The following is a 72089-nucleotide window of genomic DNA, read 5'->3' as shown; positions in this document are numbered from 1 at the left end:
CCTCATGACCACAAACCATCTAACAGCAGTAGCAACTGCAAACAATTATCCCAATAACCTCCACATTACCTGCTGCATGGTGTATGACTGACTCTGTAGAGAAACACAAGCCAAAAAATAAAGCCAGCAACAAATTAAGTTGAACTTCATCAGAGTTAAAGCTTACAATGAAAATGTCATTGCTCAACGATATAAGGCCTTTCACATCTCCATCATGTCATCGAGAAATAATGGACTTGCAATCTTAATGTGAAAAAATGGACTTGCTCTCAATCTAAAATAATAATAGTAATACTTTTCAATAACTGCTCTAATCACAATATGGAAAGTGATTAAATAGAAATTTGTGAGTCATTTTCCAAAGTCCTTATTAGCTCTGTTTATTATTTAAAGTCTGTATTTGTTTTTTAAGAAACATTTAATGAGACATTTAAGTAGAAAGTATAATATAAACAGAGATCCTTTTTATATCTATTAATAAAAACAAAAAATATTTCGATCGTCATATATTTTGGGAGCAGAAAAAAAATCATATTTTCCTTGAGCTTTCAGCTAGGTTGTTTTGGCAAGGAAATATAGTGTAATGTCAGTGACAGCTCTGCTGTGGTCAAACCCTAGAAGTCACCACAGTGTCAAGTGCCAGTCAGATCAACCCAAATCTGGACCCTTTGACTGTTTCTGTAAGATGTTGCTCAAAACATGGCAACCGCAGTCAATAATGCTGAACTGTGGTAATATCTGAAAGCCAACTCCTGCTTTGTTTTGTTGCCTTTGTTGCCTACTTTCTACTTCCAGAATTTAAAATAGAAACTGTTACGAGTGCAGATGATGGTTGATCTATACAACTCCAAGTTCAAAATGTAAACTTTCCACAATTCAGGCAAATAACATTGTAAAGTCGCCAATACGGGATCAACACATAGACTTAGACAGTTGCCATAAAGGATTTTTTAGAACCAGAGTTATAAAAATAGCATATGGCAGAGGTTTTTCTATAGCTTTTATATAACATAAATACTCCTTCATTAAATTACTACACATTACATTAATCTCTATGACACGACCCTCTCAGCTCCAAAATAAATGTGTTCATGAATTATATGAAATCATCCTAGGAATCAGAGATTTTGTGGTTAGGCCACAGAAGCATGAGTCAACCAATCAGACATGAGTGTGATGTGCTTGGCCGTTTGACTGACAGGCAACGTTCAACTGGAGGAATTCAGTGGTTTGGGCAGAGACGTCGGTGTCCTCGCACTCACTCGCAAGCTGTGATGAAAGCTTTAGCTTTCCCAATATACAATATTTTACCAAGAGCTCAACTTGTGTAATATCGGTATGCTAAAACCCGAATCAACACTCTCGCTGTGTTGAAATCCAGCGGTTTGGACTGTAAATCGTGATCTCATAGCCATTTGCATTCCAGCTGCTCTTCTCTCTCCATGAGATCTGCCATGAAAGGGCTAATTTTGCTGGTTATGCTGTTCAGTTCAAAGACACACTATCATAATATAGACCCTAATTGATATTATATCATGATACAAATAATATTCTTGAAAAATAATGTCATGACTTTCAGAGCTCCTTTAAGGATGCAGCACTCAAGGTAAGGTTTGATGGTTGAATTGTGGCTTTGTTCTTAAATTAGTTTATACTGAGCAGAAACACATTAAAGGGGTGGTATAATGCCCTTTTCACAAGATGTAAAATAAGTCTTTGATGTCCCCAGAGTGTGTATGTGAAATTTTAGCTCAAAATACCCCACAGATATTTTTATATAGCATGTTAAAGTTGTCACTTTTTGAGGGTGAGCAAAAACGCACCTTTTTTGTGTCTGTTCCTTTAAATGCAAATGAGCTGCTGCTCCCAGCACAGGGGGCAGAGCTTCAAGACCTCACACAGACATGCACTGGAAATTTCAAAAGCTTTTAGCCTTTTATGTTCAAATCGAAGTCAGAAAGATGGAGAGACTCAAGGTGAAGTGACAACATGTAGACAGCATTTCTCAATGGTTAGTTGATGAATTTATGTGTAGTTATCTTCTAGTCATTGATTAGCATATTCTGTCTTGATAATCTATAAATCGCGTTGTAAAAGTGCAAAGTGTTGTAACTTTGCAGATGTTGTTTATGCTCAAACAGCAACATTACACACTAACTAAAGTTAGAAAAGTGAAATCATATTCAACCACCCCTTATTTATTTTTCCTATGCTACTGTACCATCAACAGTAGTGCTGAACAGAACATCATGCACACTAAAGTCAAAAATAGTATCTTAGATGCTTTATGATGTGTGAGATATTGAATTGCACCTGAAGGATAAAAAGTGAATTTAGCTTTGGAGTCCAAAGGGTGCAGCAATTAATTGTAAGAGAGGCAGAGAGGATGTTTAAATGACTCACTAGATGTTTTGGATCCTGAATAATATTACAACACAGCACTGACAATAAGCTACACTCTTGCCACCATGGAGGTCTGTTCTACTCAGGGAGCACCAAATTGTCAAAAGTGAAATCTCAATATTTCTGATGGAACGCCTCCATGTTTCATGTGCCAAGACCCTTTAACTCTCCCAGTCCTCACTGGTTTTATTATTGCACATGATGTGGTTATTCACATACTGCTGAGAGAATGGAGAGCAGTTTAATTGTAAGCAAGGCAATAGTGTACCAATAGAAATGCTCATATAATGTGAAAGATGGCAGAGGCCTTTAATATAAATACAGAAAGTAAGCGAGCAAATGGTCTAGCCTGAGCAGTGAGTCATTCTTACTTTTCCAGATATCTGGCAGCTGAGCTGACTGACGCTCAGAGCCAGTAGCAACATCAGGATTTGTGGAAACTGAAACCACACACCACAGCAGGAATAGCCACATGATTTGCACCAGACAACACACACATACACACGCATAAAGTACTCAAACATGCAAACAAATGCATGGACATGGAGACACACAACCAGAAACCGACCAGGGACAATCCAGCTCCGTTGCGATTTACAGCCACGTCACCTCAACAAATTATACACGCAGGTAAACTCAGGGTACACTTTAAACCACTAGACTAACAACATCCCTGACACCATATATTCAGAATTCCACACAATCATCTACAGCAAAACAAGGAATTTGTGGACAGAAACTGTCCTTCGTAACCTTTAAGCTGCAAAAGTAATGACTTCTGTGCCTGAGCTTTGGCCTTGGTTTGTTCTCGCTTGAGTCAGCCCTTCAGCGGCCGCTCGAACACAGACGGTTGTTTCAACATGGACCAATTAGCTCATAATGTGGTCTAAAATCACCCGGTGCCTTGTGCGTGCCTGCTAAAGGGAAATGCTCCTGTTTCATAGAGCTTCCGCATCACTTCATATGAAACAGAATGGAAAAATGTAAGAGAGAGGGAAAATCGTATCTTTCTTTTCTTCTGCATCACCATGGAAAACCCAAAGCTCCGTCATTTCCAGCATGTAATTATTAGGTTTGAGGAGCCTGATACGTAATTATTTATTTCAGGGTTGACCGCTTAAACGCCGAACTGAGCCCCAGTGAGCAGGCCCTGTAAATGCATCCCATATGATGACATATTAGCAGGAGAAAGCATAATAGTTTTTGTGGCTGAGAAGATTTTTGCAGCAGTAATGCAGTCATTGCTTTCTCATATAAATGTTTTTTGTTTTGATCTTATTTCCTAGCAATAGTCATTTAAATGACATTTTGCTCAGTAGCAAGTGGAAACATTTGAGATCCTTATCATCCCTGGTGCTCTAGCAAGTGCTATATTCATTAAAGGAACACTCCGACTTTTTGGGACTTTAGCTTATTCACAGTATCCCCCAGAGTTAGATAAGTCCATACATACCTTTTTCATTTCTGTGCGTTCTGTAAGTGTAATTTGACGCACCCACCGCTAGCCTAGCTTAGCACAAAGACTGGATGTAAATGGATAAGGTAGCATACTAATCCCAATAAGTGACAAAATAATGCAAACATTTTCCTATTTACATGTTGTGATCTGTATAGTCACAGCGTGTACAAATAACAAGGCTATATGAGACAGAGACCATTTTTAATTGTATAAATACTGGGAACTATATTCTCACTAGGCGTAGGAGCACAGCTACTTGGGCGGAGTGATTAGCGCAGCACACGGGACGCCCTGTTGATGGTTCCGTAAACAAAGTAGCCACTCCGCCCAAGTAGCTGTGCTATTACATTAAATGAAATTAAATTACATTTTTTTATTTTTTTTTTACTTTTTTTATTTTTACATTAAACATGAATTTGTGAAACATTTTTAAATAATACCAGACAGCACATTAACCTTGGCAGTCAAAAATAATAATAATAATAATAATAAACCCTAACTAGAACTCTTTAACTATCAATGACAGAGTGACCAAAAACTAAACTGAAAATTTAGCTCTAAAGCAATAATAAAAAAAATAGTTACATTTAAATTTTAAAATAACCCTGGTTTAAGAACCTAAAACCCATCTTCTCATTCCCACAAACACTGTCTCTGAAATAATCCAATATAGCATACTATTAAAAATAAAACAAAGGCAATTTTTCTCATGAGAATCTCAAAAAAAGAGATATTTGAGAAGATGGGAAGTAAACAGTGAGCATTTCCCTATTTACCGTTTGCTTCTCTGATGTTTGGCCAGGTCAAATGTTGCTGGACAGACTTCAGAGAAATTAGCCGCCTTTTGATCCAAGAGTGACCACTTACAGTAAAAAGGCATTATCCATAACGTGGGCATGTCCACATTTTTTAACTGTGAAAGCAATTGCCATTTAAGGAAACTGCTGGAAAATAACATGGAAAATAACAATCTCAGATTTTTCCCTAACGTGACTTAATCCCTTAAAATAGATTTTCACTTTTTGCTTCATCAGCTTGTATGATAATCACACCCAGAAAGTTGTGATTTCATTGCAAGTCATTTGTCAGGAATGAACAAGGGATTAAGCACTGAACAATATCAGTTTCCAGGACCTAAGGCGCAGGGACCACAGAAATTGCAAATATGCTATGGACAGAAGTGAAAATAAACACATAATTGCTCTACAAATGGGTATGACTCATTTCCTAAGTCTTTCAAAAAGGTCTGGAAAATCGCATGGGCATCTTTACAAAGAGTACTGAAATATAGCTGGACTGCTAGGTTTGGATCTGGCCAAACAGCTGGGGACCTGGAGCGGGTGTTCAGCTGGAAATACCAGCTCAGATTTTTAGCCGGTTGATTTTACATACTGCTTAGTGCATTAGAGGTAAAGATTATTCCAGAGGCATAGAAGCACCACTCCATGGAAAGAATGGAAAATCCCACAATGCCTGTATCAAATACAGGTGATCTATATCTCAAAGTATAGTCTGGCATATGATTTAAGGACACATAACATTATCCAGCAGAACAAAAGTCAGGGAGAACATTATGATTGATTCTTTTTCAATCCGTCTGCCCAAGTGAGAGAATCATCCCAAATTTAGCAATTCTATAGAAACTTCCTGTCAAACATCCCAAGAATACTACAACAGGAGCTGTTTAGATAGTCGTCTGAAAGTATGCTAACATTGTCTAAAACATTCATAAGATGTACCATAAGGTCCACATATGGCCATTTTCCCAACATAGGTGTAACATTTTCCAGAGATACAATGGAGGATAGATTTGATTAAAAAAGAAAATCACTTAATTTTCCCTTTCCCTTAATGATTTCATTATCTGGGGTTAGTTATAACGACTGGACTATAGTATCAACTCCCAGGGCTCAACAGTAAGGATTTTCAGTGCTGGACCAGTTAGCCAGTCGTTATGATCAAAAATAATTATACATTTTTACTTTTAGCAAGGTATTGTCACATTTAGGTTGTAGCAAGCACAGGAAAAAGAAGATCAGGGTTCAAAAAAGCTTTAATAATCCATACGCGCAAAATATGCAAAAGGTAGGCGAGCAAACACAACTTAACATTAACGTGACGGACAAATGAGAACTGAAAAGACTGCAACTTAAATTAAAGGCAAATGAGGGTAATTATGATGACAAACACCTGTGATAATGAATCTCCATGACAACTGAAGACTGGCGGGAAAACTAAACAAAGGAACATATGTGACTGAAACAAACAAACTAACTAAAAGTCCATGATAACAACACTAACTGAACATATTTGTGACAGGTATTATACCCCTTACAAAACAAATCTTTGAAATTATACAGCTGTAAGATCATTAACACACTTGATGGAAAACAATGCCATATGATTCAAAACATTACTGACTGTTTTTTATAGTTGGTCTTTATGGTCCTTTTTATAGTTTTGACAAAACCTCACATTGGCATAAGGCCAGCAGGCCATCCTTATTTTCACCCAATGTTATTTTATTTTAGTTATTTATTTGACAAAATATTCAATTGTACCAGATTCATTCGTGGCAATTTTTTTTTTATTTTTTTTTACTGATGTTTCTTTATAAACCGAATATCCCTCATGAGATTTTCCATTTTTCTTTGGTCTTTGGCACAAATACTCCAGACACTGTGCAATCCTGCGTCTTTTCCCATAGACACACACACTATAATAGTGAAGGAAACACCATCGTGCTTTGACAGCTTGACGCCTGCATATTTTTTATAGACTTAAGTAGAATTTCCTCTTGTTTCATTCTAATCTCTGGCGTTTCAATAAAGCTTTGCAGTCCAAGTGCCATGCACCTCTGTGAGAGCTGTAATCGGCTCACAGCACTACTATAATTGAAGCAAGACCACTGGACTCATGGTTAAAGCCTCATTGTGCTTCAGAGGTAAGGTAGCAGACAGACCACACACACACACAAACACACACACACACACACACACACACACACACACACACACACACACACACACACACACATATATATATATATATATATATATATATATATATATATATATATATATATATATATATATATATATATATATGTCCTCCTCACACATTCACACAGCACATATTGTTCTTTGGATTGTCAGTCCCACAAACCCAAAAAAAAAACACACATGAAAGTTCTGGCCCTGGATCAGCCAAGCATACAAAGAGCTTAACCAAACATCAATGCATAGATATATGGATCCCTGACCACATCAAAGCATTTGTGACCACTGAGTTCAGTGCAGCCCTAAACTATTACAATTTACTAAGCATTTAAAAGCATTCACGCTTTGACATATGAACAGTGTATCCATAAATAACCCAATGAATACATCTAAAAAGAGATAATTTAGCTCTTGTATGTCATACTATTATTTCTCTGTACAGCTATTCTTCCAATTATTGGATAAATATTTTTCTACAGAGGAAACGGTAGATAGTTTATTGTATTCTTTATTAATGATACCCTGAGGGACACATAACAGGATAGCTTGCTTGCGCTCACATTTATTTATTTTATATATTATTTATACGATTCCCACTGCAATTACTGATCTAAAAACTACATCTATAAGCTGTCTTTTGCTTACTCTTTCACATATGTGCAGTGAATCAGTCAAATATGACGTGCAAAAGCTTGCAATTCTTTATGAGAATGTTACATGATGTTTAAAACTTGTTTAAAGTTATCAGCTAGTGAAACGGCTCTATTTCCAGGCATCCGGTTAACCTTCTGGACTGGAGCAGTGGCAGTAACTCACCAGAGTAAGCCTGTAATGATGTGAGGGGTTAACAGGCTAATGTTTTTATGAGGGGAAAATGCCACGTGTGCAATGCAAACCTTAATGTATCTCTCTGAGGAAACATGCAGAGAGAGTTATGGTGGATGTGGGGGGTGGAGTCACGTGGTTTCCTTCAACTTGTCATGTTATAAAGGGGCAATTGGATACTATAGGTAAAATTATATAGTTGGGAATACAACCTTATAAAGAAGACTACAGCGGCTAAATACAACACTATCTAGAAAAGTCTAGGTCAAATGTGCTTTTAAGCACATATCAACATATAGTCATATCAACATATAGTGTGTTTGTACTTGTACAAAAAATTTACTTGCAGATCATTTAATTATGAAATAAAAGGCCACTTAAGTGTATACTTAAAGAGAGCATAGTTTCATGACTGTTTCTTATATTTAAAAGTATACTTTTAAAAAGTGCATGTAGTAATAGTGTCAAATTAAATGTTTTACTCTAAAGTACATTTTAAATCATTATGTTTTAACAATACTTTGTGATGCTTTAAAGAAGTAATATTAACTCTAATGTGTCATTCGGTAAGTGTAGGGGAAGATGGGGGTAGAACAATGAGCATTTTTAAATTGTAACATATTTAGATATGAGTTTATGTGCAGAATCAGGATGATGATGCATCAGCACCATGTGTTATTAAGGGGAATAAATAGAAACATTTGCTAAAGTTGTCAAAGCACAAAATGTTAACATATTCAGAGGCCATCTTACCCCACTATTGGGGCAAGATGGCCCCCTATACCCCATGTAAAATTCTATAGAATGTATAAATGACTTTTGATATTCTTATTAATATTTATATGTTTTAATGTGCACATTTCTAAATCAACTATTCTATTTAAAATTGTGTTTTTACAATTTAGTTAAATGACTAACATAACGGTTGACAGACAAAGCAGAATCTCAGTAAAAGAGCTTCAAACAAAAGGTAAATTTATGCTATGACTTATATACGGGCATATACATATTTACATATCTAATTGCCCATATTTTAATTTAAGATAATTGCCATAATATCACATAATGTCACAAATTCAAATGTAATGATTTTACTCAATTAGCCTATAGGTTTAAATGAAAAGTGAAGATGTCTGAAATGTAAATGTAATTAATGTACTTAAGACCAACTTAAATTGGTCAAAAAGCACTCTAGAATTCAGCTACTTGCATTTATTAAAAATGTACAAACTTTCATGCAAACATGCAATTAAGTATCCAACAACATTACATTCAGTTTTTACTTACATATATTTCTTTTAAAGTATATTATTTCTGTAATAAGAACTCTAGTATACTAAGGCCTGGTTGCACAGATAGGGTTTAGATTAAGCCAGGAATAGGCCTTAGTTCAATTAGGACATTAAAGTTTTAGCTTTTATGAACATGCCTTAACTGACATAAAAAACATAACTGATGTGCATCTTGAGACAAAACAAAGACACTAACATATTTTAAGATATTCAAATGAAAAAGAAGGTTCTCTGCGCTTCTGCAATCCACAACAATCCGGTGCAACCAGGGCAGGACAAAACAAAGCAGAAAAAAAACAGAACACATCAGCACAGATGTCTTCTTATTAATTAATTTATTTAAGGTGCATAACAATGACTAACGTTTCGATGTAAAGTTACATCTTCATCAGAGTCCTTGGAGAGAATGGGCAGTGAAGCCCTTAATAAGGATCATCAACATGTGTGATTGTGCGTAAAGGGGGCGTTGGCCACCCAAAAATAAACCCATTTAATCTTTTTTTGACCTGTGTGTGGGCACTTGCCCTTTAATGACTGATTTGTGAGTGTGGCACCTTGGTTTAGATGGGTGTATTTTTGGGTGGCCAACGCCCCCTTTACGCACAATCACACCTGTTGATGATCCTTATTAAGGGCTTCACTGCCCGTTCTCTCCAAGGACACTTCTGTCATCATCTACTCACCCTCATGTCGTTACATTCCTGTATGACTTTCTTTCTTCTCTGGATCACAAAAATGTTTCAAATATTTGTTTCCATACATTTGTGGGAGAACTATCCCTTTAATACTTTGAAGTTTAGCTATAATTTTCCATATTCTAGATTACACATCTTATTCCTTTTGTTTGTATTCCATAAAGCCCTCAGCTCATCAGCTACTCTCCTGTCTCCTTCCTGGAGGCCTTTACTTTTTCCCTTGGCCCCTGACTTCAGAGGAAGTGGTTTCTGTGCAGACAGCGTGTAGCTGGAACATTGTGTCATGTACATGGGAAGCTGTAACCAAAGAACTGCACATTAAAAGTTCCACTAGAGTAACACTTTCTGTGCAGACTGATCTGGTGGACAGTCAAGCCAGAATTGGGGGTCTGCCTTGAATCTAAACAGAAGTATGTGCTCTGGTGTATAATACTACCCTCTAGTGTTAATATTCTGTTAGTGAACAGAACACTGGGAAATATCATGTCCCGTTGCATTGATGAACACACACAAATTCACACCCAAAGAAAACATTTTTAAGATAACACATAACTGCACTCATCACTGTCTATTATAAAACAACACTTCCAATAAGTTCCTGTAGAACTTCGCTTCCAGATCCAGTCAAAATCATACCAAGGCCTATTAAGAGGAATTTCAGGCATGAGCAGATAAGATATTCAACGCATGTTGTGCTCTTATCTCTGCTTCTTCTGTTGGTATAATTCCAGTATCTAGGTCTTTTTGAAGTTCAAAAGCATGGCTTATCTCAGTCATGTCTGCTCATTGTTTAAATGAGCAGACGGTATACTCGGCATGTTCGAACAACATTATTTACAATGTTGCATTTAAATATAATCTCCCAGCACTATTCTAAACATCAGACATAATGACCCTTAACTGAACTTTAAGATATGTTTAGCCAAGTTAAGAGTCTATAGTTATCTTAAAATGTTAGTTGACATAAAAATGATGAACGTTCTGTTATCATTTACTCTCCCTCGTGTTGTTCCAAACCTGTGCAAGGGACACAAAAGAATGTTGGTAACCAAACCATTTACATTGAATGGGGAAAAAAAGAAATATCTACTTATATGTTGCACAGAAGAAATAAAGTCATACAGGTTTGGAACAAAGTGATGATAAGTAAATGATGACAGAATCTTCATTTTTAGGTCCTTTTCATTTGGGTGAACTATGCCTTTATGCTAACTTAAGATAAAATAATGACCTATTTCAAAAAAAGCTTTAGCAGCAGCCATGACAAACTTTCAAACTAACTACGGAATTAAATATTTGCAATATATGTTGCTTGCAAAAATGTACACCATTCAAAAGTTTGGGGTCAATCTTTTTTTTTTTTTAAGAAATTAATCATTTTATTCAGCAATAACGCATTAAATTGGTTAAAAGTCTTTTAAAGTGTTACCAAAAAAAATCTATTTCAAATAAATACTGTTCTTTTAAACTTTCTATTAAGAATACTGGTAAAATGTATCTTGGTATGTTCAGCAGCAGAATGGTTTTCAGCATTGATAATTATAAGAAATGTTTCTTGAGCTCCAAATCAGCATATTAGCAGCTTTGCTATTGCATGAATAAATTACATTTTAAAATACAAAAAAAAAACAAAAAAAAAAAAACAACTGAAACTTACAAAAAGAGCTTTTTGCTTTGTTTTTTCATTGAAAATTATGTAGTTATGGCATCTACCAAGAGGGGCTAACTGCTGAAAGTAACAAGTCCTTACTTTCTGTAAAAAGGGCCAGAAGTCAGTCATACAGGTTTGGAACAGGTTTTATCCCCGATTTCTTCAAGGGGAGGGTCTATTGGCGAGTAACTGTACTTTTTATTTCCAGATATTTCAATCTGATGAACAAAATAAGCTTGTGCAATTTACATATGAAAGAGAAAGGAGACAATGGGAAAAACTACTTAGAGTAGCAGCTTTAGTTTCTGAACGCTGCAAGACCACGCCGAACGCTGTGAGTGTTAGAAATCAGGAATGGTTAGAGAACATTGTGCTTGGTATGTTTTTCATCTTCAAATCAAACGTGGGCTGACAAAGTTGAAATCCTGTCTGGCTAGTGCGCTTCCCATAAAGTTTACACGTTAGTTCAGTAGGCAGAGAGTAGGTCGTCTTTTGTGGCTGTTCGAACGCATTCGACCACATGAGCGTTCACACTACGAAAGCAATTTCGGTCAAATGCGTTTTGGACTACCTCAGGAAGTGGTTTAAAGTGGACAAGCCTTCCAGGGCCTGGGTGAACTATCCCTTTAATGTTGTTCAATAAATGTAATTAGTGATGTAATATTTCTTAGGCCCACAAGAGGGCAGCAGAACATAAAAAAACTGCAGTTTACCCCCAAAAAAATTCTCAGTCATGGATTTTCTGCAACAGTCATATGATATAGCCTCTTAAAATAGTTTTTCTAGCTCTTTATGCTTCTATCTTTTTTTTTTAAGTATATGCATTTTAACTAAGCAATTCATATTTTTCTAAACATATGTATCTCAACAACCTTAGAAACCATATTCCACCAAAACACTAGTATGTGTATTAATAAACCCACATTAATTAATATGGGTCTTCTTCGGACAGTTTTCAAGATTTTAGAGTGTCTGTCATTTTTTTTTATTTCTGAATTTTGATTAGCAGCCAAGTTACAACATTTTTATTGTAGTAGGCCTAGATACTATAGAGAGAGAGGGGGAGAGTTTGAGTATGTTGTGTACAGAGAGCAAATACGATTATGACATGTAGAACAGGGTGATGCATTTGTGGACATCAATAATCTTCATTAGTGCATGCAGTAATCAGATTGACAGCATGGAGAGAGAGAGAGAGAGAGAGAGAGAGAGAGAGAGAGAGAGAGAGAGAGAGAGAGAGAGAGAGAGAGAGAGAGAGAGAGAGAGAGAGAGAGAGAGAGAGAGAGAGAGAGAGAGAGAGTAACATGCTGAGCTCACTTCACTGCAGTATCCTGACTACAGGAGCACGGCTGCGGCGGCACTGATAGGCTCGGATACTGAGCGAGAGACAGCGACCAGACCCTCCCTCCCTCTCTCTCTCTTCTCCTCCTCTTTCACAATCTCTCATGTCTCACTCTGCTGTCGTAGAGGCTGCAGACTGCACACACTCAGTGAGTCCATATCTTTCTCTCTATCTGTCCTGCTGTCTCACTCAGCATTTCAGGAACAGAAGCTGACTCTTCTGCACTCTTCTCTGCATGACTGTCACAAAGGTAAGCGTGTGCTTGTGAGGCTGGGAGGGGTGGCTGGGTTCGGGCTTCACTGCAGTGGGATGTTCTGCTGAATCTGTGACTGTAGTGTGCTGCAGTGCCGGACAGGTGGTGTGTGTGTGTGTGTGTGTGTGTGTGTGTGTGTGTGTGTGTGTGTGTGTGTGTGTGTGTGTTTATGCAGGTGAATCTTATACCTGCAGGATTTGCTGTGCGGTACAAACTTCTATGTGCGTGTTTGTCAAACTGGATCCCTGTGTGTGTTTAATATGCGAGTGCCTGTCCCGCAGTAGGGCAGTGGGTCTTGGCTGGGTGAGGCGTGTGTGTGTGTGTGTGTGTGTGTGTGTGTGTGTGTGTGTGTGTGTGTGTGTGTGTGTGTGTGTGTGTGTGTGTGTGTGTGTGTGTGTGTGTGTGTGTGTGTGTGTGTGTGTGTGTGTCTTTAGCAGACTGATTACGAAGGGGAGCTCTTAATCCAGTGCTGTCCTGAATTAAGCCTGAGCTGTGCTTTTTTACTGAGGATAGACTGAGCATGTCACAAACTACAGTACGCATGAGATAAAAAGAAGAAAAGAGTGAAGGACTAAGAAGAAAAGAAGGTGAAAAGAAGGTGAAAAGGGATATAGGGTGAATTCAAGTAAAAAAGGGTCACTTTTTAGGATTGAGTCATGATGACATTTAAAAAGTAGCCCAATTTAGCGGAATTCTTCTTAGAAATATAAATGTGAATCAGGCTGTAGTGAGTGTATGTGTGAGTATGTGTGTGAGAGTGTGAGTGCATGTGAGAAGAGAGTGTGTGTAAGTGAGTGTATGTTTGTGTGTGTGTGTGTGTGTGTGAGTGTGTGAGCGTGTGTGTGTGTGTGTGTGTGTGTGTGTGAGTGAAGAGTGTGTGAGTGTAATAGTGTATGTGTGAAAAGAGTGTGCGAGTGAGTGTGTGTGGTGGGAGTGTATGTGTGAGAAGAGTGTGTGAGTATGTGAGAGTGTGTAAGAGTTTTTATGTGTCTGAGTGTGTGTGTGTGTGTGTGTGTGTGTGTGTGTGTGAGTGCATGAGTGAGAAGACTGTGAGTGTGTGTGTGTTTGTGTGTGAGAGTGTGTGTGTCTGAGTGAGTGAGTGAGTGAGTGTGAGTGCATGTGAGAAGAGGGTGTGAGTGAGTGTGTAAGTGAGTATGTGTGAATGACTGAGTGTGTGTGTGTGTGTGTGAGTATGTGCGAGAATAGTGTGTGTGTGTGTGTGTGTGAGTGAGTGAGTGAGTGTGTGTGTGTGTGTGTGTGTGTGTGTGTGTGTGTGTGAGAAGAGTGTGTGAGAGTTTGTATGTCAGTGTGTGTGTGTGTGTGTGTGTGTGTGTGTGTGTGTGTGTGCGCGTGTGCGTGTGTGTGTGTTTTGCTCTGGTGGAGAAGGTTGAGATGTTGAGTAGGGGCTCGAGTGATGGATACTGTACAGAGCTAAATGACCTTGGAGTGTTTGTGTATGTGTGCTGACTGAGCAGAACAGTCCTCTGGGTCAGACAGTGAGAGACAGAGAGCGATTCCACTCAAGTGTGTGTCTCCATATGTAAGAGTGAGTGCACATATATATACTAGTGTTTGAGCGCACAGCTGTGTGGCAGGATATCCTCACAGACACTTGGAACTGAAATGGTCACACACCTCAGATTGTAATGAAGAGGACAGGATGCATCTCTCACTGCAGGGCTATAAAACAGCTGGCTGCACGTCACTTCCTGTCGTGTTAAAATGTTATAGTTAATAAATCACTGTGGATGTTAATGTTAGGAACTACAGCCAAAAAAATGCCTCATATTCAAATAAATATTTTAATCAGTGAAAGGGGAAAGTGTACAAAAATGCTTCTCACACAATCTACAAAAGCTGGTTAGCACTAGTTGGCTAAATGATTACAAAAATATAGCACAAATTATTTTAGTTAAATATTTGCCATTAAAAAAAAAAAAAAAAAAAAAAGGAAGAAAGAAATAAATTCACTGATGTTTAGCTAGCTATGGCCATGAAAAAATACCTTATTTAAAAAAAAAAATCAGAAGTTGAAAATTCCTTTAAAAAGCAAAAAATTAATTAAAATGGCCAACCACCTGAAAGCCACTCCCTAATTCCCACACTAACTTAGAGGCATGAAATGTACAGAAACACAGTAATCCATTTCATATAAAGATGCAAACAAAATGGGAGGACTGGATGGAAAGCTGAAGGAGGGGTTAGAGATCATTCTGTCTCCTAGGGGGGAAGGTCAACACATGTGCCCTCATGCCTTTGTTTAATTTTCACCTTGAGACAGAAATGCCATCAGATTCACCAGTAATTTGAGGAGAATGGACCCATTGGGTAAATTTCGTCCCCAATATCAAGGCACAGAGCCAGGCAGACGTAAATGTGCTTCATGATCACTAAGTGTGCTGTGAGTGTATTTATGGCGATATTGTGAGAAGAGTCCTCATCTATGGTGTGTGTGGGTGGGTTTGCACATATGTGCATGACAGTAGGTCAAGAGGAAGGTAGGAAGCTTACAGGTGTGTTTATAAAGCTAAGAGAAGATTGCACATATAAATTGCACAGAAGCACAATTGACAGGATTGTTTGAGTGACTGAGAGGGCCCTGCGTGGGTAGGAGGACTGCTAAGTTGCAGGTGTAAGACATTATCATAACTGACCTCATGCACAGAGTGGGTGTTGCGTTTTGGCAGAGAGAGTGTGTGTGTGTGTGTGTGTGTGTGTGTGTGTGTGTGTGTGTGTGTGTGTGTGTGTGTGTGTGTGTGTGTGTGTGTGTGTGTGTGTGTGTGTGTGTGTGTGTGTGTGTACACTATATGTATGTAGGCTATATGTTACATTTTAGAGCTGCACGATTCTGGATAAATTGAGAATCACATTTCGTTTCAATTAGAGATGATTATCCCACGATTCTGAATAGACAACTAAAATTAGACAACAAAATAACATGTAATTTGATTCTGACAAAATGAATGATTCAATAACAAATAGATTTTTTTACTTTTTTTTGTTGCCACCTACTGCCGTAATGATGTAATTGATTCAATCTTTATTTGAAGATTCAAGTTACTTTCAAAAGGTGATTTTACAGTTTATATCCTAACTATAAACTTTTACCAAGCACATTTGTGACATTTTGATAACTGTAACAAAATAAATAATGATACTGTGTGGTTGAAAAGACTGTTCGTGAAGCTGTTTCTTAAACATAAGAACTGCTCTCATAGGGTCAGCAGCAGCACCAAGGCAGATTTGGATGTTAATTGAGATCGTACTTGTCAAAGGTTTAATAGACAGAGCCGAATCGCCATAGGAATAAGATTGCGATCTTTTAACGATTAATTGTGCAGCTCTTAAGGCAGGGACACACCAAGCCGACGGTTGGATGTCGGGCAACATGGGGCCATATTTGAGCATCGGTCGGCTTAGTTTTTTAGGTGTGTTCTGCACTGTTGGCTCTATTCAGACACCATTGGGTTTTTTTGGGCCGATTCAGCATGTTGAATCGGCTTCGGGCCGTCGGTGAGAGAACTCAGATTGGCTGTTCAGCTTAGTGATGGAGTCAGTGCACGAGAATAAAGGAGAAAGTGATGACAGCGAGTAAAGAAGACGGTACAGACAGAAGGCTGTTATAATTTTACATCATCTTACCTGAGCATTCCAATGCATTCATAATAACATGAGCCGACTGGATCAGCGTGATTGATATTCAAAATGGTAAGCAAGCGCTGCTTTGTTTACGGATTATCTGCAGTGCAGTCCTAGTTTCAGTTTCCCTTTTTGAATGACGATAATAGACAATCGAAACTTGCTGGTATAGACATATTTACTTACAAACAGGCGCAGAACGCACATGCTAGTTGACAGTCGCCTTTAGTCCTTTTTGGTGTGTTCAAGCACAGCTTTTTGGCTGAAACGCAGCCAACGAAAGGGTACAAAACAGTCGTCTTCCTCTCACTCACACTTTTGTGGCCACTAGTTCCTTGATTTTGGCTTGGCGTGTCCTCGGTTTTATACACGTGTGAGTTGTAGGATTAACCTATGTGTTGGTACCTCATAGATGTGAGGATATTTAATCCTACATAAAGATTTGTGTCCAATCAAATGCTCTCTAGAGTGAAAAAGCCCCTTGCTCTAATGTTATCTTCAACAAATCGTGGTTCATGGCTGTGACATAACTAAAGCCTATTAACCTTCTTTTTTTTAAAGGAATGAGTCCTTCAATATATCCTGCCCAAACTTTCATATCAATAGGAAATAGTCTCTGTTAATCACAGTATCCCTAAAGAATATCTCTAAAGAATTCCAAACAAAATTTCAGCCAAGCATGTTAGTATAAATCACAAATAAGTAACTAATGGCAGTAATGGCAGGCACAAAGTGTATTAGTACATGCTTGATTTGGACCCTGTTTTTTGTTCTATCCGCAAAGGGAATCTTATAATTTGGACTGAAGTTGCTGGCTACTATGCCCTATGCAGGCAGTGTGCACACACGCTGAGAAGAGTCACATTTGATCCAAATCCTTACAGCTAGCTTAGCAACCCAAACCTCCCGCTGGCCAATGTGCTTATACAGAAAACATCCAGTAATGAACAAATGACTAAAAGGTCCTGCATTTTTCTTCAACTTTTATATGAAGCCTGAGAAAGTGCTTGTCCATATTATGTGGTGAGAACTAACTATTCAAACTCCACAGAGACTGAGCGTTTCAGTGGGACTGTCGGTAGAAAAGGAAAGGGGATCATGTCATTTATAAATATCCTGCTCAGCTCCTGCAGAGCTGTAGTGAACGTGAGGTAGAGACACTGGGAAGAGGATGTGCTTCCTGTGGTCCTGGACTGGTGAGTGAGTGAGTGAGTGCAGTGGGAGACACTGTAGATAAACAGCCGCTGTGGGACATCAGTGTGTGATGTTCACACGATCTTGTTATTCCCATTGTCTGTCTTAGCTGTGTTTTCAATCCTACTCCAAGGCATAGAAATTGAGAAAATATTATATTAAGCAACTTGCCTTGAGATATCTGTATCTTTTTGCAACTGCAATCACTTACACACTTCACTAACTGTCGAGAAGAATAAGTCCACTCACAATGTTAAAATATCTTAACAGCACTTCAACTTTTGGCTCAATCAATGGCTTCAGTTTTGAAAACAGTCTTTATTTTTGCAATCACATTTTTGTGTCCCTATGTGTATACTGTGTGTAAGAGGTCCACAGTGGAACATGGGGCCAGAGAAGGAAATGCTACAGCCTACACAAATCAAACAGTGTGGGAGAGGGAACTAAAGCGTGACAGCACAATGAAGATAGGTCATATGCTTACGCTCTCAGGATTTCAACACACTCCTCATACAAGCACCGTCTCATGAAAATGGAGCTCATTATATGTAATGCAGTACAGCAGCAACACATCCCTTGCAGTGATCCCACTGACCAATGACTCCTATAAATGTGCTTGTCAAGATAATGAAGTGAACAGCAGTACGCTGTGAAAAAAAAAAAGCTAAATCACACACTTTCTTTCACCCATGTTATATGACAGGCTATATGTTGCATTAAACAAATAGTCAATAGCTCTGTTCTGTAAACAGAGTTTGATTTTTGTTATCACTATGAAGAATAGGTACAATCCCAGTAATCATATTTATTCATTACAGTTCCTGTTCATGTACATGTCAGGTTTCCAATCACTTATGTGTTATAATTTCAGACCTTGACCTCTATGAGTTCATCAAAACAAAGATTAGACTGCATATCAACACTGGATTTCACAATTTCGGATGGAGCTCCCATAATTAGTTTTGATATGCCAGTTGTCTTATAGCACTAGCTGTTAAACATTAAATGAAATTAAATTTCTGCAGAAAAAAAATATTTACCAATAAAGCAGAACTTGCATCCCATGGATTCAACTGAACAAAATCTTGTTTGAAATTGGCGCAAAATAGAAATGGAAATTGTAGCCACCAAGGTAGCCAGAGCTCAGCCAATAATTTGTTTTTCCATCATAGTTAATGCATGTTGTCTTCTTACAGAATTAAAATCTAATCAAGTCCCCGTGAAATCAAAATTGACCCTATTTACTTTGTTAGCGCATATTACTAGTCTTGTGGTGAACAATTAATCAGTGCAAGTAAAAAAACAAAACAAAAAAAAAACATTTAACCATGGTAATCTTTAATCAAAATCTGAAAAGTTACTTCCGGTCTGGAATGGCGTCTTTTTCTGATGACGTAGGTTTGACGGCTTGGTTTGAAAACGCTTAACCACTCCCCTCAAACCGTTAGTCTGTTATGAGCAGAGATGGAGAGGAGGAGCGCTAAGTAAAACCCTGCCCTCTGTCCAATATTGCGTTTCACTTGGAAATACGTCATAACACTGGAGAAAAGTCATTTGCAACTTCCGGTTCACAGGGACTTTAAGCAAGCGTGTGTTTTTATGCAAATTATTGAACTTTTATAATATTATGCAATATTCAAAAAGTACATAAAAATACATGGGTGGCATCCATGATCATTAGCAAGCCCATAGAGACTCGGCAGATAACAACTGGAATGCCTGTCAATCATAAATTCATCCCTCATCCCTTTCACATTTAGTAGCCTAACTATTATGGCTAATGTTATGCTTTCAGCTATTAATACGTGTGTAGTACTCTTAACTCTGTTTAATAATTTTTCTCTTGTTTAAATCGAGAAATTGTGGGGGAAAAAGTATATAGCAAAAAAAAAAGAAAAGGAAAAAAAATAGCAGATTGCCTGGGCCTGGTCATAAGAGAGAAAGCACAATGGGAAAATTATGAAAATGTTTTTGATACTTCAGGCTGAAGTAAACAATACCTACAAGTTGTCTGAGGTTATTGCCGCAAAAGGAAAAAGAGAGCAGCTTTCTTTGTGAGCAGAGAGAAAGAGAGAGGTCAGCTGAGTGCTGTGAAGGTTCACATTCCTTCCCAGCATTCTCTGGCCCTAAGCAGTGTTTTTTGAAGTGATATGCCAAAAACTCCAGCCTTATATTTTTTTAGAAAACGCATCAGTGAGAAAGTGCAAAGGTGTGTGTGTGTGTGTGTGTGTGTGTGTGTGTGTGTGTGTGTGTATGTGTGTGTGTAAGAGCAATGTTAGAAACTGCACTTTTATAACAACGTGGACTAGCTATTCCAGCGAGAGTGATCAATATTAATATAAACACCATTCAGAACATGATACCATACGATCAAATATATTAAATTCAGTTCTACACAACTCTATACACTTTATGACAATAGGCCAACAAAAACCAGCTTGGATTGAGAAATCCAAAGTGGAAAATATGGTCTGGATAGAGAGCAAGCTTGGAAGGAGAAATGCATTATGCCTTACAGGCCTTAGGTAGAAACTCAGTGTTGTGAAAAGCAAGTTAAAGAAGCAGGGATCAAAACCCATGTGAGCCTGGACTTATGGCAGCCCAGACTTCCTTCAGGCAGTTTTCAAATCACTCAGCTCTGCCTCCAGCCTCTAATTAATCAAACTTCACAGACGAAACAAATCCCACACAACAAAACAGAGCAGGAGGATTCAGAGAAAGAGACCGGTAAAAAGACATAAGAGAAGATGCAAGAGCGAGAAACAAAAAGAAGCATGATGGAGACATTAGAGAGAAATAATGTTTTAAGAGCGAGGCAATGTTGTGGACTTTTTCAGAGAAAAACAAAAAAAAGTGTGGCACCGCTTTGCTTGACAGGACCCGAGACCTGAACAGACAGATTGCCAAGTGGAGGCCCACTGACACAGATTTTTAGCTCAACCACTCCAACTGTTTATTGCATCTGTTTGCAGAGCTTGACTATTGGCTACAAATGTTACATGCCACTATTTATCATCCAATCAACATCCATCAGATCCATAAAGGACACACACACTCATGCATGCCTTTGTGCAGAAACAGAAATCTGTCAATAAAGAAAATTGATTTCTTCAAAACAATCACACTACAGGTGAGGGAATGTAATTGCATTAGGTCTTTAAAAATCATATGGAGCGGTGAAATTGTAATAATATATATTTTTTAAATTCTGTATTTTTGATCAAACAAGTAAATTATTTCAAAAATATTTTAAAATCTTACCGACTCCTAAGTTACAGCTGCAGGTAATTGCCTCAAAACAACCTTGCACCAAATTTCTCACTAGTGTGTGTATTTCACAGAAATTATTGTTATTGTCCTTGAATGCAACCTTAATGATGCCACATTCGCTGATGTTTTTGCTTAACATCATCTTGCTCAGCCTCTCATACAGCTGTTTTACATTTGACACTACCCTGAGCACATTTCAGAGTACACCTTGCAAAAGCCAATTTTAGCTCAGAGTGCTGTGCTGGCAATCACACTGGAACAGAATCCTGCCTGCAATGAGAAACAGTCAGAAGAGATTAGCCAAGCAGGAAGACGACAGGCTAATACGACATTGTCATGTCACTGTGGAAGGTCACAGTGCTCATCAGCAGCTGGGTAACACTATTACGGGATGCCAGCTTCTGAGGTCTGGCTGCTGTTGTGTTGTCATACGCTTCGTTGTTTCAGCTTTGTAGGTCGTAAGGAAATATAAAAAATAGTGAAGGTAGAACACAGTCAAGTAGAAATATGAGTATTATAACAACACTAAGAATGTTTAGAACTTACAACATGCAATCAAACAATTTGACATTGACAGTCTACTAAGAAAGAATGTGTCATTAAAAACCCCATATTGATCGACCACTATTCTATACCTTTTACACAATACCTAGGTTATGGTTTTGCTATCATTTTGGGTTTGGGTGTGGTGTGTGTCTGGCTAATTTATCCAGGCCAGATGGCATGTCTGAGCCATGATGGTCCTCTCCTGTGTAGACTTACACAGGGAGCCAGAGACTGCAGGGGAGAAAGTCTGTCCACTCAGCAAAGCATCGCCAAATCTGAAGCCATAATCCAATTTATAAAAGGACTTTCTCCAAGATGGAGAAGGCTGGAGAGGCACTAACCTATGTGCAGCTTTCATAGGATAAGAAAGCGCAACATAGACTGAGCAGTACAAGGGGTGAGACATAGTGAATGTGAGAATGGCACCAAAGCATGATCATATAGGCAAAATTCTTTACTTCAGATTGTCAAAAGGCACATAACTGCTCTAAAGATAAAAAGCTGCTATCCATAGTTTCATACCAATGAGCATACATTTCCATTTTCAAGTGTTAATTAAAAGCCATCATTCTGGTTGACATTTTCATGCATGTAAAATTACACTATCGGCAAAAGCTCTGTTCCAAAATAAAAAAAATAGCCTTTTTAATCTATTTTTATCTATACTTTAACTCTGAAATATAAATATATTGCTAACCAGTCTGGGATTGCCTTCTCTGTGGAAGATACAGGTGCTGAGGACTTTAGAATTTGACCAAAACAAGGTATCGAAAAGTCGCAATTACCTTTTTTATTCTGTGTCAGTGACAAGCTTCCATAGATATGACCCACGAACATGTAAGCAGGAAAAAAACACATGTATTCCGATATTCTCAGATTGGTTTCAGGCCTCATTCACATGTAGAATTAAATCTGATATGTGCATCTGTGTTTGCCATATAAAGAGACAGATCGGATACATTCGCCCAGGCTCCAACAAGGGCTCTCCTCTTTTTTCTTCCTGACCTTTAAAGATGGTGCAGAAAGCAAAAGCTTGTATTTTCATTTCGTCTGCATCCATTGCAAATCACATTTAAAAGATGATGTAAGCGGGTCGTTAAAAAATCTGATATAGTCAACAAATCAGAATTGGGCATCAAGGCCTGCAGTGTAAATGTTGCCTAAGATGCCTTCAAATAATGCCTATAGGTAGGGGAATCACTATATTTTGGAACTAATAAATAACCCACTCTCAATTATTTCTATTTCTGCAAATTCCTGAACAAATTTAACTCAGCAATGTTACTCGCTTTAGAAATGATGGACTGTATGGACTGAGGTTTAGGGCCTTATCTTGCACCCAGCGCAATTGACTTTGTACACCGACGCATGTATCATTCCTATTTTGCACCCGCGCACAGCGGACTTTTCCCTCCACAGACACACGTCGGTAAATTAGGGAATGAACTTGCGTCTGGCAAATCCGCCGTTATAATAGCAATCCGCCATGGAACAAGCTCGCCTGCTCATAAAGGGAATGTGAGATGACGCTCTGATTGGTTTATTTCACGTTATGCCCAAACCACACCTATGAATAATGAAGCTACTTCAGACCAACCCATTTTAGATTTGCGTCGGGTGCAAGAGTCATTTATCCCGCCGGTATAATAGCAACAGCACCCAAGACCCGCCCACAAAGTTACTTGCGTTTTGCGCTTGATACTTGCGTTTCAGATCGTTAAAATAGGGCCCTTAGTATTACTATTGTGTTATTGACAAAAGTTTTGTCAGGTATTATTATTGTGTACTGTCATACTTGCAATTCATCTAAGAAAAACATTTAACTCTTTTAACTCTCGGAGCTCCATTTGTTTTAGCAGCTATCAATCATAAAACAGCATAAATGAATTCATTTTGACAGGTGAAGTGGATATCTACTGAATCAGAGATGACAGGCTGTTAGTCTTTATGCAAGTTCGCGGGACTCTTGGCATTCCGAAGCTAGGAAATATGTAGGTTGGGATGGAAGTAATTTTGCAAAGTGCATCTACATCTGTGTTTGAGCTCTCTAAATAATGAAAAGTATTCTGCCAGCAGAGAGCAGCTCCTGCGGTAAAGAAATGTTGCATGTCAAAGTCAAAGAGAATGGGCTTTAACCCCATTTGACTGCCTCTCTTAAAAAAACAGATCCAAAATAACAGATCTGGTGCACCTATCTGAAAATAACGATATTTTGGTCTATTTTGTTTGTATCTTGAGCACTTGCCAGATGGCCGTCATTGCAAATGGGGCTCATGTTTTTGTTGCATGCGGTTCAGAGCTGGCATCAGGACATCTCAAGCTGCTTCAGAAAGCTCACACACATAGCAGTCACTCTGTATTCTCTATGTCTACTTTCATTCAGAAGCTTCTTATTTCATGCTGAATTGGTCTCACATCTTAGTGCAACAAAATGTCATTAGTGAATCCTGTCATTTGACTGACAGATAAGCATAGGGCTGAGTCACTGTCTAGTCTAATGGTGATCATAATCATCACCCCACCTGCATCTACTTCCTGCCGCCCTTCCCCCTCCATCTCTTAACGTGTGCCATCCTTTGTTCTTCTTCTCCTCATCTCCCCACCGTAATCCCCATCTATCCATCTGTTGGTTCTGCTTATCACACCCTGACCATTAACAACAGGGAGGTTAGAGAAAGGAAAACAAACAGCTCCTCTCCTGAGAATGACACTCTCTAGGGGACGCTCTATAGTGATGCTTAAGAACACAAGGACACGAGATGAAAAAGTGTCTTTTTAACACTGATTTCGAATGTTAATCAAATAACCAAAGCATTGTACAGTATTATATTATTTTTACAAAGTCAAAAGTTAGTTACATAGAGATGTTACATCTAGAAGAATATCTGTAATCACATTAACAAGTGATCAGATGCAAGAAAGTTAGAAGTCTTTACAAAGTTAGATAATGAACAAACTTTGTTTTGTTTGAGTGCTTTGTGCAAACATATCTGCTCTTGCGTCTACATGCATGCGTCGTGGTGCCTTTTTGTGAAAGTAGTAAATTATGTTTTATTTTTGTGCAAACAAAGTACTCGCATTGCTTCATAAAATTGAGGTTAAACAACTGGAGTCACATGGATTACTTTTATGATGTCTTTAGTAGGCTTGAAAGTGGTAGTTGCATAGGCTGTCAATGGAGGGACAGGAAGCTCTCTGATTTCATTAAAAAGATCTTCATTTGTGTTCCGAAGATGAACGAATGGCCAATGGGTTTGGAATGGCATGAGCGTGAGTAATTAATGACAGAATTTTCATTTTTGGGTTAACTATCCCTTTAATTGAAAAGTGTTGACAAAGCATGTTGATTGGTGGTGAGTGTAGTCTACTTCAAGCCAAACAGGACAGTGAATAGGACAAATAGGACAGTGAATTGTTTCTAAATCATTTAATACTTTAAATAATGCTTTTCTTATGATTTTATTTTTTATTTTTTATAAAAGTCTGAAGTACAAAACTGTTTTTAAAACATTCTGGTTTTGATATCTCATGAAGTTGGTTGACTAAGGCCTAACTAAGAAATTAAAATGTATTCCCATACTTTACCTTTCCCATCTATGTAATTTTAGTTTTCATAACGCTTATGCTTAAATGTGCAACATAGTTATAATAAAGAGAAAGTAATTGACAAAACCTCTGAGGTAGTCTATGGACTTATCAAAAGGATTTATCAATATTTTCTGCTTCTTTATGGAAGCGCTTCAGTTAAAGTCAAGACCATTCAAGACATTCTTTTTTTTTTAAATAAAGTCAAATTCATACATAATGAATAGAGGCTAAAGAGTGTAGGATAAAGAAAGGAGGAGGGTGTGCTTACTGCTTCCTTGATAGAAAGGATCTTTTATAAGCATAACTGGACCTTAAGAGCAGAGCAAAGCTGTCCTTGACTTTGTGTCTCTCAGCACAACAACAGATAACCTCCTCTTTCATTATTTTCTGTTTTTTCTGTCTGATAACCCTCAAGGACATCCTGTCCCTAAGTGCATGGACAACAACACTCTGCTTATCTATGAAAAGTATTGAAACTTTTCATATCATAAATAAATATTGAAAAGTATATGAAAAAGTATTGACATTCAAAAAAGATTATGAATAATCCAAATATTTAAAATGTATCAATTTGAATGTAAGAAATGTGCCTTGGCAGAAAATTAATGCTTACATTTCACAGAAAATGATTTGGTGCTGAGTAGTAAAAGTTACGATTTACAAAAGAAGGATATTTCTTAATGTTTCTTTCTCTTATTTGGTCTCCCGTTCCATAAAACCACTTTCCTTCAGTCTTTCAGCTTGTAGTGCTGTGGCCTGACTGCACCCATTCTCTGTCTGATCCCCTACAGAGACAAAAAGGGAGGAAACTGGTGGTCTTGTTTCTTGTATGTTTTTGAGGAAGTATGTCATGATACACTAAATACATTTCCCAATGATCCTAAATCAACATCCTGCTGTTTAGAATCATGGCAAATAAATCATATTTTACCTGAGCTGTGAATGTGAGTTGCTGCTGCTGTCTGTATTAAATGCAATAAAAAGACTTTGTGCTGTAAAAGAGAAGTCAAGAAATGCCTTTATCTTGAGTTGTACTCATGGGCTGCAAAAACTTGACCACTGTAGTCCGATTCACAAACAAATAAGAGCTGATTCTTATTAGTCACTCAAAAACATACAGCGCAACCAGTGCAGTCTGATTCCAAAACTAATGACTCTTATGAGCCGGTTCTTTAAATGAATAGTTCAAATGGACGAGTACCCGATTTAAATCAGTCTGATACTGAATCAATATCTTATTGTATTGTTATTTTTAGTGATGTAGGACATATCAAAAGTTATGAAATCAGTCAAGACAATCACTGGAAGACCCCCTACTGCCACGGACCCCCTGTTGGAGACCCCTAGTGTAAAACAATGTAGATTTGTCATAATTTTTCTCCCTTTTAACGGTTAGGCCAATGTGAAAACCTGTTAAAACCTGAGTGTCAGTTGATACTCACAGCTGCATCTGCATAGTCTGGTGGAAAAAGACAGCCAAGCAGAAAGACAATAACAAACAAAGGGCACCCCAATACACAAAACACCCTCCAGTACAGTAGTAATGAGGGTCTCTATCCCATCTCTGAGCCGTTTTCCTCCCTCCCCGGAGTTCTGTCTTCACTGAGAATTGAAGAGATTTAAATGCCCTTCAGCTCTGACAAAATCATTCTGTTCTGGAACTTAACTTATACATGTTATTATGTTTTCCTCAAGGTATTGTCAATGCTGAATAACATAAGCTCATGGCTTAGGCTGATCTCATTACACTGTACATGCACAAATATAGCAAATCTAGTGAAAACACATTATAAACATTGAGAAAATACAATGTTATCATTTGCAACTTGGTGGCCGTATCAGGTAAATATCATGTTGTCCTCATTATGTCTGTCTGCACTGAGTAAATGCTGAATTTTCTATAATAAACTCTGTGCTAAAACCCATCTCTAAAGTCACCAGCATTCATTCTGACTTTTCTGTGTGTGAAAGGACAGCATGCAGCTTGGCCTGGCTTTCTCTCAGCTGTATTTCATTCACAGCTGGAGCCAAAGCTGCCAAAACAGGCAGTGGGTCTCCAGGCTCAAGAGTTATTTAACTCCAACAGAGACAGAATGGCATCGGAACTCAGAAGCAGGAACTGGAGCCTAGCTAATGCCCAACAAAGACAGGCATAGTGAGGGGCTGAAAGCAGTCTAACTAACAACCAACTGTGGCCCTCTGGAGGCCTTTCATCCATTTGTGTGCCACATTTTAAAGACAGAAGAGGCTTGCTTCCTGTCTTGGAAGCTGTTGGAATATTAGTATCTTGGAGGGATTCATTGCATGAATAATATTCATAGGCAGAGTTGGTTGGGGAGATCTAATATTTGGATGCTGTAATGGAGTGATACAGTACATTAATAGCGTTTACCTTTCAAAATGTCCACAGTACCGTTTTCAAGCCTCCACACTAAAATGTCGGAAAATCTAAAATTCACCTTACTGTTTATGCGTAAAACCTCCTAAAAGCTCACTGAGATGATACAGATTGAACAGACATAATAAAGTTCTCATGTTATTCTTCTAGTAGGATCATTTTATTTAGCAAATTATCTCACCATTCACTGATGCGTCCAGGTAGCACTCAGTCACCATTATATGTTTGGTCTAAAACGCAACTGCTTTCATGTATTGCAGCAGGACAGCAATTGCAAGTAAATTTTCCGTCATCTTTGCAGGACTGTGATATGAAGAGTGTACAAAGTAACATATCTTTAGCAACAGTGGGAAAGTGAATAGCACATAACAGGCACAATAGCGGTGTAAACATACATATCTATCGTCACATGTATGCGTCGCATGACTAAACGTGTCATTGTTTTCAAATACCTCCATTTTCACAGTCCACAGTCTCGACACTACAAAGCGAAAATGCCGTTTTCAAATCTATCCACTTAGGAAAGCATTTTTCAAAAAGCTCAGTTTTTGCAGGACAAAAACGCTTTCTCCATGTGGACGTAAGGCCAAAATGTATTAGTGGCCTAACTTTTAAGTACAGATCTGTAATAAATGGTAGAAAGATGCATTAATGGATGGAATAAAGAAAATCAAAAACAGAGCATGCAGAGGAAACTGCAGGCAAGATGTGAAAAAGTCAATAAAGAGTGTAGTCTCTGGAGTCTCTCTATCCTGCAGCAAAAAGAGCACATGTGTGCACAAGCTCACATACAGTGGATAATTTTCTCTCAAAAAGTCTGCTTAATTTGTAGTGACACCATCCTAGGCAAAATGATACATGCTTCAGTACTTTTGTGTTGCCAGAGTTTTGACTAACAGCATAAAATCTGGTCGAGATTGAAGCTTGTTCTACCCAGGAAAAAAACATCTGACTGAAAAATACATACATACCAACCACAGCTTGTTTATTTTTTTTTACATGACGTTTAGGGGCTAGGCTGATCTGAAATAGACTTAATTACAGAAATAGACCAGTTTCAGAAAAAAAAATGTAAATAACATGTACCGATTGTTTCACAGACATAGAAATTGAAGCTGAACTTCATAGAGTGCATCAAATAAGTGCTTTACATTTCAATGATTTAAAGCAATTCATAAAAAAAAAAAAAAAAAAAAAAACTGTGATTAGCTCTTCCTGAAAAACACTAATAATATCAGCTCGGTAAACTCTCAAAAAAAGTGTAAAAATTTTACTTTCAGGGGTACAACAGCTTGAGGAGGTACTCCTAGAGGGACTTTTAGTGAAAGTGACATGTGAAGGCCAAGGGTGGTAACCCATATTCGAATTTGTCCTCTGCATTTAACCCATCCAAGTTAGTGCACACATATTAGGAGCAGTGAGTAGTGAACACACACACTGCAAACCTGTGGACACACAAACCCAGAGCAGTGGGCAGCCATATTTGCAGTGGAGCCTGGGGAGCGATTGGGGGTTGGGTGCCTTGCTTAAGGGCAACTCAGTCATTTCTTGCCGGTATTGAGAATCGAAACCGAAACCTTCAGGGTTACCAGTCTGACTCTCTCACCATTAGGCTAAGCCACGACTTCCCCCTACCCCATTTAATGGTTAGATAAGGTGTCCCGTTAAAGGTACTTTCCGGGTGACAAGCTGTTGTATCCCTAAAAGTGCCATTTTTGCACATGTTTTCTGACCGTGTAACTTTTTTCAGAAGTGCTTCAGATGTGCTCTTACTGCCAGAAGTTACATAGCACCAGCCAGTCACATTAACACGGGCAATTTCGGCCAAATCTTGCCATTTTGCGGGCAATATGCCTCAGACTGTCATTAAACAAACAGTGGGCGGTCCTTGGGTGTGCCATCTAAGGGTGAGACTAAGCCTTTCAGTGCATGCGTACACACACATCCTTTTGCAGGTCTACCTCTAGCCCTATGGCTTATATAGAGATGTTCTTAAAATGAACATATTAACTTCACTTGGGGCTAAACATCAATATGTATTCTCTGGACAGTATTTGCATGAATGCATGCAACAGTCAGACAGCCCAGACTACAAAATATCTGTAGGATGTTTTACTGACACATGGTGAACAGAGAGCAGAGCTGAAGGGGACGCCAAGGAGAGAGTGCTGTTGCACTAAAGTTAAATAAATCTTGTCTGTCTGCATAGAGGTTATCAAGAGCTAGCCAAATATACCATTTAATCATTCAACATAATTAGAGAGAGAAAGACTTTTGTTTTTATCATAGACCTGAGAACGCTCCGGACAATTCCCAAGGTCTTATTAACATCCTCCTGTTTATTTCTAATAATATCACATAGCATAATTATAATTCTTTGAGAAGCTGTAAATCAACCAACCACAGAACAGCTTATACCAGCCTCTCACATCTTCGGCATGTACAGGATCAATATAGGACGTCCTACCAGAAAAAAGAAAAAAAAAAAGAATTTACTCTGTTTAACATAGTAACCATAACTGGTTGGTTAAATACAATGAACGTGATTACATGGTCAACCTTCAGCCAATCTATCTGTAGATTTCACAGACCATTACTGCTGAAGCAAATTATGCCTAAAGAAATTGAACATCTAATAATCTGTACTATAGGCTGCGGAACAATAAATCCTACAAACAAGAGGCAATTAAATTATGAAGAAAATATACACTATGGTTTAGTAGTTTGGGGTCAGTAAGATTTTCTTTTTTTATAAATGTAGCCTATATTCTATTCAGCAAGGATGCATTAAATTGATCAAACGTGACAGCAAATAAATGCTGTCTTTTGAACTTTTTATTCATCAGGTAAAATAAATGTATCACGGTTTCCACCAAAATATTAAGCAGCACACTGTTTTCAACATTGATAAGAATAAGACATCAACATTGATAATAATTAGGTTTCCTGGGCAGCAAAGCAAAATATAAGAATGATTTCTGAAGGATTATGTGACAATGAAGACTGGAGTAATGACGCTAAAATTCCACTTTGCCATCACAGGAATTATAAACTAAAATATATTAAAACTAATTTTAAATTGTAATAATATTTCACAATACTGTTTTTCCTGTATTTTTGATCGAATAAATGCAGCCTTGGTGAGTATAAAGACTATCAAAAACGTTGACAATTTTTACCAATCCCAACCCCAAACTTGTGAATGGTACTGTAAATATACAAATGCAAAATGGCTTGCAGTGCATTTGTATTCGTAAATGACACACATCTGAAACTTACTGCTGAAACTTTTAATCGTGTCATGTATTTCCAACTGTAAATCTATTCATCTTAAATATAGAACATCATATTAACTGGACATCTGGAGGACTGGGCATTTAGAGGAGAGAGGAAAAAAAGAAGAAAAATAGGAACATAGATGGGGAGAGAGCTCAGAAACAAGAAGGCTGTTATGTTTTTCAAGACCATAGCTACCATAGTGGATGCGCATAAAACAATAATCACCCTCCAGTGGAAATGAGGACACTTCCCCCAGACATAAGTAGACAGAGTGCAGTTGCATCATACTTATATAACTTTCTATATAACACTGTCTTTGAGATCGATATGTTTTATAAACTGAATGAGATGGTGAGGAATTTGATCTATGGCAGTAAACTGAAAGACATTAATAAGCAAACACTGACATAAAGAGAGGATGGAGCAACAACTTGTGTCTGGGAGGCATGTGGGGCTGGGCCTGGTAAGAGGGAGGGAATGAAGTAGTGAGGGAGGGATGAAAGGAGGCTGTGGGAGGAAAAAGGGAAAGAGAGAAACAGATGCAAGTAACTCAGGCCGGCAAACTACATGCACGCAGGAAGCCGGAGAAGATACAGGCTCGTTCTATAGATGATTGCAGAATACAGAGGGTGGTCAACTCAAAACCAAAGGAAAGGTAGGAAATTAGCCTCAATAATTTGGAGTCAGACATTGAGGAGAAAATAATAATAAATATGATCTATTTTATTTTCATACTGAATAAGCAAGTATATTTTGATGATTTATGTATAGAAATAGGCTTATTACTTGTGTAAAGTACACAGATAGATAGCGGTCTGTTTGTGTCTTTTGGAGATACATGGAAGTGAGCGAGTGTGTATGTACGAGCGGCATTAAATGAATGAATGTCCTTGTATGCAAATCTCAAAGGCACAGCTCTCTACACCCCAAGGCCTCTCTCTGGTTGATTCGGTTATGGTTAAACAGGCAAGACAACACGCACACAAACCGCTGAATGCTTTAGTACAGCTGTAAACATTCAACATGGTGGGAGAGATGAAAATTAGACATGTGGATGTAAGAAAAAGTAATATGATGGAGAAAGATCTCAGATAGATGCAATTTCATGCCTCACTGCTAACAGGATGCGACTGGCCAAACTTTTTTGGCGTGCTAGTAATTCCCAGTCAGTCAACATATAAATGTTGCAAATAAACTAAAGACTATAAAGGTTATGCATGTGCTCATACACAACACACAACTATTCACAATGCAGTCTTTAGTCATGAGTGATGTCAGTCATCTGAAAGATTCAGATCAGACACTGGTGATTTAACACTTCTTCTCCTTCTGGCAATTATCTGTTCGAATCACAGCTCATTTTAGTTTGAATGGCACAGTCTCATTCATTAGAGCCTAAATTGTTGCTTACACATTCCTTTAGGCTAAACTACAAACGGTGGTTTGAGCTCTTAGTGAAATTTTACAAGCATCCACAAACCGCTTCCTGTTTGAGTGGCAGAGTCTTCTAACAAGTTTCATACTGGAAAATGGAGCCGAGTCAGCACTAGCCGGTCCAATATTCATATTACTCTTATCTGTATTTCACTTTTCATATCACGGGGTCACTGGACATATGATGTTATATATTTATTGACATGATCTGTGTATGAGTTTCCAAAAAGGCCTAAGTGATGTTTGGCTGGTTAATGGTTGGGTTTTGGATGTTGGTTTGTGTTTAGTCTTGTTTACTTTGTGTAATTTGGTTCATTCAATCCTGCTGGTCTATTGCGAAAACACAGATTTAGGTTTTCCACTGGTATCATGACAAAAACAAACATGGTTTTAACTTAATATTATATTTAAAACAAAAAGATTATTATTGCAAAAGCAATCTTTTGATTCAAACTTATCATGTTTAATGTTGTTTTAAACATAAAGGTTATTTATTGGTTCTTTGCAACAACTTATAAAGGGCCTTGTTAATATGTAAAGAGAGTATTCCCAGTCTTTAAAGCATCAGTTGACATGTTAATGTAATCCTTAGTTACGTATAATGAAGGTAAACATATTTGGTTGGGTGGCGCTCTTATTAGAACCTTTATTTTTTTAAAGTTTAGACTTTAACCACTTCTTCTGTCCACCTCACAGCTTACATAATAATGAATATTAAAAGACAAAAAAAAAAAAAAAACCGCTGTCACTTCTAAACTTGTTGTCTTTGCATGTGCTTTGCAGATGTCATGGCGGCCGACCTACCGGAGCTCCAAGTTTCGAAACGTCTATGGCAAAGTGGCGAACCGAGAGCACTGCTTCGAGGGCATCCCGATCACAAAGAACGTCCATGACAACCATTTCTGCGCGGTCAACGCCAAGTTCCTCGCCATAGTAACGGAGAGCGCGGGAGGAGGATCTTTCGTTGTGATCCCGGTCACTCAGGTAACCACCACACACAGTCACGCAAGCACAGCACTGGTGTTTTCTCTAGACAGACAGTTTGTCTTAACGGCTCTGGGTTGCACTAAATTAATGACCGACACAATGTAGGGCGTCCGAGACTAGAACAATCAGCAACATGAATGATGCTAACCTTTTTAAGAGGCTTATTTTGGTCACATAGGTGTCGGCAGGTTTAAAATGGAGCAATGGGTTCAAAATGATCTCTTTCAACAGGGCCAGGGTTATATTCCTTCCAAATACACATTAATGAGCACAATGTTTTGTTATTGCCCTATTGCCAGTAAGGTCATTTATCTAGTTTAATCATTTGGAAGACCACAAATGTTTGTTTTTGCATTTTTTAAGAGCAAGTTGCTATTGTGCTCTTACCTCTGTGCTTGAACCATGACTCCATATACTATTCCATAGAGAAAGAAAGACTCCATAGTCTTTCCTTGTTGCTGAGAGGTTAATTAAAACTTTTGTGTTTTCCCGTATTGATTATTGTAATGCCTTGTTAGCTGGAGTGTCACAAGCTACCTTAAACAAATTGCAGGTAGTGCAAAACTCGGCTGCTAGAACTACTAGACTAAACTCTCCTTGGAACTAGGATAAGAGATCACATTACTCCCATTTTGGAGTCTCTGCATGGTCTCCCTGTTAGGTTTAGGGTAGACTTTAAAATTCTGATGCTTACTTACAAGGCTTTACATGGGTTGGCACCTCAATACTTGACCGAACTTTTAATTCCATATACTCCAATGCGTGACCTTCGTTCATCTGAAACTGGTCTTAGTTTTAACTGTTCCTTTAACTCGCTTACAATTGATGGGAGATGGGGCTTTTTCTTCAATAGCTCCATAACTATGGAATTATTTACCAATCGAGATAAGGCAAGCAAAATCTCTTAGCATTTTTAAATCTTACTTTACTTACTTTTTAGGGTAGCTTTTAATTGAGTATTTGTATACATTTTATATTGTGCATTATTTTATATGGTGTATTTTCGTTGTTTTATTTGTTTCTGTAAAGCGCTTTGAGATGTACAGTTAAAGTCGCTATAGAAAATAAAGGTTATTATTATTATTATGATTTCACCCAGTGGCTTGACATGCTCTAAATAAAAGCTTTCTGTTAACCTGTTTACAGGCCGACCAAAAGCCTGACTATAGTGATCAGAAAGCAGATGCTTTTCCTTTAAGCTCTGGCTTTGATGCTGTAAAATGGACAAGCACTGGAAGCTGCTGATCACTGATGTTGATATAACAGTAACATGGACTACAACGATGAGGACATCATTGTGCTCTGGCCGGAACAGAATGTCCGCTTCATAAGGAAGGAGTTTCTGTAGATTAATGAGATAGTTCACCAAAAAAAAACGTAATATTCTGTCTTCATTTACTCACCCTCATGTCATTCCGAACCTGTACGACTTTCTTTCTTCTGCAAAACAAGATTTTGAAGAATGTTATTAACCAAACAGTTTTGGTCACCACTGACTTCCATTATATAGTTAAAAATATGTTCCACAGAAGAAAGTCATACAAGTTTGGAACAACATGAGGGCGAGTGAATAATGAAAGAATTTTTAGTTATTATAAGTTATTTTCTTTGTTTTGAAAAACCAAGTAACTGAATCCTAAGGAGACAAAATGCAAGTGAATTTAAATGTGCCTCCAAATTCCACCTTCACAGCAAGTGGCCAAACTGCAAGAATAGCACAGAGAGAAAAAATGACACACACACTATTATCATTGACATGACAATGACAATTTTTGGCACAGAGCCTTTGATGTCCCATTCTTATCTCCAGTCATCTCCTCTCTTTATTCTGTCTATTCTTCTGTTCCTCCTCTTGAGCGCATCCGGTCATGCTACATTGCCCAGTGGGCCTGCAGACCCTCGGTCATGCTCTCAGCCAACTTGGATAAACTATCAATAGCACTTTTGTGATGAACACTCAGAGTCACCCAGTTAAAGTGTCACGTAGAAGGCCAGCTTTGTGCTCTTCATGGGCTCATTCCACAGTGTTGTGACTCCAACTGGGCTCCCATACAGGCCTTGAAAAAGAGTTCAGTCCCTCTAACTTCAGCATGTGTGTTTCTCTGGACACCACGTGGGGCTCTGTTTTTCCCAGCTTCTTCATCCTCCATCTCCCTTGCATCTCTTTCTCTCTCTGCCTAGCATTGACAGCTCCCTGCAAAGTTTGCATGCATACTGTAATACTGAGAAGTCCACTGTCACAATCACTGAAATCTGGCATAGAGATAATAGAAATCACTGTGAAGCTATTTAATAAGTAATAATAGTTCAACCTCAGTTGGATGATAGGGCTAACTAATATACAGACTTTAAGATTTTTGCATTTAGCCACCTTTTATTCTTAAAGTAACAATTTTTGTATTTGTTGTAATATGTATATTGCTCATTCACTCATTTCTCTAATGCTTTTATTCAAACCAAGGCATTAGTCTGAATTAGTCTATTTTACAGGGACAACTGTCTGATTAAGGAGGATCAGCAATTCTCATAATACATCTGAGATATAGACACATGGGAAAAATATAATGGCAGAACATTGGCTTTTCAAATGGAATTCCTCATTTGACAAAGGAGCTTTAGTTGTGGAATGGAAACTGCATTCAGAAACCAAGATGAGATGGCCCAGGGAAAGAGAAAAAAGAGCATGAATAGAAGGCTGTGGTATTCGCGATGATGTCATCATTAACTGTTTAACCATTTGGAAATGAAACCGTTCCTTTCCTTGACCTAAGCTGCTGTTGACAGAAACTTCTCTGAATGATAATGTGTGCTGCAATGGTTTGGGATGATATCAGAATTCTTAAAATAATTCAGAACTCCCATCTAAAAGGCTCAAGGCACGCACACACACACACACACACACATACACACACACACACACACACACACACACACACACACACACACACACACACACACACACACACACACACACACACACACACACACAAACAAGAGGGAGTTGGGCCATCTGGCAACACAGATAGGAAACTGCCAACCATTTCAGACTACCTTAACATGCCCAAAAGTGCTTTTAACTGGACCCACACCCATTTTAATAATGCCTCAGTTAACATACAGTAAGCTGAAATGCCCTTTGTTTAGAATTTCGTTCAGGAACCATGGAAAATGTTGGACTTGGAAGAAGCAAAATAATTTTTAACAGTCTAGACTTTAGAAAAGAGTAGCACTGGCCAGTCATTTCAATTTTCTGAGGATGTGGCAGTGTAAATCTACAGAAAAACTCCATACTCATATTTCTCTTTCTGAATATCTACAACAGAATATTAAATATGTATTAGACTGCCAAGTTTGTATCAAGTAATCCATTAATTAGTAAAAAAATATCCTAATATTATGCATATAGTATATGTGCAGGCAGGCTATCTTACATTTATGTTAGTTAAAAATGCTGATATTGTAAGTATTTTTTGTTTATACGATATAAACCTCTGTCTGTTGTCTCTGCCGCTTATATTCTCATAAAGGTCATCACTCATGCGCTATTGTATTTAGCATATTATTTTGAAAGAAAAACGACAAACTTTAGCCCTGAAATGTGCATTCAGGAAGGTGTTTAATGTGGGATCAGGGATTTTTTACTATAATAAAAGTAGACACTGATAGGAGCAGAAATTATTTTACAGCATACTCTATTGACTTCCATAATAATGTTACATTGACTCCATAATTAGATACTAAATAGATACGAATGGAAGTGTAACTTCTCTGCTAAGGATGTTAAATTTGTACCCTATAAGACCATATTTTTGCTTGTGCTATTAGAGTTATGGCAGTCTAGAGGCACATCCACTGACATCATAATTAGTGTAATCACATGGCTGTTCCTCACGCATCATTGTGCTGCTCACAATAGAGGGTGTGGCTAAATATATTATCTCCTTTTGTCTCTGACTCTAAGATCTCAGACAGCGACTATTCAGTCTGATCTGCAGCCAAAACATCCATCTCAACAACCACTCACTGCCAACACACTCCTACACACACACAAAAGAATTACAATAAACAGGAAGTGAAAAACAATGAATAATTAGAGAGCGGAAACTGAGAAGCAAAGAAAAATAGGTGTAAAATGCAAAAGCATCTCTTTCAAAACTTTGCCCTGTGCATATATGAAAATGTCCCTCAGAGAAAATCATGCATAATCATGTTTGTGTATTAGATGGCATGATGTTTAAATGCAATTAAATTATCATTATGCATGCATTTAATGCAATTAAGAGATCATTAAAGATGTCATATATGTACATTCATTCATTACACTGATAATGTTAGTTGTAGTTAAGTCATACTTTATTCCATTTTTGTGCTGCTGTGCTGTTAATAACGCCCTGTTTAACGCCCATTTTTCATCTTAGTTCTAAAAATTTATGTTTTGGAATACAGGGTGCCCAACAATATGATTTTATAGTACATCTTTTATCACAAATGTCTCACATTGTTATCATGATGTGAGAAGCAATGATGAGCTGTTCGAATAAGCGCAAGATCAGTCTCGAGAGCTATATATAGTCTTGGAAAACACCTTGACAAATCAGAAATCCTCACATGCAGGCAAACATCTGAACAACAAACTACAGCCGATTGCTTTAGCCACAACAAGTTAAAGGCTTTAGCATTTTATAATCGGCCATTTTCAGTGTTCTTTTGAGTTTTGATCTCCTGTGGGAAATCAAGACATTTCCTCGCCCAAGAAAATTATATTTAAAAAACACCCCTCGAGCAATCGCTGTGCTAATTTAATGCCATAATCTAACACAGATTTCCATCATGCTAATCTAGTAGAATAGCACAGAGAGTACAGACATGAACGTGTGACAGCCAGTCTGCTATGAGTTCATTGTTTACATATCCAACCAAGAAGCCACATGCTGTTCTGTTCTTGACCAAAAATTCACATTCAAGCTAACAAAATTTCTTCAACAATGAAATGACTTCTCTGATCTCACAGCACTAACAGTACTATATCACTGCATTTTACTGAAGCCCTGACAGATGAAGACTCTTTCATAAGCAGCCCACTCAGGGTGCACTCATGCATGACCTGAACTACAAATCCCAAAGGACCTCAGAAAGAGGTCAATGGACTAAAGTGGCATCAAACATTCATGACATCATGACTACCATTCTGTCTACTACTGACTGTCTGACTGTAGTTATGTAGCTCCACACAGTGGACGTTTGTGTGTATTACAATGGAGCTGTTTGAATGTTTTCAACTATCCATGTCTTGCTATGTGTGTCCATACATTCTTTTATTTGTGTAAATAAAACCATCAGATCAGTAACCTATACTTTCCTCACGCAGTTTGGCCGTATCGACCCTCACTATCCAAAGGTCTGTGGTCACCAAGGCAAAGTGCTGGACATCAAATGGAATCCTTTCCATGACAACATAATTGCGTCTTGTTCAGAGGACTCTTCTGTGAGTAAAATCCTCATGATGGTCGAATTAGTCAGCATCATTTCAAAAAAACTGTGGAAACAGTGAAAACTTGTTTCAGTTTATTTTTGTTGTCATTAATGGAAAACCATTTACTTTCCATGATGTGGATGGTGAAAGAGTTTTACATTAACCTGAAATATTACTGAAATATTAATATAACAGGACCAATAGAAGTTTTATTTATTGAACCTCAAGTCACATCAAGTATAGGGATATATAAGAAAAGGGATAAATATTTAAATGTCATTTCAATGTAATTTTGATTTACATAAATCATTTTAAGTGACCCTGCAAAATGAAAAATAATTAATTAAATAAAGAGAAATAATAATAGAAATTAAAATGGTTTGACATTAATTTAAAAAAATTAAAAACACACAAAAATATGCCAATAATGCCTTGCCAAAAATCATAACAGGGACAGAATAAGTAAACACATTATTGTTGTTGTTATTATTATTATTATTAGTTGGCTCTGATTGGATTATGATATGTAAATCCTGTTATTTTAATGCTCCCGTGTTTGTCATATGAGACTGATTTAACCATTTATGAAGTTATATAATTATAACTAACCTGACATTTGAGTCTTAAACCTTCTTGATATAGTTGATTTAAAAGTGATATTTTTTTTAGTTCTACATCTTTGTGTCTGTGAATGTGTCAGGTACGAATATGGGAGATTCCTGATGAAGGACTGAGAAGGAATTTGACAGAGCCTGTATTAGAACTGTATGGTCACAGCAGACGCGTGGGCCTCATAGAGTGGCACCCAACCACTAGTGGGATTCTCTTCAGTGCTGGCTATGACTACAAGGTGATACATTTTTTTACAACCGAATTTGACAGTCTCAAAATCAATAATATGAGCTATAAAGTTAAAACATGGACGGTGTGGACAGTTGGTACTTAAAGGAGTAGTTTACTTTTAAATGAAAATTCTGTCATCATATACTCACCCTCATGTTGTTTCAAACCTGTATGAATTTCTTTCTTCTGCTGAACAGAAAGGAAGATATTTAGAAGAATATCAGTAACCAGACAGTTTCTGGGTCCCATTGACTTCCATAGTAGGAAAAAAATATACTATGGAAGTCAATGGGACCCAGAAACTGTCTGGTTACTGATATTCTTCTAAATATCTTCCTTTCTGTTCAGCAGAAGAAAGAAATTCATACAGGTTTGAAACAACATGAGGGTGAGTATATGATGACAGAATTTTCATTTAAAAGTGAACTACTCCTTTAAGATTGTATGTGAAAACTTATTTTGTTTGTCCACAGTATGAACATGAGAGTGCCATACTGCCACTCACAGAAATAAAACGGTCAAAAGGCTGTATCTGAGGTATGACTAATGTGTTGTTGGTATTTTTGTCTCTCTGTAGATCCTGATTTGGAATCTGGAGATTGGGGAGCCGGTGAAAATGATTGACTGCCACACAGATGTGGTCCTCTGTATGTCATTTAACACAGAGGGGAGTCTGCTGGCCACCAGCTGCAAGGACAAGAAGCTCCGCGTCATTGAGCCCCGCTCTGGCAAAGTGCTACAGGTGCGGATTGCGTGTGTTTAGTCTTTCAGTATATGCAGCACTCAAACACTCACAGTCCCAAGTAAACAGACAGACTCATGGCAAATTTCAATCACATTCCTTCTAATATCTGATATTGACTTCATTCTGCACTCTTCATATTCATCAAGTATGCATTAAGTTGATTAAAAAGTATAGTAGAGACACTTATAATGTTACAAAAGATTTCTGTTTCAAATAAATGCTGTTTCAAATCAGCATATTAGAATAATTTCTGATGGATGACTGAAGACATGAGTAATGGCTACTGAAAATTCAGCTTTGCCATTGCAGGAGTAAAGTACATATTAAAATAGAAAAAAGTTATTTTAAATTGTAATATTATTTCACAATATTACTTTTTTACTGTATAAATGTAGCCTTGTTGAGACTTCTGTTAGAAACATTAAAACATCTTACCAACCCCAAAATATTTGAACCGTATTTTTTTATTTATATAACCATTCACACAAACTCATTTCATTATATGTTCTAAAATATTTTGTACACATCGAGAGGGAAAATATCCATCATCACCATGAATTTTTAGAATAACCATCATATTTCATGCACCCTTATTTTGTAAATGCACTATTGAGAAAATTGTTTGAAGAACTGAAATTTCCACGTGTTTTTGTTTTATATTGTCAAGCAGGAGGCAAACTTTAAAAACCACAAAGTGAACCGTGTTGTGTTCCTAGGCAACATGAAACGACTCCTAACGACAGGTGTGTCTCGCTGGAACACACGCCAGATTGCTCTCTGGGACCAGGTGAGGACAACCTATGTGTGTGGGTCAGGTTTTGACCTGATCACTCCCGACGAGGGCTGTTATGTTGCGGGTCAATTTGACCCGTTTAGATTTTCTAGTTGTTGGAAATACAGGTTAACCTATGTTTTTTTTCTTGATATTTTGTGACTTTTTCTCATTTATCATCATGAACATGCATGCAAAGTTTCAACATGCTGGTGTTTTTTGACATATACAAACAAAATTACTGTTCCTTTCGTGATGTTCGCGGGTCAATTTGACCCGCATATTTTAACGCTCTAAGGCAACTGTACGGACCTAAAATAATAACATTTCTTGGTTATATTTTGTTATTTTATTTTTTTACTACCTTATGAAGCTAAAAAAATTGTTTTACACACTTATTTCAATACAGAAAAATATTTTGTCAGCCACAGATGGTAAAAATGACCTATCATTTATTTTTTCAAGCTACCTGAAATAACATTAAACCCTTTTTTTTTTCTTGATATTTTGTGACCTTTTTCTCATTTATCATCATGAACATGCATGCAAAGTTTCAACATGCTGGTGTTTTTTGACATATACAAACAAAATTACTGTTCCTTTTGTGATGTTCGCGGGTCAATTTGACCCGCATATTTTAATGCTCTAAGGCAACTTTACGGAACCAAAATAATAACATTTCTTGGTTATATTTTGTTATTTTATTTTTGATCATGAACATGCATGCAAAGTTTCAACATACTGGTGTTTTTTTTTTTTTTTTTTGACAAATACAAACAAAATTACTATTACGTTTGTGATGTCCATCATAGGCAGCTATTCAAAAGCAACTGTACATACACAAAATAAAAACATTTATTTTATGTATGTCAGGGCATCAACTCCAGTTCTAAAGTGTAAGTGTATCTAAAAGTGCTCTAACCCAAACCATACACACTTGAAAAAGCTAAATCATGGTGTTCAGAATTAATTGCAAATTACAATTGAACATCTTTGACAGACACAGATAGTAAAATAAGCTCTCATTATATATTCAAGATATCTGAAATATCTTGAGACTTCGACATAGACAGCAGGAAAAATTAGCTCAGATTAACTGATTAATTGTTCAGTTATGATGTTCTAAGCAAAAAAAAAAAAAAGTAAAAAAATGTTTATGCAAATATATATAAATATAACGTATATTCAAATTTTAAATAGTTTTAAAAAATGGTTAAAAAACATTTTCATTAAATCATATCTTCAGATATATATTTTTTGGAATATTTGACAAATGCTGATATTAAAAGTTTACAGTTTGAACCTGAATCTTTGTTGTTTTTCATAGTGTGATTTTTGAGGAATTGTATTGAATCCAATGCGGGTCAATTTGACCCGGACCATAAGGGGAGTGCACAGAATTCCAACATAACACGAGGGTTAAACCTGAAATCACGTGGGATCAGTCAAGCAGAAAAAATAAACAAAACTTTTAATAAGCAGAAAATATTATCTTTTTTAAAATGTAAATGCTAAAATGTGTCAGGGAGGGTCAGGGGTGGGGGTAGGTATAGTTTTCGGTGTTAGAAAATACTGTTAGTTAAGTATAAAGACAAATTAAGTCAAGACTCCACAATGGCAGAAAAACAAATGCGCTCGTGTGTGTGTGTGTGTGTGTGTGTATGCTCATTTACAAAACTCATCCAGAAATACACATTTTCCCTGATGTCTGCATTACCCTAAAGATTAAGATCGCTGAAAGTCATTGTTTTCTTCTCAGCATCTTCCCTGTAATTACTGTGTGAGAATCACATTAATTGTTCTGTGTAAGTGTAGCTAAACAGCTACACTCAACTGCAGTGGAGAGAGAATATGGGTAAAGAAGCTGGTTGCTTTGCTCTTCGTACATTGTTAGGGTTCTGAGAAAGTACTGTATCTCAACATTAATTTGTTAAAAGAAAAAGAATATGCAAATCTGAGTTCAAAGTTATTTGCTCTCTTACTGCACTGTCTCTCATGACAGGAGGATCTGTCCATGCCGATCATTGAAGAGGAGATTGACGGCCTGTCAGGACTGCTTTTTCCATTCTATGATGCAGACACACATATGCTCTACTTAGCAGGCAAGGTACACATTACTCCATGCTGATAAGGATTCTTACATACTTGTAAAGCTTGTAAATATGTACTTCATTCAAAAGTTCGGCATCCGTACATTTTTTTCAGGAAGGATGCATTTAATAGTAGAAAAAAAAGACATTTATAATGTTACAAAAGATTCCCATTTCAAATAAATGCTATTTGTTTGAACTTTCTGTCCAGGAAAGAATCTTGAAAAAACACAATTTCTAACAGAAACATTAAGCTTTTATAACGAGCATTTTCAACAATGATAAGATTTTTTTCTTGAGCACCAAATCAGCACATTGATGTCTGAAGGATCATGTGACAATGAAGACTGGATTAATGACTGCTGAAAATTCAGCTTTGCCATCACATGAAAAAATTGAAAAGTTTTTTTAAATTGTAATAATGATGTTATAATAAGTTTATTATATATAGTGCCTTTCAGAAAACTCAAACTTTCAGTTACTGTTTTTACTGTATTTTTGATCATATTTTGAGCATAAGAGACAAAACATAAAAAAATCTTACCGACCCCAAACTGTTGAACGGTTATGTATGTTAGATATATAAATCAATATAAAAATGTTCAGCCAAATACTGAAAAGCCACACTGATACTGCCATCACAAATGATCACCTTAGAAAAAAACAGTAATTGTCTTTGAACTGACTAAGATGGTGTAATTGTAGGGTGATGGGAACATCCGGTACTATGAGATCACCCTGGAGAAGCCCTACCTGCAGTATCTCATGGAGTTCAGGTCCCCTGCACCACAGAAAGGCCTCGGTAAAACTCAAATTCTCACCATTTAATGATCACAGTATACCAGCAACCTCTGTAAAATGGAGTAAAAAACATTCAAAATTAACCCTTGAATGCAATAAATAAACGAACAAACAATAATAAAACCCCCAAACACTTAATTTATAAAGGAGGTCAAAATGACCCATACTGGATTCAGTTTTTTTCCATAGAAAGGTTTTATCTCAGTTTTCAATGTAATCATTTAAGATTTTGTTTATAAATGTTTAAATGTTATGTTTAAATATTTTAATTATGATCATTTATTCACTTCAAAATATATTAAAAGAAATATACAGTATGTTAATTGCCTAAGTCATTTTTTTTTTTCAAAGAAATTGAAATATGACTTAGGCAATTATGCTATGAGGCGAACGATATGATATAGCTTGATATGAGCAATGTAAGGAATATCAAGGAATGAAATTATTTTTATTGACAAAAATAATCAAAATCACACCCTATCTTTATGCAGTCTAGGGTTAAAACTGGTACTTTGTAAGTATACCTTTAAGTGGATAGCACTTTTATTTAACTAGTAGTTTCTCCTCTAATAAACCAGATATGTATTGTGTTATGATCTCTTCCATATCAAGACAAAACCAACAATAAGCATGCCAATGACTCGTGTCTAATGTTCAACTTCTCATGTGTGTTCTGATAGGAGTGATGCCGAAGCATGGACTAGACGTAGGAGCGTGTGAAGTCTTCAGGTTTTATAAGTTGGTGACTCTGAAGGGCCTGATTGAGCCAATCTCTATGATCGTACCTAGAAGGGTGAGCATAAGCACCATGACGATATTAGTTCCCAGTCCACGGTTCCCAATTAAATGAATCATTGAGGGTTCCGCTGAAGGACGAGAGAAATTTGTGCTAGACAGTAGACACATCCCTTGAATGAGGTCTCAGGTAATAGTTGTGTAAACTGCCTTTTTTTTAAGCAAGCCATTTGACAGGTTGGAGGGATCCATCACCTCTCTGTTGCTGGTGTAACTGCCACCTCAGTGAGATGAGAGTAGTGAGCCGTGTAATAACCTCAATGTGAGACACAGCATGTGTGTTTTTGTGCTCTGGACAGAATGGGCAGTTGCGGGTTGGCCCATTATTGTTTAGGCTTCACAAACAGTGGGAAGGACAGCATCCACTCAACCCCACAATTTTAAAATCTACACACACCCAAATAAATCCAGTGCCAGCTTCTTTCAGTGCAAATGGTCCTGAAATCTATCAGCCCACATCTATCATTCATGATAGAGATGCGCGGATGGGCTATTATTTCATCCGCACCTGCATCACAAAACTCACCATCCTTCCGCCATCCATCCGCACAAACGTTTTTGAGCAATTTTCAAAACCGCACCCGCCCGCCATCCGCTGATTGGTTTATACATATAGTATACATATATTTTTTATTTGATTGGTTCAACCGCCCGCCACCCGCCCGAATTTAATTTAAATATTATTTTTCGTCACGTCATCCGCCCAATCCACGGTTTATCCACGCAGTCCGCGGCTGTGACCGCCACCCGCGCATCTCTAATTCATGATATTGGAGAAATCGGTTGTTGCACCGCCAGCAGTTTAACCCAGGGGGCGACAAGGGGGTGGGGTGGGGGGGGTTAAATAATCAATTTAACAGTATGCAAATATATATATATATATATATATATATATATATATATACACACACACATACATATATGGATTATTAGGAACACCTGTTCAATTTCTCATTAATGCAATTATCTAATCAACCAATCACATGGCAGTTGCTTCAATGCATTTAGGGGTGTGGTCCTGGTCAAGACAATCTCCTGAACTCCAAACTGAATGTTAGAATGGGAAAGAAAGGTGATTTAAGCAATTTTGAGCGTGGCATGGTTGTTGGTGCCAGACGGGCCGGTCTGAGTATTTCACAATCTGCTCAGTTACTGGGATTTTCACGCACAACCATTTCTAGGGTTTACAAAGAATGGTGTAAAAAAGGGAAAAACATCCAGTATACGGCAGTCCTGTGGGCGAAAATGCCTTGTTGATGCTAGAGGTCAGAGGAGAATGGGCCGACTGATTCAAGCTGATAGAAGAGCAACTTTGACTGAAATAACCACTCGTTACAACCGAGGTATGCAGCAAAGCATTTGTGAAGCCACAACACAGAAGACCCCACCGGGTACCACTCATCTCCACTACAAATAGGAAAAAGAGGCTACAATTTGCACGAGCTCACCAAAATTGGACAGTTGAAGACTGGAAAAATGTTGCCTGGTCTGATGAGTCTTGATTTCTGTTGAGACATTCAGATGGTAGAGTCAGAATTTGGCGTAAACAGAATGAGAACATGGATCCATCATGCCTTGTTACCACTGTGCAGGCTGGTGGTGGTGGTGGTGTAATGGTGTGGGGGATGTTTTCTTGGCACACTTTAGGCCCCTTAGTGCCAATTGGGCATCGTTTAAATGCCACGGCCTACCTGAGCATTGTTTCTGACCATGTCCATCCCTTTATGACCACCATGTACCCATCCTCTGATGGCTACTTCCAGCAGGATAATGCACCATGTCACAAAGCTCGAATCATTTCAAATTGGTTTCTTGAACATGACCTTGAGTTCACTGTACTAAAATGGCCCCCACAGTCACCAGATCTCAACCCAATAGAGCATCTTTGGGATGTGGTGGAACAGGAGCTTCGTGCCCTGGATGTGCATCCCACAAATCTCCATCAACTACAAGATGCTATCCTATCAATATGGACCAACATTTCTAAAGAATGCTTTCAGCACCTTGTTGAATCAATGCCACGTAGAATTAAGGCAGTTCTGAAGGCGAAAGGGGGTCAAACACAGTATTAGTATGGTGTTCCTAATAATCCTTTAGGTGAGTGTATATATATATATATGTATTCTCCTGCATTCCTTGTACCATACGTTCAAGATTAGTTATGTATACTTGCTAGTTTTATGGAACTATTCAATATAGCTGCTTTGAAGTTATATTTCTTATGTAAAGTGTTATACAAATGAATTTGAAATAAAAATGGATCTCTACTGTTGGGTACAAATAGTATTGGGTAATATTTTATTGTTAGTGAAATTTGTTCATATTCATTTTTTTTTTTTTTTACTTTAGTAAAATGAATATATAGCTAATATTAATTGAAAAAAAATGGAATCAACACATTTGCTATTTTATCACATAATATTTAGTCTGTAGCTATACCTTAGCTAAGGGGATCATCATATTTCAGAGTCCCAGGCATTCAAAGTTTTGAAAACCCCTGTTTTTACTCACACACAAAGCATTTGCTAATTGTTTTATTTGTAGCAGAAACCTTAAAAACAGCAAACCCACATAAACCTGTAAGAATAAGGTCATGCCTTATTCTTATACCTGGGAATAATTTTATTCAGATACTGAGTTTCCTTTTCATCCAAAGGTTTCATTCACACGTCCTGAAGCAACCTTAAAGGTGCCATGGGTGATTCTCTGCAGAAACATTTTTTGTTATGCTGGTTGAAAGTCTCCTCATATCCTGTTAGCAATCACTCTGTTAAAGGGTCTAAATGTATTTTTATAAATATATGTCGACTGTGGAAGTGGTAGGACCATAAAATGTTCAATCGCTGCGTTCCTTCTGAATCGACAACAAGTGGCCCTGGCAAAGGATCTACGATCTTTATATCTTCATCTGAGCCAAGCAGACTCTCATCGTGGAAACCGTCATGCAAGAAATATAATAACACACTGACGTGAAGTTTTTCTAGCTAAACAAACTGAAAACTTGCTGCATCTAATTGTGTTTTTAAGAATTTGTTTACGTTTGGTATTGTAGTACTGTTACTCACTGTCTGTACTGTAAAGTTTTCTCACAGGTGAATGGCACATGATGTATTGCAGTAACATTGTCTTCTTGGCTGTGCGCGTTCATGCTTTCAGGAGGCGTGTCTTTAGGCGGCGATTTGCAGGGAGGGTGGGACGTACGCTTTTAGAGCATTTTCCCAGATGTCCTACAGCACCTTTAAGTGCTCTGCACCATGAACACAGTGGCAATAGTGTGCTTTCTGTGACACTCTGGAGTCCAAGTAGTTGTTTAGACTGAACATTTACCTATCCAGAGCCTTGTTATATCACTTAATGCTAATAGTGTAAAAACAGTAGCCTACATGAACACCCTGTTTCTTTTCAGTCTGAAACCTATCAGGAGGACATATATCCCATGACTCCCGGGACAGAACCTGCTCTGTCTGCTGATGAGTGGCTCAGTGGAATCAACCGAGGTAAAGAATAAAACTATTTGAAGGCAAAGGTTGAAATTAAGCTAATCCTTGTATGCATGTACACGTCTAGGTCCGGTGCTCATGTCCTTAAAAGAGGGCTACAACAGACCCAACAAGCTGGTGTTCAAGGCACCAGTGAAGGAGAAGAAGGGTGGAGTGGTCAATGGGATTGACCTGCTAGAAAACGTGCCTCCCCGTACAGAGAATGAGGTGTTGCCATGATTCTGTTAAGATTTAATATGGTTGCTGAAAGGACAATTTAGCACATATTCGTGTGTAACCCTTTGCGTTGTGCTCTGCAGCTCTTGCGGATGTTCTTCAGGCAGCAGGAAGAGTTGCGCCGACTGAAGGACGAACTTGCGCAGAAGGACATTAAGATCAGACAGCTTGAGCTGGAGCTCAATAACTTAAGGAACAGCCCAAACATCAACAACAATAACAACAGCAGCAGCAATGGTAGCAGCATTTGACGTGGGATCTGTGCTGTTTCTGTTGATCTCCTAAAGTGACACTCTAGCTATAAGCCCCCAGCGCTGCTGAAACACATGGGCTTCCTTTTTCCTAACACTCAAATATCCTTCCTTCAAGACCACTGGAGACCAAGCGCTTGTCTTCATAAAGCAGTGTTTCACTCTGACCCTCAGTGTTGACCCCACAGCTGCAGTGTGCTAAGTTGACTTTATTGGACTGATGATTCACTTAGGCTACCCTGTGAAAAGTCTCCCATCTTCAGTCACACTGCCAGTCTGCCCGCAGTGGATTGATTCTCCCTATATGGATTGATTTTGGTACAAGATATTCATTGCATTATCATCTCATAATTGTAGACTTTAAATATTAGAATTATTTATTTCATTTCTTTTTTCCTTTGTGCTATTAGCCCTTGTTTTAAACCGCTTAATAAACTCCATATAGAGATAAACAAGTGTTTTAATAAGGTCAAACAGACATGCTTCACCCATCAAGCTGTTATCTCATGTAAACACTAGTTCTATTGCATCATTAGGATATGACCCACAGTGCTGTTTTAATGTAGAAACTCAAGCGCCACCGTCCAGCAATATTTCGACAGATGACTTTTACCCAACTGACATGCTCCTGAGTCCTGAAGTTGTGAGTTTTTACTAATATAAGTTGGGGACTCTGTTTCTTCCCATAATTTAGATCCTCCTCACATTGTGCAGTGTGAAGTATGTTCAAGTCAGTCTATATAAGTAATAGCTTATATAATTCAAATGGGTTTTTTCATTTAAATAAACTTTTGCAATATACGGATGGAAAAAAAATCCAATCATGAAATGAATTAGCCTAGATGTAGTATTAGAGACCTACACTGTAGTTTCATAGGAGGGTTCAAAGAAAGACAAAAATTTTTACATTTTTTGTATTCAGTAAGATGATTGAAAGGTATTGTTTATTTTAAAGACTGGCATAATGGAGCATTGTTTTTTTTATTTTTTTATTAACATTTAAATTAAACCTATTGACTTCCATTTTCAGTTCTTACTTTTAAATGAAGTGTCTTGAGTTTCAGGTTTGTAGCTTGTTACAATGAATTTATCCTTTCAGTCCTGATATAATATTCAAACATTTGACCTCTTAATTATACAGATTGCTTTTTAGATTGGATGTCAGTTTTTGTAAAAAGCATTGTATTCCGCTTAGAATTTTCAATGTAAGCGCTTTTAAATGTTTTATTGTAAGTGGACAAATTCCCTGTGGACAAATATAATGCGCCACAAAAGTGCAGTCACGCTCTTCAATGCGCACTGCTCTGTAAAGGTTAACCTATTAATTATATTATATGAACACATTTATTTTGCCCAGAACAAACTGGAAAATATCGTTTTTAAAAATTGATGGCACACTTACTGGGCCATCCATGATCTGATGTGTTAAATTCTTATCATTGGTAAAACGGATCACTTGAAAGCTCTCAAACCTCGCTCGACCAGCACGGAAAGCAATGTCGGTCCTCCTCTGTGAGTGTTTGTCGCTATTTAATTAAAACACTATAAACATCAAGCTTTTTTCAAATATTTTGCCTTATAAAACGAGACAAACCCCAGCAGCAGCTCCTGCTTCATTATTGCACAGTAATAGAGCGTTTTGAGTGCATTTGAAGAATTCTACCATTAGGGGGCAGTGAAGCCACAATCTTGCGCATGTGTATGGATAGCACATATGCCTACACTACACTTGCCATTAAGCAAACACTACACAGCATCCTGCTAACGCATTAATGAGCAGTTCAAACACAGACAGTAGTCCTTAGTTAATATCCTAGCCTGCAGTTCAGACACACAATAGTCCTTAGATAATATCCTAGCATGTGGTTTAAGTACAAATGAAGGCCTACCTAAATGGGCCTCTTATGTGGCCTGTACATTCCCAATCTCATACCTTACAATACACTGTGTATCCCTTTGGATGTTAAGGTGAAGTGGGTAATAATTTAGATGTTCACATTGCGAGGTGCCAGAATATTTATGTTGTACTTGAGCCCCTTAATTTTGGTGTCAGACAAGATGCTCACTGCCTACACAAACACAATTAATGTTGAAATATTTCGTGCTGACAGTGCCTGAAGAATTATGACACAATACATTAGGGCTAACCTTTGTCTTTGATTAAAATGAGGAACACTAATAGGTAATCACTACTCTGTATTTCACCATTCATTATGATTAGCTTACTAACTACAGCATGTTGCACTAAGGGTAATTGCATTCAAAGTAAAAAACCCTTCCTGAGGAAGAGCGTTAACGTGCATAAAATACAACTGTCTAGACTATAGCTTAATTTACCTGACATTCTTGAACAAAAATATGACAATCTGTCCCCACAGACTGAGACACCTTAGTTACACTGTATGCAATGCTTTCATTTTCATGTTAACAAAGCACATGCATATACAGTTAATATTCATTTGAACAAAAATGCTGACTTTTATTCATGTAAAAATTTCAATCAGTATGATCTGACAACTGGATACAGCTGTTAAAATTGCGTATGCTTTCTATTTAAATAATTGGCATGACGCTTCTGAATATTTACACAATATCCAGTTACGCATCATCAAAAATATACAAGCTATTTTCCCTGAGCTTCACAATGCAATTTCACTTCATATATTCAATTAATCCGAAATATTCAGTGACGAGATGATATACACTAGCCATTTCTGCACCAGACTCAAAAACAATCTATTGATCATGTAATCACAACTAATTACAATATATGGATTTTCTGTGCCAGTCAGAACAGATATTTCAAATTACCATAGAACCACTTGCATTTTCATTCATTTTATTACAGTTAATGGTTACAACTGAGATTATTTGTGAAAATGTCTGCCATTATCAAAGGGAATCAGAAAAAAAATATATTTGGTCATTATTTACAAAGAACAGAAACCTCTGAACTATCCACACAAAGGGAGAAGGGGTTTAGGACTCATTTGACAAGGGCAGACATTCGGCTCTGAACATTAAAAAATAAAATAAAAATCACATTGAGAGGTTGAACTGTGCATGTCCAAGCAGACATCATGATGTGTTCTTCATGCCTAAACAGCACGTCATGTGGTGGTGGGGATGATGATGAAAACACCAAAAAAAAAACAAAAGAAAACACCAAAAAAAAAAAATAAAAAAAATACACAAATAAAAAAGATGCAATAAAAAAGTGGGTTAGAAAATGTTCTTCCTTGAAATCCAGTAGTCAACTTTAAAATAGAGTCAGCCATGCACTTCTAAAAGGTTTTTGGTTGTTTTTTTCTTTTTTAATACACAAGTCATCACCAGCATTTAGGCATCAACAGTAAAGACAGGGAAAAAATTACAAGAGCATACTGGTCTGTTTTCCAACAATAATAAATTTCCACACTGTGTTGTCAGCCATTTGAAGAGCTTTTGGAGAAAATGAAGGGAATCAAACTGAAAGTACAAACCAAACCAAAAAAAAAACAAAAAAAAAACAACAACATCAACAACAAAAAAGCTAAAAACAAATATTTAAACTGTGTCCTCGTTTATACTAGCCCCACCCCCTACCATTTGAATACCTCCCCAAACCATCGAAGAGTGACAATAGGACAGATATACAGGGGTTAAACGGTCAGATCACAATGGGGGAGGGGGGGATAGGGGGAGAGTCCATGTTCAGTCCTCATCTTCCTCCCCTTCCTCATCCAGTTCTCTTTTCCTCTTCTGACCCCGTTCCTCCTCTGTAAACAACACAGGAGGACCAGAAATGTTGTTTACTCTTATTCTTACCCAGCTTATCAGCATTCAGTTCGCAGGTGGTAACAATTTATTGTATTAATTAACTGTGGTCTTAATCTATTCACTTACCAAAGTCTTCCTCATCATCTACCTCGCCGTCATTTAAGTCCTCTTCCTCCTCTTCCTAAAAGTGAGAAAAAGGCACAAATTTATACCATGTTTGTATATTTCGATATAAAAAAAAAGGAATCAACATTTTCTTCCAGCATTAACCTCTCCGCTGATGTCCTCTTCTTCCTCCTCTTCTCCCTCTTCCTCATCATCCTCCTCCCCCTCTTCTTCATCTTCATCCCCTGGAGCTGCATCTTCATCATACTCCTCCTCTTCTCCCTCTGCAGACAAAATTAGGTCAATGACAAATGAATTCCTTAAACGAAATTAAAATAATTATGCACCTTGAAGCACATTATCAGCCCAACTCTTTAGAAACATACCATCTTCATCATCCTCATCATCATCTAGGCCTTCAACGTAAGCTTCAGCATCAGAGTCTGGTGCTTCTTTATCCTCTTTGTCATAGCCGTCGAGATATGTCAGCTGAGGGAGCAGCTTGAAAACATTTTCTCTGTAGTCATTCAGGTTTGTCACCTCACAGTTGAACAAGTCTAAACTTTTGAGGCTTTCCAATTTTTTCTGTTGGGAAAAGGACAGGAGGTCAAAACAATGACAATAATAATACATATGTATGTATGTATGTATGTATGCATGTATGTATATATATATATATATATATATATATATGTATAGCAAAATAGGATATGACAAGAATATAGCTTACCAGGGGTTCGATGGTGCTGAGGTCTTTAATTTTGTTGCCACTGAGGTTGAGATGGGTGAGGTTGGGACACTTCTCTGCCAGTACCTCCAGACCACCTGAGATTCTGTTATCGCTAAGCTCGAGCTGTGGAGAGCATGATTCAGTGCCACATTAATAAGACTGGGGGGGGGACTAACAGCCTGAAAAATATATATATTTTGATACTTCTAAAAAAAAAAGAAGACACGAAACTGCTTAATACCTTCTTGAGTTTGTTAAGCTTAGGCAAATTGGCAACTGATGTCAAGCCTACGTTGATTGTGCTTAAAAATTCCAGTTCTTCGAACTCATCAGTGAGGCCCTCAATTTTGCCCTCATTTGACCGACAGTTGTCAAGCACAAGCTCTTTCACCTGTTAAAGGGCATATGAGATGAACAAAAGATTAAATTTTGTGATTCATGAAAACAGCATTTGTAATAGCCTCTACATGAGCAACTTCAAATCAGTGAGGAGGTGAACATGGTGGTTAAAGCAACTTAAATTCTTTCACACAAGAGCTGTCTAACTTTTGCAGCATGCCAAAAGAGCAGTACAGTATGTTTACACTTTTATTGTGCTGACCCACCAAAACAAAAAACGTAAAAATATGGAAATTCCTTATTTATATAGTTTACATTAAAAATGTTCATTTTAATCAGAAGCAGAATACCTTAAATTAGGAGGAGGAAAATAAAGGGAGCAAATAAACACGTCGCAAATCGGGCGCCATTCAATTGTAAAGTTTACTTCAGCATGCGGTCTACGGTAACAGATAGGGGGGCATGTTTCGGTGCTTTGACAAAATCTCACATTTGACTCCCCATCCAACAAAATGGCTGACTCCGCAACAAGCGGCGTACATTGTTATCCTCTGGGTCGAGCATTTTTACTACAGTGCGTGCGTGTGTGCTCGAACAGCAAAGTAAAGACGCGTAAACGATAGCCTGGGTGTTACACAAATTCATTGCATTGTCTTGGAAGAGCAAAGACACGAGGACGGACCCAAGAATTCACGAGTAGGAGGGGCAGAGACTGAGGCGCATGATAATGCAACGGAGTCGCTCTTTAAGCGAAAGGTATTGACTTTCAGGGAATAAAGATGAAATTTCCGGCTTCACAGACGCTCGACTCCCTATATTCAACGGTTCTAGTCGGTTGAAAGGAAAGAGACGGCGGCAACTATTCTCTCTGTTCGATTAAATATCGTGCGTCTTTGTTGCTGGTTAAAATGGCGGCTTGTCCTAGATCTTGCAACTAGAGCAGCGCAGCTTCAAGTTGCGTAGCGCTCACATAAGCGCCCAGTCCATGTAAATAACAAGCAGAGCCACACGGCTGGAAATCTCTTTATCCCGCCAGCTGAGACGCACAGAAGTGCTCGGAATACGGTTATGACATTTTAATTACGAGCTCTATTACAGCGTACTTGGGTATGCGTAAAGGGGCAATAACAGGGACCTTGATAACACTGCAATAAATTCATCAGAGAACGTGGTTACACTTGTGAGAATTGATATATAGTAAGAAAAACACGAGGGATATTTAAGAAGAAGAGAGTGTCGATTTGGTCTTTGCATTCTGGCAATGTCGTCGACATATAATGCAGTTTTAAATAGGTTTGGGCACCTTAACGCAACTAGATATGATGTGACGCGATTCCTTTCTATACTGCTATCAAACAACAAATGCGCTCGTTTTCCCATCTAGATCAAATAGGAGACTATTATCACTGACGTGCCAAAAGCCCACGAAAAGATCCCGCCTAAGTATTTACACAACTTTCCTCGATTGGGAAATGTAAATGCTTTCATTTTTAAAGCTTTTAGCTGGAGAGATGCCACGAAATTTAGTTGACCGATCGCGTTTATCGCAAGCTATCTGTCAAACCGTCTGCACAGCTATTCACAAAATGCGTCCCACAACAAGTTACCGAACTGGTCAACGACCACTGTGACGGGAAAGTATGAATGTTGAATTGAAAATGGATGTGCGAAAGTGTGAGAGAGGCATGAACTCTTTTGCAGCACTGAGGATGCAAAGGAAAAGGGCGCGTTCAGGGGCTACAAAGTTACAAATATGGCTTCTCACGCCGCTTCCCTTGTTTATACACTGAATGCATGGAGCTCTTGCAGTTTCCGACCACAGCATCATCAAAAGATCTCCCGAAAGTTGGGAATAAAATAACCAGTAAAACTGATAAACTTATGGGCCGTGTGTAGGTATACTGAGATAACAACATCCGAGGCTCTAGGCTTGTAACAAAGTCGCCGCAAACTTTTCATTCAAGACATCAACTTGACGCGTGCACATCTAGCGTTGTCCATCCACGCAGAACTACTCTAACCAACAGTTTTAATAAAATCATATCACTCAGCAATTAATAAAGATGCTTACGTCTGACGGCGTCCGGTTCCGCAACTCCAGGTGAATTCTCTTTTTCATATCCATGTTATTGAACTCTAAAGGAGTGATTTAAACCAAAGAGCGCAGTTTAGACTTGGAGTCTTTGCTGCACATTCAGCTATAGCCTCTTAACAAACTAGCTATTGCGAGTCTCACAAACATGATGCCCCAGTGGGTGGGAGTTGGGTGTGGGATTGTCGTCACCGGCGACCAATTAGAGACGCGGAATGAAATGTGAAAACGCTCACAACTACACTGGCGACCAATCAGCGTTCGATCACACGCTGGGTGGGGTTACAGGGACTGTTAGGTTGATCCAGCGAATCTGTTTTAGGGTGACATCTATGCGATAAAATCAACCGAACTGTCGAAGGCGCCAGAGACTAAGCAGGGTTATGGTAGTTACTTTTGTTTTGATTGGATTCATCTACACTTAGACGGGAACATATGAGTTATTATAGGAATACAAGGACATTTTGAAATACACTGACGCGTTGGTTAAATAAAATGCTACGGTCGGGTAAATGAGGGCTGTGCATATATGTAATATTTAGTCAAACTGCTTCTTCTGTCTTGAAGCGTTTTCCTGGCAGGTAAGTACAGTCACTTTGGACTGATGGACGGTGGTGGACCGTCAGGAAAACACGACCCCTCCCCCTTTTGGAGGGAATGCACGGCGGCGACCACCGAGACTATCTGCGCTAAAAATCTTCATTACTTCTCGTCTAACGTTAGATTAGGCAGTTAACATATGTCACAATAAAGTGGATTTCCCGCATTGAAAGATTTACATTATTTGGTCCCGTTTTTATAAACGCTGATATGTAAATTGTATTAATGGTTTAAACAGATGAAGCATAATAATTCAACAAGAACGAAGGGACGGTTGCATAACAAAATGGACAAGCCAGACCTTTAAGACATGTATATATAGAGAGAGAGAGATAAAAATATAAAGCGAATAGAGGTGATATGACATAAATCGACGTAATTATTTTTCAGTTATTACAACTGAGCACCGCTACGGCAGAGCCCATAAGTTACCAGTAGCCACTGGTCTTATTAAAAACAAGTTTGTGTCACATGCACTTGACTGCCACATCGCACACTCCAACCACGGGCCCACGCTTTTTCCTACAGTTCAAACAAGCCAATCGTATTTCAGGGGGAGCATTCACTTCCGTTTCTCGCTTTGACTATTGTTGGTATTGAGGGGAAAAAAACAAGGTCACCTGACTGTGCCCGGCGCCATCTTGATTCGCAAAATACAACACATTCAAATAATTATAATACCATTTATTGACTCTTAAAACGAACAAAAAGCAATAGACTTTACCTATATTTGATGTCATGTCTGTGTGTCGCTCCGCTACCCCTTAGAAAAAACTGTAGAGCAACTGCTTGGCGCATGATTGTTTTCACAAAAGTGCACCGGCTGGGTTGTTTGTTGAGAGAGCGCATTTCACTGGCGACTCTGTCGTTTTACAACGTTATTTCGAAATCACTTCATACCAGGACATTTTGCCCTTGAAGAAAACAGAAAAAAAATCTTCTTCTCTCGATCTGGCCACTGACTCCAACCCGCGCAAGCAGGCTATTCTCAAGCCCTTTTGATTGTGCTTGCGCATTAGTTGAGACCATTTTTCCTCTGGGTGTGTCTCACTCGTTGTCTGAACGTACTTGCTAGCAGTACTGCATCAAATGTGTGTGTGTGTGTGTGTGTGTGTGTGTGTGGATTGCATTGCAGAGTGCGTCCACGATGTGCGCAGAGCCAAATCGTATTCGCACGCTTTGTGGCACACACACGTACACGGTCGCTCCTTTTCACACCACCGACGGCTAACTTTTGTGCGTGAATGACGAGGAACGTCATCTGGTCAAAACGTAGAAAATTAGCGAACGTGGACGAACATGTGAATTAGAAATCACATCAAGGTCAAAGGAAACATTTCAATTTTTTATTTTTTTGCGCGGAAGACGAAAAATCGTTTTGAGAATGACAATGAACACCACATATCATGTGACAATCACCCAGATTCGTCTGAAATTTGAAATAAAAGGCATTTGGTAAACCGTTAGGCTATTTTAATAGGACAGATGGATTGATGAACATTTGCACCGTCTGTTATAAATGCCAAAGCAGCAATTCAAATGATCAACTCGTGAAGTGTTCGATCAACAACCAATTAGTTAGTGTAATATCAAAACAATGCTGCTCTTTTTAGTAATATCTTCCTTACCCAAGATCATTCATTTTGTAAGGCACCATATCAGAGGCATTCGCTGTGTTTTCACAAAACTGGAGTGGCCTGTGTTGAGTTTTATTTATCACAACAGCACTGTACATGCAAAAATGAGATTACACACATCTTCAGAGGGTGCGGACAACATTAATAGGGCAGAACCCGTTTCCGAATCATGTCACAAATGTGTGGTTCTTGCCACTTACTCCATCAGCTACAGGCCTAATGGATACTACATGTCACAAAAAGTCCCATTTCAATTTATTTACTCCTTGTCAAGCATTTAGTCATAGCTAGACTTCTCTACCACACATAACACCTCATCTCTTTGCACAAAAGAATAGCCAAACCACAACATTTGAAAATGTACCATGCTGTTGGATCTGACTGTTCAGGGTGTTTCTGAAGTGTCCTGGTACTGTAATAAAGAAACTTCCTATCTTACGTCTCTGTTAAGATTTGACGAATTCAGTTTTCTAAATGACATCCTAACTGAAATTGTTTCTGTAATCAGACCCCATATCTATTATTTTGACTGTTTTGGGACTGTATTCACAATTGGTGAATGACTTACATAATTTTATTACAGATATCGTGAACTCTTGAGGCCAATTAGCTACCTGCTAAATCCTGCTTATGCTGTATGTGCATATTTTAAGTTTTGCACTTTGTTAAGAACGCATCAGATAACAACATGAATGTATGGAGAGATTTGGGGAGTATTCAGTACAGATGATATTATCACTCCAGAGGCTGTTTAATGTCACAATGAAATCAAAATGGACAATTATTTAATATATATATATAATATTGCAACATTTATTATAAATTATTTATTTGTGGAAATTTTTTTATTAATGTAGCCTACCTTCATAATCTTTAATCAACATAACTTCCCCTTGCTCTTGCAGCAACTTCTTTTCTCTGACGTGTTTACTAGCGTGATGGCGGGACAATCTGTCACTCACATGAAATTTCAGAAATAGCAAACCACAATGATCCAATCAATTCCTGATGGACGAAAAAGAGAAGAGATGTAAAAAAAAAAATGTCTTGCCCGAGAATCCATTTCACCAGATATACATCACAATTGGGAAGAAAAGATTATCGCAACTTATGTATCATGTCAACTTTAAGCAGACGCAAGGGAAGCTGCTTTTTGCTGACTGAAGTTTGTGATCTGAAGCATCTTTCATAAGGAAGATTTCCTGGGTGGAAGGTTTTGGCAGTAATATTGTCTTCATACTTCATCCCTTTTGTGTCATGTAGGGCATTGATAGAGGGCAGCTGACAGCCAGTGTTGTGAGAATGCAAACCAAATCGAAGGAAGTCTGGTCTGGATAAAACTTGATTGGCTCAACAATATTTCTCTATATCAGTAACAAGATAATGGAATATGATGATGAGCTATATATAGGTAAATACATTTCTGAAGTGTGCTGTTTAGGGCTCACTTTGTATACTTAATGATTGTCCACAGAGTCATTCAGAAGAATATGGGTGAAAGACGGTGACCTAAATGGGTCAGCCATGATTTAGGTTGTAACTAGTCAACATGGCTAATCGGTGCATTCTGCTGAAACACCACTAGATGACAGTCTTTCATTGGCTGAAAACTTTAGCTCTGCATCACCAATGTAACTTCTATATTTTTTCAAACGTTTCAAACTCTATTAGAGACATTTAGTGTATCAGCCGCTTATAAAAATGTAATGGGGCGATTTGATCTCTGTCAGATGGAGATAAACTGTAAAGTTGTTTATAATAATTTAAATTAATTACTGTTTCTATTATTTATGACTAAGTGACTTAAAAATGAGCCATCAAAATAAATTGATGTTATTCTATTATTTATGTTCCTGTAACCTATTTTCATTACATTACACACAAATATATATATATATATATATATATATATATATATATATATATATATATATATATATATATATATATATATATATATATATATATATATATATATGTGTATGTATATATATATATATATATATAGATGCCGCTTAGTAGGACTTCAGAACTGTTATCAGGCCTTTTATGAGGATTAATCTAAAAACGTTATGTATTTAGGGCTGAGCAAATCCTTTCAGTGACCACTAAACTGATTATTGCCTTTCACGATCAATAAACTTCAAAATTTTTTTTTTTTTTTCCATAAAATTAAAAAATCTTCTCTCGCCTTTCCTTGTTTCTCAACGAGCACATGAAAGACCATTGGCATATTGCTGCCATCTAGTGGTTAGTTAGCTATACATAGCATACAAACATAATCAGATTAATCACCATCTTTTTGCCCCCTGCGTCCTGCCGCTTACTGTTCGAGTTCATGAAAGCTAAATATCCACAAAAGATTACCTTTCTATTATAGGGTAATGTATACCGTTTTTCCTTTCCCTTTTTTGAAGATAGGCCCATATAGGCATTGTTCACGTCTAACCCTTTTAACACAAACAAACAAGTATATTTGCTGTTAAATCATACAGCAAATATAATACAATAAAAATATACAGCGGAGTACGACTTACAACCTTATAAATATCCTTTTTTATACGCTACGAGGACTTTCTTGAGTCATCATTGCAGTAAAATATATTGACCACAAGAGGGCAATCTAAGAAAACAATTGTGAACACTTGATCAATGATCATTTTTATCAAGCTTGTATATTTAAATTAAGTAATTTCACTTAAATGGCAATGAAAATTACCTATTTTCATTGTCATTTAAGTGAAATTACTGACCTTAAATATACAATACAAGCTTGATAAAAATGATTCTAGAAGAAAATTTCAGATAGAGGTTTTTGCATCTGAACTCTTCAAATATAAATGGCGAGGATTCAGGAGTCATATCTTCAGAGATTCTGCTGCTTTGGTGTGTCTCAATAAATATTTCCAGAGGAATCTGATAGAAAATGAGAATCATTATGAACACTTCATCCATTAGGGTGAGAAACACGTGTACAAGTTCTAGAGCAAGGCACAAAGTAACGCTTTTTGACTTTCTCAGTTTGTGTAAATCTGCTTATGGTTCAGAGTATTTATTTTTTCCCACATTAATTTCCCACATGTCTACTACAATTCTGTGTTTTTGTTTTATTAATACAGTACATACTTTTTTTCTTGATATACCCCGAAAGAATGGAAGTGAAATGTGACAACATGCCCCATAGGTGGGGTACATTGTAACATGTGAGGGGCACATTGTAACATGACCATATGACAGATTAAGATGCTATCTGATCTAATAAAAAAATATATACGAAACAAACTAAAATATTTTCTAAATAAAATACAATTAAAAAACGTTTTCATATAAAATAATGGCAATTTTTAATAATTAAATATAAACTCATTTTTGAGTTTTGACTACGAACACATGAAAACACAGATATACAACATAGTTAAAAACAAATAAATAATTAATTTCTGAACATTGACTCTCAGTCTTTATTCACCTTTTTCTCACGTTTTCTCAATAAAATTAATAAAAGTATAGAATATAATAGCATATTTCTAATAGGGGCACATTGTAAAGCAGTGTTACAACATGCCCCCGCCTGCACAACTGGGATTTAAACCCTGCTAGGGTGTCTTCTGCTAGTTAGCGAAGCATTAAAGAACTATCTCAACTGTTAAATAACATATTAGAGATTAAAATAATATCAGATTTGTCTTATTTTAAATAAACACAAAAAATAGAGATGACAAATTAACTTAAGTAAGAAATTTACTTTTGCTATGGTTTAATAAATGTCTATGGATATCTTCCCAAAAAAAAAAAAATTTGGCGGACATTTTTTTTTATATATAGTGTTGATATGGCAACTAGTAAATACACAACGTTTCGTCATCCAAGCATGTGCGGAAGTATTTAAAACAAGTGTGTTACAACTAGCCCCGCGTTAGGTTGTGCCCCGCGCTCCCCTATCTCTTATTTACTTAAAGTCCCCCTGTAGTCAATAATTATATCCCTTAATACTCATCATTGATCACCAAAATGACATATTTAAAGTTTTATTTCCTTGAAAAAAATGTCTCTATACCTTAAAATAGCTTGAATGTTACTCTACACCCTTGCCTAATTTAGTATAGCCTACCCTACGCGGTTCTATGAATATGCAAATTAGCCCCGCCTCCACTCACTCACACCAGCTCAGAGATCCACTCTTTGACGTGATTGGTTACAAGGTAGTTTGTGATGTCAGAAACACCAGCGATTTCAAACCGCTTTTCTGAGACTGTTTTTGATTCACTGCAGTTTTAAAGGGATAGTTCACCCAAAAATGATATTTAACCCATGATTTACTCACCCTCAAGCCGTTCGAGATGCATATGTCAATCTTTTTTCAGACGAACACATTTTCAGTTATTTTAGAAAATGCCTTAGATCTTTCAGTGGTTAAAATGTGAAGCTATGGGGTCCACCTCCTTCAAGTCCCAAAATGTGCATGCATCCTTCACAAAAGTAATCCATCCGGCTCCAGGGGGATAAACAAAGGCCTTCTGAGGGTAATCTGTGCGGTTTTGTCGTAAAAATATACATATTTAAAACTTTATAAACAAAAATAACTGGCTTCCGGTAGAGCCGGATGGATTACTTTTGTGAAGGATGCATGAACATTTTGGGACTTGAAGGAGGCGGACCCCATAGCTTCACATTATAACCACTGAAAGATCTAAGACATTTTCTAAAATAACTGAAAATGTGTTCGTCTGATAAAAGATTGACATATGCATCTCGAACGGCTTGAGGGTGAGTAAATCATGGGTTAAATATCATTTTTGGGTGAACTATCCCTTTAAAACTGCAGTGAATCAAAGACAGTCTCAGAAAAGCGGTTTGAAATCGCTGGTGTTTCTGACATCACAAACTACCTTGTAACCAATCACGTCAAAGAGTGGATCTCTGAGCTGGTGTGAGTGAGTGGAGGCGGGGCTAATTTGCATATTCATAGAACCGCGTAGGCTATACTAAATTAGGCAAGGGTGTAGAGTAACATTCAAGCTATTTTAAGAGACATTTTTTCAAGGAAATAAAACTTTAAATATGTCATTTTGGTGATCAATGATGAGTATTAAGGCATATAATTATTTACTACAGGGGGACTTTAAGTAAATAAGAGATAGGGGAGCGCGGGGCACAACCTAACGCGGGGCTAGTTGTAACACACTTGTTTTAAATACTTCCGCACATGCTTGGATGACGAAACGTTGTGTATTTACTAGTTGCCATATCAACACTATATAGAAAAAAGATCTCGAACGGCTTGAGGGTGAGTAAATCATGGGTTAAATATCATTTTTGGGCGAACTATCCCTTTAAAGAGAAAATACTCAGCAATGGATTTTGAATCCTTTTTTGGATTTTTGAAAACTTATGAATTTGCACATGGTTTGTCTTATACCACATAGACATATAAACAACATTAAAAGCTTGATTTTCACCACAGGGGGACTTTAAATCAGAGGCTAACTGTATTTTTTCTTTAAAAAAAAAAAAAAAAAAGGTAGGCTACTCTACTACTCTGCTACTCTGTCAATTCTAAATGTTCACAAATAGAAATAGTTTGGCTGGATATACCCATGCATTTATTCATGTCATCTAGATATACCCATGCATTTATTAATGTCATCAAGCTCAATAACAAAGACTTTCTGACAACATCAAGAAGGAGTGATGGCCAAAAAGGGGTGACATGGGGGATGTGTTTGTCAGATGAAACAAACTGAAATAAACCCATGCATACATTATTAATGTTAATTGACTTTTGGATCAGATCTAAGACAGAGCTCGTAAAGTGATATCCACTTAGAGAGAGGGTAATGAATATCCTGCTCTACGAAAGCATTCTAGACCATGTGGCTGAATCAAATTATGCTGTCTAATAGTAACATTACATGTGGCTAAGATTAGAAGGGCAATAATTCAGATTTTAGGAATTATAACACAACTAAGGGTTGAATTCTACATTACTCAAAACTTTAACAGTGCTCTATATTCTACCTCCGTGTAAACAAACATTCTTCTTTTGTGCTTCATGACTAAATATCACCATATGAGTATAGAATGACATGAGGATGAGTAAATCATGACAGAATGTAACACCACATGCTTGGAGAACAAACATAATTCAATAATTCAGAAACTTTCCATGATTCACTCACATGGGCGACATGAACATGCCCACATCTTTTTTGTGATTAGTCTTGAGCACAGATCACAAAAGATGATATGTAGTTTTTATCATGTTAATTTCCTAAAATGTATTATTTTGTGGTTATGTTGGTGAAAGACAGCCGTAATAAAGTGCTGAAAATGAAAAAAAAGCAAGATAAGTAAAAGAGAGTGTGTGGCTCTATGAAGTTATGTTCTTTATCATTAACAATGCAGCTCTCAGCCCATCTTCTCAAACATTCATGAAGATTTCTCAGTCCAACAGGATCATGAAATGCCGTTTGTCTTCAGCTGTCCTGTCTTCAAGTTCCTCCCCCACAATTTTTGAAATGTTACCTCTCGCTCTGACTCAGTGCTTTATTGTGCTTTATTGTCATGACATAATTGCACATTTGTATTGCCAAAACTGTTGCAGCTTACAAAGCAACCAAGAATAAGGCAGGAATCTGAAGTTAGGAAAACGATACAAATTTAAAGTTATTAAAAATAAATATGAAATGATTTATATTAGACATTAGAGAATAAAACGTAGAGGTAAAGGCAAAGAAAAGAAAAGACATAAATAAGGAATAGAAAGAAACTAATAAGGAAGAGCATTTTTTTCGCATATATGAAATACACACGCATACACTGCAGAAATGAGTTTACTTTACATATCCCTTTGTTTAAGGCACTATATATGATAAAAGTTGTCTGCTGCTTGTTTAGCACTCAAGACTTTAACTGTATCCATGTTTCCCAGTCATTTAACCAAGCCACTATGATCTATTGACACGCGTTTTCCTTCAACTGGTGCTGTACAGACTGAAGGAGAGAGCTGTGACGGCTCTCTGTGTCTGATAATCATATAAGACTGATCTGCACAACAAGCTCTTTCACTCAGATTGCTTGTGCATCATTTTGTATTCCCCAGCATCTGTGTCTGCTTACATTGGTGTGGTGCATTATATTAGAACTGCTTCCTGTCTGTGTGTACTTAACAAAAACATCATAAATAAATTAAGATACACACATGCACACACATACACAAACAAAAAATTTTTTGTTATTATAAACTCTCTTTCTATCTCGCTTCTTTCTCTTTACTAATATCTCTCTTGATCCATATTATGTGTATGACTCCATCCTCCAGCTTGTAGATAATCACATTGTAGCACAGCAGTGGATTTGTAATTGTATATTTACTGTCTGCAATAGGCCACACTGGTGCCAGAAGGACTAAACCAGACAGACAGTAACTTTTGGCTCTGTAAATGGAAATCTGCCAGACGGTATGATATATTGCAAGTGTGGCTCTTGCTATTCAGTTATCAAATAATAAAGATGATGGACTGCTTTTTATTGAGGGAGCACCTTTTTTAAATCTAACAGTTCACATTTAAACAGAGGCCAGCGGATTTTGTTGAGAGGATATCCCAAGGCTGAACACAATTATGGAAAATAAAGAAAAAAGGTGATTTTAGAGTACACGATTAAAAACCATCCCGCCCTGTAATAAATCAGCACTGTCCTCTGAAAGTGTACTAAAGTTTCTCCCTGCAGAAACTTGGCTTCTCTCCAATTGCTCCCTTGTCCTCTACTCCTGCTTCACTAGCATGAAAGTAAGATTCACGATTCATGATAAGGAAAACTGATTTACTTACAATGGCAGTCATGGTGTCCTTGAGCACTGTCCTGCCAAGAACACCAGCATAAATGGCCACCGGGATATGGGTTTTAGATAATGGTCCAAAACAATAGATATAGTGTATAAGTTTATGATAAAACTGTGCTTGGCAGATCTTTACCATATAGGGGATGGTGTTTTGGTGACAAAGAGTACACACCCACACTGATACACCATCAGCAAACTAACAAAATACTATCAGACTAACACACAACACCAAAATAATGCAATAAATGTGAATTAACTTCTAAATATAATAAGAAAATCTCTGGTTATGGTGATACTGTTAGGAAATTTACAGTTTACAGACCCAAGGAAACATGATTTAATAAGACCCGGAGTCAGAAGTGCAGTCAATTTAAGACAAGAGTCAGAATTATAATAAATTAAAGAATTTTTTGACTGAAGATAGTTTGCAGTTTCATCAGCAGAAGTCAGCTTCAAGAGTTCGTAGGCCGGCCCGCGCTTACAGTTACAAAGATCACTGTACACCAAGGTCTAAGCTACGTCCTTGCTTCAGGTTGAATGATTCTCATTGGAAGAAATAGATAAACACACATTTTCCACACATGGACAGATAGACTAAAGCATATCTCCATCGATTATGCTGCTGACACTCAGACCCTGGCTTTAGGCACGTCGTGACCTTCCAGGTCGTAGATCTGGGTTGCAACATGTTGAAGAAAACAAGTCAGTTAATCTACAATAATGCCAGTTGTTCCTTACTAACACACACAGCTTCTTCAAGGTTGGATTTGGCCGGGCTCTAACTATAAACCGGAGAGTCTTCTCAAAACATCAAGATAATACGTTCTTTCTCTCAAGGAGAGGACACATTTAATCTACATGTAACAGTAAAGTAAAGACTTTAACAAAGAAATGGTCACTTAAACTGTTGGTTCCAATGACCCTTGAGACCTATAGTCGTCATGGTGAGCTAGAAGAACACACACATATATATATACAGTATATTAACACGTTGAAGACCTAAACAAGTCCATATTTCATTTCTGGAAGCCGGGCTAAATGAGCAAGCACTGTTTCTGCATTCCTGGCATTTGAGCCAGACCCTTCAGTCACCTCTCATATATTTAATACAGACTTTAGAGAATACATGAAAAGAACATTTTCAATTATCACATTGGTAACTTCTATAACTAAGTAAAATCTCATAAGCCTAGAGAAGTCATTTAACTCATTTGATATTTAGAAGGAAAAATATTGATAAATACCCCTTCAGTACTATTTGCTCTATAGCTGTAAGTTTGTTCTGCCCACCTTAGAGGTTCTGTGACACTTTAGAGACAAACTAGAGTGCATTTGCATGTTGTGTATATATATATGAGCAGAGAATTTGTCGCTCATCGTACCCTGCACTAGGAGACAGTCTTTGAGACGCAGAAAGAAGAAAGAAGCAGAGATCTGGCAGACTCAGAAATATAATAGATGGATTTGTGCAAAGGCTTGGGAGAGGAGCTCATGATGAGAGTAAGAAAGTAGAATAGAAAGACAGCCTGTCTGTCATACATACAGACAGTGAGAAGAGGATTTAATGAGTATGTGCATGTAGGGGGAGGGATGAGAGAAAGATGGGGATTTGATGAGCAGTAGCGTTCCTGTTGCCACCGTCTTCTCAAGCTCCCTCACCCCCAAACCTCTCTTTTTCTCTTTCTCTCACAATCCTTCTGTGTGTCACCCATGAGAGGAATGCACATCTGCTTAACATGCAGCAGATATACACAACCACATACACAGTGACTGGTGATGATGCAGTTTGCTCCAGTGTGGCATATTGCAGACAGCCTGTTAAATTCAAGCCCTATAGGGGTCTGAATTGATAAAATGTTTACATTCACTGTTAAAATGATCCTGTTAATTGTAGGCTATAGACAAAAATTTGAATTGATGAGAAAATGGATTTTAATGATGAAATATAATATCTTATAATAGACTATTTTGCCAAGAAAATTGCCAAGGGCATATTTATCATTAATAAATCATTTCTATCATTAGGCTCTTATAGCAACATTTTAGTTAAAGACAGTCTGCTTCAGAAAGTGACATTTTGATTGGCACATTTGACACACGACCTCCCCGCACCACGAAGAATGCAGCTCTACTGACAAGTCTGACAAGTATCTGAATGGGCCACATATTTTTTTCTAGCTGGGGATACTTTGTGTTATGTCATCACCCCCTTTCATTACTTTAGACACCCACTCTTCAGTGCTCAGCTGGCCAGTGGGGTGCCATTTATAAGGGATGCCTGTATGTTTTACAACTTATTAACTTATATTTCATTACATTAAGTGATATAATGTTATTATACCAATCTACTTGGACTTCCAAAACCTGCATGCACCTTAAAATGTGCAGATAACCACACAAGGAGTAAATTACAGTAAGCCATCCAGGGTCAAACATAAAGACAAAACATAATCAGGGTAACACAAACCAAAATAATGCAAAAAAGAAAGAAAGAAAGACAGAATTATAAGTGATGACAAATAATAACATACAAAACTGATTATATAAAACAACGCCAGATAACTCATGCAAGAACTTGTTCCTTGTTTAACAAATTCAGAATCTTTTTATTATTATTATTTGAATACAAGCCCAAATCAAGAAAAGTTGGGACATTTTGTAAAATGCAATTAAATCAAGAATCTGTGTTTTGTTAATTCTCTTTCAACTTCATTTAACTGACAAAAGTACAAGGAAAATATTTCCATTGTTTTCACTGAACAACTTAATTGTATTTTGTAAATATAAACAGATTTTGATTTTGATGGCTGCAACACACTCCAAAAAAGTTGGGACCGAGGCACGTTACCACTGTGTTACATCACCTTTCCTTTTAATTACACTTTTTAATAGTTTGGGAATCTAGGATACTAATTGTTGCACCGTTTGCACTGATGCACCCCCATACCGTGACAAATGTTTGCTTATACCTGTCAGTGATGAAAGTCTGGATGGTCCCTTTCGCCTTGGTTAATGAGAACTCAATATCCGTTTTCCCCAAAAACAATAGCAGAAACGTGGACTCATCTGACCACAGCACCCATTTCCACTGTCTTTTAGACCATGAGATGAGTTTGGGCCCAGACAACTTGGTGGCATCTCTGTATAGAACAGCTGTAGTTTTCTCCTTGCATTACAGAGATTAATGTTGCATTTCTTGATACAGCGTCAAACTGTGTTAAATGACAATGGTTTTCCAAAGTACTCCCACAGACTGAGATTTCTCTGGATTCCCTGAATCTTTTCACAATATTATGTATGGTAGATGGCAAAATACCTTTTTCTGCAATCTTGCATTGAGAAATGTGATTTTTGAAATGATTGACAATTCCTCACCTATTACCATGTCACCTACTTATTGTGGACTGTTTCAAAAGAGATTAACTTGTATATTACTGTATATAGGAATTGTCAAATTGTTCTGGGTTTTGTTTCTTGTTCCTGGTTCTCGTCTTGTCATGTGACTCCCTGTTTGTCATGTGATCCTGCCATGTGTCTTGTCATTGGTTAATCGTCTGATTATTATTCACAGGTGTCCCTTGTCTTGTCGTTAGTCTTGTGTATTTAAGCCCTCATGTTTGCCCTGTGTCTTTGTCAAGTATTGCATGTTTTTCCAGGTTCTTGTCTTTGTTTCCAGTTTCTAGCCTTTATTTAATGTTTGTTTTGTTAATTAAAGTTGCTTTGGGGTTCACTTCAACTTGCCTCCAGGATTGCATAATCTTTTCACTTCTATTTTGCCTCAGTCCCAACTTTTTTGAAGTGTGTTGCAGCCATCAAAATTTGTTTATATTTACAAAATAAAATGACGTTTTTCAGTGAAAACATTGGAAATATATATATTTGTACTCTTGTCAGTTAAATAATGTTGAAAGAGAATTAACAAATCACACATTCTTGATTTTATTGCATTAAAAGCAAAAAATTGCAGAAAATTCTGTTCCTCACCCTCATGTTGTTCCAACCCCGTAAGACTTTTTTTCATCTTCGGAACACAAATTAACATATTTTTGATGAAATCTGAGAGCTGGCTCACTCCTTCTGCTCTGTTATTGAAACAGTGACTACAGTGGCTCAACCATAAGTTTATCAAGCCCCCCCCCCCCCCCCCACCCCCACAAATAACGACTTTATTCAGCTATTCATTTTCTTCTGTGTGAGCCTCTGAGTGAGTTCACGTGCAACAGCGCAGCGCAACGTCAGAACGTAGGCTCACTATTGGCCAGCATCACACACATGACCAGCGTCGGCCAATAGTGAGCCTATGTTCTGCCATTGCGCTGCGCTGTTGCACTGTGTGAACTCACTCAGAGGCCCACACAGAAGAATAATTTATTTTTGGGGGGTTTTGTACACAAAAAGTATTCTCGTCGCTTGATAGACTTATGGTTGAGCCACTGTAGTCACTTGGACTATTTTAAACATTGTCTTTACTAACTTTCTGGGCCGGCAAGTTACAATAACGAAGCCTATGAAGGAGTGAGCCAGCTCTCAGATTTCATCAAAAATATCTTAATTTGTGTTCTGAAGATGAACAAAAGTCTTACGGGGTTGGAACAACATGAGGGTGAGTAATTACTAACAGATTTTTTGCGTGAACTAACCCTTAAATTAAAATGAATACATTTAATTGTTTATTAGTGGAAAATAAACTGTATTGTGCATTATGCTAAGTTTGAATATCTGTCAACATCCACTGAATGACATGCTTTAGTAACACCAGTAGTGGATTTGATGATGAAAAGAGCATTGCCATGAGTGCTTGGTCTCTTATTGCTGGTGTCATGGTGATGTCAGTCTTGTTCAAGCAGATGTAACTGGTCGGTTGCCTATAGAGTTCAACAAGCATGTCTCATGCAGTGACCCGCAGCTGTCTTAACTACTCACTTTCCTTTAGGAGTCTTGTAAACAGTGTGTGTGCGTTTGGTGGGTGCACGTGTCTATGCTTATTTATTTCTCATTGACAAATAAGCATGCTGGGTGTATTTAAGTATGTATGTTTAGCAACTGATCAAATCTCTAACCTACTTATTATGGTAAATACCCAACAATTCCTAAAAAATAAGCTGGTATTCTTTTCATTCTGTCATCATTACATCCTTTCAGATTGCCTAGTTTTCAGCCAGTGTCACTTTGGCCTCTTCATGGCAGCGTGATCTCAGAAAGAGTGTGACAGCAATAAGCAAAGAAATACAGAGAAGAGGAAAGCAGAAGGAAGAAGAGGCCAGGCATAGTAAATATTTATGAAGGGGCGGCTGATGTTTTCTGGCTTGGTGGTGCAGCGCATTGAAGTACATTAACAAACACAGTAAGCATTCTGCATGAATCTTTTATATGCTTTGGAGGTCAACGACAATAAAAGACAACAAAGGATTGCAGCAAGCACACACAGCAACCCTGAAATCAATCAGCTGTCAGCCCCCCTCACTCCCCCCAACAGGACGTACCAACTGAAAAGATCTTATGTGAAAGAAAACAAAATAATGTTTAAGAGCTGGATTTGGCTAATTGTGTGGATTATTCTAGTAGTATATGTGCTAAAAATAAATATATGTGCTAAAAATAAATTGAATGTGTTTAATTGTTGATAAAAAATGTAGCGTTTTAATTGTGATTAAATCAAAACAGAATTTGTCATTTATTCTATGTGTTTTGAGGTATATTATAAGATAAAACTGACTAATCTTGATTTAGTTTTAGAACATATTTACAATTTATTTAATTTAAATCAACAGTCTTTATTTTAGAAACAAATACATCAAAAAATATTTTTAAATCAGCACTTTGGTAAGTTTTGCCCAAATCTCCTAATTCAATAGGTAATTTGTCCTAAGACACGAAACGAGCGGTTTGTGTGGAAAACGAACAGTATTTTATCGTTGTTACCTCTTGAACACAACCACGTCCAAGTGATCTGAGGGCGCGGGCGGGTATAGATATATACACTAGATGTCGCCTTGGCTACTGCAGTTCATTGGAACGAAACCGTAGCCAAGGCGACATAGTGTATATATCTATACCCGCCCGCGCCCTCAGATCACTTGGACGTGGTTGTGTTCAAGAGGTAACAACGATATAAATACTGTTCGTTTTCTCACACAAACCGCTCGTTTCGTGTCTTAGGCCATCAATGTGTACTTACGATGGGGAATTGTTTAATTTGGACGACGGGGAATTATTTTAATTTGGACTCAGTGCATGCTCTTTG

General features: G+C 37.6%; 2 protein-coding genes across 7 annotated transcripts; one reads left to right on the top strand and one right to left on the bottom strand.

The window, feature by feature from the left end:
* Nucleotides 1-12639: 12639 nt before the first annotated feature.
* coro2ba (coronin, actin binding protein, 2Ba) lies at nucleotides 12640-50342 on the top strand. 5 transcript variants are annotated; one of them, XM_081348187.1, is made up of 12 exons: nucleotides 12640-12916; nucleotides 33051-33251; nucleotides 38623-38739; nucleotides 39428-39577; nucleotides 40148-40312; nucleotides 40986-41102; nucleotides 43090-43194; nucleotides 43883-43979; nucleotides 44659-44771; nucleotides 48180-48270; nucleotides 48341-48480; nucleotides 48573-50342. In XM_081348187.1, the coding sequence occupies exons 1-12, from the start codon at nucleotides 12902-12904 to the stop codon at nucleotides 48738-48740; spliced, it is 1479 nt and encodes a 492-aa protein (XP_081204313.1). In that variant the 5' UTR covers nucleotides 12640-12901; the 3' UTR covers nucleotides 48741-50342. The 5 variants fall into 5 exon arrangements, with proteins under 5 accessions (XP_081204313.1, XP_081204312.1, XP_081204316.1 ...); XM_081348186.1 differs by having other exon boundaries at nucleotides 40983-41102; nucleotides 48573-50339; XM_081348190.1 differs by having other exon boundaries at nucleotides 12783-12814.
* A 794-nt stretch (nucleotides 50343-51136) lies between these two features.
* On the bottom strand, nucleotides 51137-58131 carry anp32a (acidic (leucine-rich) nuclear phosphoprotein 32 family, member A). Of its 2 annotated transcripts, none has more exons than XM_081348234.1 (8): nucleotides 57994-58131; nucleotides 55745-55809; nucleotides 53576-53725; nucleotides 53335-53457; nucleotides 52991-53189; nucleotides 52770-52888; nucleotides 52626-52680; nucleotides 51137-52498 (listed from the first exon to the last, which is right to left on the bottom strand). In XM_081348234.1, exons 1-8 carry the CDS (start codon nucleotides 58001-58003, stop codon nucleotides 52434-52436), a joined length of 786 nt encoding a protein of 261 aa, XP_081204360.1. In that variant the 5' UTR covers nucleotides 58004-58131; the 3' UTR covers nucleotides 51137-52433. The 2 variants fall into 2 exon arrangements, with proteins under 2 accessions (XP_081204360.1, XP_081204359.1); XM_081348233.1 differs by lacking the exon at nucleotides 57994-58131 and adding an exon at nucleotides 57090-57584.
* Nucleotides 58132-72089: the final 13958 nt, after the last annotated feature.

This window comes from Scardinius erythrophthalmus (genome assembly GCF_964197995.2).
Source record: "Scardinius erythrophthalmus genome assembly, chromosome: 2".
Taxonomy (NCBI): Eukaryota; Metazoa; Chordata; class Actinopteri; order Cypriniformes; family Leuciscidae; genus Scardinius; species Scardinius erythrophthalmus.
Note: the sequence above shows the minus strand (reverse complement) of the source record. Positions and strands in the feature narration are given on the sequence as shown.

Excerpts from the sequence above, each read along its gene's own strand:
- coro2ba (XM_081348186.1), top strand. Across the intron at positions 39,578-40,147 it reads GTGCTGGCTATGACTACAAG|ATCCTGATTTGGAATCTGGA; the intron begins GTGATACATTTT and ends GTCTCTCTGTAG. Across the intron at positions 43,195-43,882 it reads TGCTCTACTTAGCAGGCAAG|GGTGATGGGAACATCCGGTA; the intron begins GTACACATTACT and ends GTGTAATTGTAG.
- anp32a (XM_081348233.1), bottom strand. Across the intron at positions 53,726-55,744 it reads GGAACCGGACGCCGTCAGAC|GTGAAAGAGCTTGTGCTTGA; the intron begins GTAAGCATCTTT and ends GCCCTTTAACAG. Across the intron at positions 53,458-53,575 it reads AGCTTAACAAACTCAAGAAG|CTCGAGCTTAGCGATAACAG; the intron begins GTATTAAGCAGT and ends TGCTCTCCACAG.